Source organism: Calypte anna, chromosome 5A (assembly GCF_003957555.1).
Source record: "Calypte anna isolate BGI_N300 chromosome 5A, bCalAnn1_v1.p, whole genome shotgun sequence".
Taxonomy (NCBI): Eukaryota; Metazoa; Chordata; class Aves; order Apodiformes; family Trochilidae; genus Calypte; species Calypte anna.
In genome coordinates, this window is record NC_044251.1 from 32,447,531 (window position 1) to 32,501,069 (window position 53,539).

The 53,539-nt window shown below is 37.6% G+C and overlaps 1 protein-coding gene across 1 annotated transcript; it reads left to right on the top strand.

Moving 5' to 3' along the window:
- Positions 1-11,790: 11,790 nt before the first annotated feature.
- Positions 11,791-45,987, top strand: WDR20 (WD repeat domain 20). The gene is given in 8 exon segments (XM_030452391.1): positions 11,791-12,131; positions 38,092-38,151; positions 38,153-38,186; positions 38,189-38,228; positions 38,230-38,275; positions 43,822-43,849; positions 43,852-44,202; positions 44,205-45,987. Coding segments are annotated over 8 exon segments (1,734 nt in total). The 5' UTR covers positions 11,791-11,867; the 3' UTR covers positions 45,116-45,987.
- The last annotated feature ends 7,552 nt before the right edge of the window (positions 45,988-53,539 follow it).

Below are 53,539 nucleotides of genomic sequence, written 5' to 3' on the forward strand. Positions count from 1 at the left end.
TTCATTGCCTGAAACCCATCTGTCCTCAATCTGCCTTCTTTTCACGTTCTGCCGGGGCAAGGGGCAGTCCATGCTGGGGCTGGAGAGCTACCTGCTGCCTCCTGGATGCTAGGCCAGCCAAACAGGGAGGGTGAAGCTGAATTTTCCCTGCCCCTTCCTTCAGAAGGCACAACAGGAGCACACATCTCTGCTGCCCACCTGTTGATTTCTACAGACCTTAATATCCCTAATCTCTTTTCCTCTGTTAACTTCGGTAGAATTGGCTGAATAAGTAAAAAACCTTTTCCGTTTTCTTTAACATTGTTGCAGGGATAGTTGCATGGGATTTAATCTTCTTTGAATTATATTAAATAATATGGGGAAGGTGGAGTTTACTCAGTAAGATTTACTACTTCAAACATTACTGTAAATGCAAAGGTAACTGAAACCCGACAATGAAAATATTCAATTCTAATTCCAAATTCAAAGTCCAAGCGGGTGTTTGTTTGCCATCCTCATCAGAATCTGAGCAACTTTTGCTATCAGAAAATTCAGCAATTAATCCAACATTAAAGAACCAGGTCTACTTTAAGCTGAAGCTGTTCCACACCAGTAACATGTGCTTGAAAGTTAGATCCATTGCTGCACTATCTGCAGCAAGATTGGGCCTCAGTCTTGCTTTTTCTGATTTCCTAAGCATTAGTCTCACAGTTGTTCCTCATAGACATTTGAATTGTAATAGAGTCTCTAATTACACAGTTTCATAGAACTACTTTCTATATGAAAGAATATTAAGGAAGAACAAAGTAAAAGATGGCTGGACCAATGTTATTTAAATGTTCTCAGTATTGAAATAACACTCAGGAAAACTGTTTTATTCTTGATTCCATCAAAGGCTTCTTCTGTGCTGCTGAGTAAGACATTTTTAAATATTTTTATAAGCCACAAAGAAATTAAATTACATTTGCATAGAAGATTCTTATTCCAGTATTTAACTAACTTCTGAGTGCTTGGTGTTGTAACCTTAATACTTTTATAACATTGCTTTAAAATTAATTCGGCTTGAGTTCTGACACAGATTTGTCATGTTGTTATCTCAGTGCTTCAGGGTTTACCTGAGGAAAACAAAACAGAAGCAACAGAAATTACCTAAACAGCAGATTACAGAAGAGTGATGTGAGTAAAAAGGTGTGGTAAAATGTGTCTGGTTTTCTTCAATGGGGGGGCTTATGCATGTAAAATATGTGATACCATAATGAAATTTAAAGCTGGCAAGGGATCTCCAAAGGAGCAAAGCTTCGTGCTTTCTTAAAACCCTTTTCAGGCTGTCTTGTTACCTCCTTTCTCATGTCCTACTGGAAGACAAAGTGATGATAAGATCCTAATGTCACAAAAAAGTGATTCACACTGGAAATAGGATCCAATAGTCACTTAGAAGGAATATTTTTGCTATGAAAAGGTACTCAAGAGGCTGAGAAAGAGCAAAATCGATCTCAGAAAATCTTTCGAACTGTAGGTGGCAGCAATAATTGTGTGAACCAAGGGCAGGATGTAGGCATCTTTTTCTGAGTTGGGGGTTTTTGCAGTATGCATTAGGGACTGTTATAACTGTCAGAGGCATTGATCTCAGATTCTGAGGTCACTTAAACTGTTGAACAAGAATATATTTTTTCTAGCAAAAGTCAGAAATTTCACTGCTAACAAATGTCAAGTGTATTTTATAATCAAACCTCACCTGCATAGATAGGCTGAGAGAATGAGCATGGGAGGGACTGAATTAATGGCATGTTAACAGGTCCCTAGAATGATTGTTTAATATTATCAGAAATTATTTTATATGCTGTTTGCTGCAAAATTAGTAGATTAAGTTCGGATTATAACTACTACAATTTGATATTTTAAATTGGTCCTCATTGTAGTATTCCCTTGTGACTGGTACAAGGGATACTATAGTTCTATACCTTATGATTTACAGCTTCCCATAATAAATGCATAATTATATAGTTCTTACCTGAAATTATATGTACAAAGCAAGAATTATGCCTATTCAGACTTAGCAGAGCAGGACACTTTGTGTTCCACAGAGTTAGAAGTGTTTGTTTCCAAGATATGGTTCAGCTTTCTCCTGTAAGAGCATTACAAGGTGACTACAGACCTGTTTGCTGATATGTGTGCTGCCTTTGTCTGGCATGGGACCAATAAAAAAGTACATACAGTTATCTGGTTTGGAGAATGTCATTAGAATGTCCTGCCCATCAGAACCCCCTTAAATCAGGAATAGTTACATAAGTGTTAGCTTTTGAGGAAGAGTAATAGATATGGTGGCAGCTGTAACTTTTATTATCTATAGATAAGACTTTTTTTCCACTCATAGATTTAAGTTTAAATAGATTATATTTCAGAAAGGGAAGAAACTTGGAGAAAAAGGTTTTCCAGAGAGCAGGAGGTTTGACTAAAAAGCCTCCAGACAAACAAAATCCTAGATTTCCCTGAAAGACATTAATAAATTCTAGTGATAATAAAACTACTTCACTAGACAAATAACTTAATAGAGGCTTGGCATCAACAAGTGTGGAAATAAGCCTGATACTTTTGCCCCATATATATTAAAATTCCCAGAACTGGATTCATTGTAGCAGTAAAGGTTGTAGGTTTAGTACTTATGAGAGCTAAACACTGTTGCATTTTTACTTGCAGGTATGAGCACTTAAAATCATAAAATAGCTTAGGTTGGAAGGGACATTAGAGATCATCTACTCCAGCCTCCCTGCCATGGGCAAGGATGCCTCTCAGCCAGATAAGGTTGCTCAAAGCCTCATCCAACCTGGCCTTGAACTCCTCCAGGGAGGAGCATCCACAGCTTCTCTGGAGAATCTACTCCAGTCTCACCACCCTCATGCCTAAGCACTTCTTCCCAAGATCTAGTCTAAACCAATTCACCTTCAGTTTAAAATCATTTCCCCTTGTCCTGTTGCTGGTCACTCTTAGGAAAGTCCCATTCCAGCCTTCCTGTAGGTTCCCTTCAGGTACATACCTTATTTTGTGTGTGTGGTAGATTTGGTGACAAAGCTGTCCTTCAAGCCACTTTCAAAACAATAGAACTAGAGACTCAAAAATGTTAATTTAAATATCAGTTAATAGCTAGGAAGCTATACACTATGGGAAATTATGTCACAAAGCATTTATTCTGTACTTCAATAAATTATTCTTGATCCAAAAGTATTTTTCAAATTACTGAACACACTCCCTTTTACTGCTGAGTTAGGCAATTAGGACATGACAGAAAAATTGATAGTGGGAAATAAAATTTGGATTTATTTTAAATAAGGTAAGTCCTGGATTTTAAGCAGATACTGAGGGAAGTAGTTATGTAGTTACCTGTACTGGAAAGATCACATATTTTTGGATAAAGATTCTTATGTGAAGAAGGTACTATTTTTTATAAAGAGGACATCTCTTTGATCAATTGTTCTAGTACCTGCAGCAAAAGTAAGAAGAAAGAGTGTTGGAAAGGCCTTCATACTTCAGGAACATTTCCAAAGCATCTACTTTGGAAATAAGCACAGTTCCTAGAAACAAAAGCTTTTGGCTTGGATCCTTGCCTGAGCTATGCTGTAGCTGTGCCTGGATTCAGCCTTGTACTTGCTACTTCTAACCTTGAGTCTCACCTGACTTCTTGGCTCATCCTTGGACCTCCCACATTATTACAGTTTGATGTGACCATCATTGAGCTGAAACATCGCCAGACCAAATCTCATCTTCTTTTTCAGGTATCATGGGATTATCGCCCTTGTCAGTATGTTCATGACCCCTGCCTGCTTTATTTTTGCTTTTGGCTTGTGGAGCAATCTGCTCTTTTACACCCTGGCAGTCTGGTCCTTCCTTGAAAGAGGTATCCAGGTAGAGGACCTCATATTCTGGAAAATGGCTTACAAAACTTGTTATGAGTCTTCTTCCCTTCTGGTGGTATATATATAATTATTATTTCAGATGTATTGTTAATATTCTGGCATATATTTTGAATTTTCACTTGTCTGATTTCTGATTTTTTTGCTTAAGATAGCACAGGATGAATAATTGTTTGATTAAGAGGAATTTAGTAGGTTTTTATTGTAGTTGTGCTGGATTGTGTTATAAAGCAAGAACAGCCATGGTGAGTTTTTATTTATTACTGCTAATTAATTTCCCATTTCCATTCTGGGACATCCCAGAGTTTACATTTACAGTTATGATAAAATAGCAAAGACTGGAGATTCTCACTCCTTTAACTGAAATGCTACCTATAGAGGAACTCTCTGAGGTAATTAATTTTAAGAGTAGGCTTGAAAATTCTTGAAGAATGGGAGATACTGGCTTAGTTGATATAATGATGAGACTATTGTGGACTTGCTCATAATCCATTCAAGTCAGAATAATACTGGAAGGAAACACATTATAGTGAAGGGACATAGATATGCTTTTGTTAACATTCCTTTTGAAGTTATGCTTCAACAGCACATTCACCTGTTTGTAATAAAGACCATGAAAGCCTTGTGTCTCACTATTAGCTGGTTTTATTTTGCCCACAGTTCTGTCCTGTCACAGCTGTCTGAAGGAAAGAAGACGAGAAACAATAAATTATAATTTACACTGACTAGAAAGCTTATGACAAGATTATATTGGAATTTTCCAAAGGGAAGTGATTTAAAGAAATACTGTAGTCACATTTCATCTTACCTTAGCAGAGCAACAAGTCTTCATCAGCTAAGTCTGGCAGTAAAAAAATCACTGTCATCACTCATTTCTGAGAATTTACTCTATGGAGATAACCTTCAAACCACACTTTCTAAAAAAATTAGACATGCAGCAGAAGGGGAGAAGAGAGAAACTGGACAAGACTATTTAGGTATAGAGCAAGTCAAGACGGGTCCTGAGAGGGCATTATTCTGATATACTATGTGTAAAAGTCTAACTGGGTTTGCTTAACACATATATCAGCAGCAAGCAGCCTCTTCATTTGTTTAGAAACTATGATCCTGATCCTGTACCTTAAAAGAGCTTTTACAATAATTTATCTTTACAGAAAGTAAGTCAAATGATACCTACTCAAAAAGGAGTTGACATATGGTTGTGCAATATTGGCATTGCACAAATATAAATAATAATGTTAAGGATAAACTTGCAGAAATGCTTGTGGTTGGAAAGAAACGGTGATCCAGAGATCATTGCATCCAACTCCTCTGCTCAAGTAGGGGCACCTACAACATGTGTATGATGTAGCCATGTAGGACATGACCATGTCCACTAACAGCTGCTCTGAAAAGAGATCACTGATGGGTGACATCTCTTGCAATGAAACCAAGTGGACTGTAGCCCTCTCTCAGAAAGAATCTTAAAGCTGAACTGTCTACAGGAGCAGCTGGTTTCACCCCATCACACACAGCTCAAACACCATTGCAGAACAGAAATGGAAGATACCTCTCTCTGTGTTGCTGTCTCTGAATATAAATGAAGATAGTAGTGCTCAAACTTGTAGATTTATCCACACAAGAAAAAGAGAAGCTTAGGAACTATGTTAAAAATACACTAATCAGGATTCTTCCTTGGTGCTTTTGCTATTTTTCCAGTGAGCAAAGGGAGGGATGTGGGTGTCTGTGTGTGCCCTACTACCCAGCTATGAGCTGGGACCTGAGAGCTCAGCATGAAGTCTGTCTAGTTTGCAATGCTGTTAGGATTCACCAGATGGGGCTAATACAGCAAATATAAATATTCTCTAAAGTAGTCATATTTAAAAACTATATATAGATAGGGAGAACAATATATATTTCTATATGTAGCATAAGATTTTTAACTAGAAGTCTTTTTATTTTTTAAAAAAAGTGAATCCCCTCAATGACTCCATTATTTATAATAGATACTTTGTTTCAATAATTTTCTATGAATTATGTGTTTAACTATTCAGCCATTCACCACCACCCCACAAACTAATAGCTGTCTAAGGAACTCTGTAGATTAGATCAGGCTTGCTTATTTATTTATTTTTAATCCCTAAATAGCTATAAATCCCCATATATAAAACCAGAAAAGAGTATGTTGTCTCCAGTTCCCAAATACTGTTTTTCCTATATTTAAATAAAAATACAAACAAAAGTTGTAAAAATCAGTTTAAGCTTAAAAATTTTACAGCTTTCCCTTTTCATATACCCATCTCTGAGATTAGTTTCATGTAGAGACTCTGAACATATTTAGATATCAGTGCACCATTTTAGGTAGATGATTTTTCAAAAAGAAAGTAAATCCCTGCATGCCAGTGTATCTGTCAAATGTCCTCATCTGTGTCAAATCACTGAACTGGGATGTTACTATTTGAAAATTGAAAGTAATTGCCTGTGAAAGCTGTCAGATTGATGTTCCCTGTATTCTGCCATGTCCTCAATAAGCAACTCCATCATTGTTACTGTCAAAGGAGGCAAAATACATTAAGATTTAACATGTATCTACCTTATCTTTGATTTTAGCACATTATACCTATTTATGAAAATAAATATGCCAGTGAGTAAATAGACATCAGATTACATTTAACTCAACCAACTGAACAGCTATTGGAAATGACATAAATCATATTATACCTAGCACTTGTTCATAGAAAGATGGAGACAAAAGACAAGGACCGCAACATTAATGTGCATATTTGATTCCTGATAAATATATGTGACAGGAGAACATAATATGGTATGAGCTGGATAAGGATGACAGTTTCAGGTAAAACAGAAAAGCAGGGTCTGCTCTCAGTAATCTGCAAACCACACTTTTCTTTAGTAATCCCATCACTTGCTTTATATATTCAGCAAGGGAAAGAGAGTAAGAGAAACAGAACAAGACTCATTAGGCATGAAGGAAGTCAGACTTAGTGTTAGACAGGCACTTAGACTACTGAAAGCCTGAATGATGACAATTTTTTATGATTAATTAAATTTTGTGTGTGATTAAATTATAAAGTACATGTGATAATATATAAGAATAACAGTAAATTGTAGTAATAAACCTTCATTCTGCTCAGCCAATGCTTCTTTGTCTTGTAGATAACAAAATCCCCATAATAAAAAGTTACCACACTTTGATGGAAAAATTGAATTGCAATTTTTTTGTCTAGACAGTTACACAGTTCCACTCAGCAATCTTTGACTTCCTAAAATCTCCCTGTATGACTGAACAGAAAGCAGAAAGCAGTCAGCCATTCTTACTCTGAAGCACTGCAACATGTTTGAGCTAATATTGCTTCATGTGAGAAAGGTGATAAGGGAACTTAGAATGTGTTTTCAGGCCTTCTTGGAGAAATACACCAAAGCAACAGAGAAAGATCCCAACATCAGCTAAGCAGATGACCTGGGGGAGACTGAGGAAACTATGATAAACTTCAGACACTCATGCACATACCTCTCTTAGCTGTAAAATGTTCAGAGGCTCTTGATTCAGGTCACCTTATAGGATTTACTGACTCCTCTATTTTGGGCTGGTAATGTTGCCCCTTCCTTGGCTGTTCAAGTCCATTCTTTTGAAGGACACCTTTCTCAGCTTTCTGCTCACGAAGTCTTAAATCACACAATGCCTTCTACTTTTCTTGCACGGATGACTCTTAACTGTTTCTCACACCAACTACATGTTGCTTGGCTAACCTGCAACACCAATAACCGTGTATAATCATATAATATGTCCACAAGTTTCCCAGTGAAAAGCTGATGAAAGAAATAGCTGATTCTGATGGAAAAGAAAATACAATCAGCCCTTACCTATGCACAAGGTTGTCATTCCTCAGCTGGATTACAGCAATACTGTTGTATGGATGGCTTCCTATTTACAGAGTTTTAGAGAAGTACATCCTTACGTAGCACATCTTGGAACACAAGCTGTTTGTAGGCATAACAAACCAATCTCTATGGCTTTCCATACAATTTAAATTAAATTCATTATCCCAGTCTTATCTTCAAAGAACATAATTTCCGGGACAGCTACAGCTTCAAGATAAAAACTGTTGTTGACAAGAACAACACTCTTTGCTATAAAGTACTCTGTTCAGGAGACAACTTACAGAAACCTGATGGCAAGCAGCAAAATGAAGTCTAAAGATACAACACAGCTCACTGTCATCCAATCCCAACTGCCAAGCAGATTTATTTTACCTTTCCTTCTTCAATCCCAATGCTTGTTTTAAAAAAATATGAATTTATTTTTAAGTAATTTAAACCTCCTCCCCCCATCTATGAAAACAAAGTATTTCTCTTGCTTTTGAGGAGAGAGTACAAACCAGCATGCAGTATATTCTAATAGCAGAGACTTACTTGATAACTCCTTTTCACTTTATAACACATAACTCATGAATTTAGTGTTAAATTTATGAAGTGCTTCGATTATATTCTTAATGAAAATACGAAGCTATGAAACTATGCCGTAAACAATATTTTCTCATGATGAAAGCATGTCAGACATACTTTAAAGTTCATGTAAGTAATTTGAATCATATTTCCAACACTGTAATTCTTTTTCTTCTCCCCATATTAAATGGCACTTGCATGCCATTCTCCTCACCAGCATCAATCTTTTGACTATTTCATGTGTGTTACTTCCCTATCTTTGTTTGCCAGTGTCTGTTAGTAATTCACACACATTCATAATTTGTTAAAATTTGAGACATTGCAGAGCTTTTGACTCTTAAATCAGTCACACACTAAATGCCTACATTGGTTTTGGCATCAAAGTCCAAGAAAAACTTGACAGACCAACTAAAGTTGACAGACACCGCAGAGATGGTCTCCTGATTCCTGCCTCAGAATCTGCAAGCAATGCAGATGAGAATAGATAATGCTTGCATGATGGAATATGGGTGTAGTCACCATCCTCTTATTGTTTCTTTGTTTTTTCTTTTTCTTTTTTTTTTTTTTTTTTTTTTCAGAAGAGCTCATTGTAGTACTTTTTGGGAAGTAACAGATGGCATTCAAATTCAAGTGTGGAGAAATTTTGTTGATAAATTTACTTGTATTGCATAAGTTTTAATGCTGCATAAGTTTTAATTTCCTCATGACCAGCAAAAGTACTATTAATACTACATCCTGAAAAGTTGCAGGACCAATTTATGCTCTGTATAAATCAATCTCAAAGGACTACACTATTTTACGATGTTAATGAGTATTGCTCATGTTTGTTTTTGAATTTGCCAAAACATTTGTGAGAAGTCAAGGCACGATGCAGCAGTGATTCTGACTGACTTCTATTTATTGGTTGTGCAGTGCATAAGAAATAACACATCTAGGGGTGTTCTCATGGGATCATTTCAGAGCTATCATATTTGGTTAGCTTGAAACAGAAGAATTTACAAGCAGTACAGAGAATATTTTAATGAGACTTATCTCTGTAATCTCTTTTTTCCATTCTTTAACAAAGTATTTAATGAGTATTGTTGATGGGGCTGTACAATGATGTTCTTGTGACTTGCAGCTGTGTTTTTCAAATGAATATTTGTCTTGGATTCTCTGTGGAATCTCTCAGCGGCTTTTATTGATGTTTCTCAGTAAATGTTAAACACTACATCAGTTCTTTTACTTTCTGCACCACCATGTACTGTTGATAACCAATTACTTGTTAACTTTGTTTATTCTTTGGATCACACTCATTCCATCAGTGACAGATGGCCTGCTGTGATTTCAGTACAATTTGCATGGCGTAGAATCACTCTACCAAGGTCTCCTGCTTTGTTGCTCAAAATCATCTGTCCAATGTTGTCAGTGTGTAAAGAATAAGAAATATTGAGTGTGCTTGCTTGAAGTGACATTTTGGGTTTTTTGTTTTTTTGAGGTTAAATCCTAGTCTGCTCTAGATACAGAGATCCTTGTCTTTTCTGCTCTTCTTTTGGTGACTGAAAACATTCTGACCCATTGGATCCATTCAAGAAACTCCCATATGGAAGAACCACTCTTAAGACAAGGATTCTTAAAATAATTTTAGATCTGCTCACATAATTACGAGCTTAATTTAGGAGCTCACCAATACCATCTGGCAGGGCTGTCTGATAAGCTTACAAGACCTATTGGTCATTATTGATTGGCTTTGTCTGAAGAGTTTCAAGCAAGGCCTCAATACCTGACCCTTTCGAAGTTTCATTATCTGTACTTGTTCAGATTTTCACTCAGATACATACTCTGTTTTGCAAAAGTTAACTGGAGAACTTCATGCTTCATGCTTCTCAGCTACTAACAGCTACTCTGTACTAACATTTTGATAGTCAGCTGCAAGATAGCACTTAGCTACAAACTGTATCTCTTGGAAATTAATTGATTTCAAATAAATCCACTTAACCCCCTGGAGTCTGAATGGACTTCTGCAGCTGAGCTGATCTACTGGAAAGACAGTGAGGTCCTGCTTCATTTTGCATCTGTAGTGAGTTTAATTCGCTATCCATTAATCTTTCACAAACAGCTCTCATGAGGTCAGATGAACACTGCTGCTGGTGAAGAACACAACTACAGCACAGAGTCACAGTCAAGAAAGAGAGCAGGACATGTTTGGTAGCAGCCACATCAGAGCAACAGAAATACAGCTTCAAATTACACCAGGGAAGTGTTTTTTACTATTAATATAAGGTGATCTAGCTCAGTGCAGCTTATCTCCCCCTAGCTGCACATTCCCCACTTCTTCCTTATTTTGGCTCTAGCAATTCTGTGATGAATTGGATCAGCCTGGTTTCTGGTCAAGAGTTTGCTTACCCAAGAACCCATCATTTCTTTGCATGTGTTAGTTTTCAAGTGCATCTGGCTCACCCTTTGGCTGCACGATCACTAGTGCTGATGCAAGAGTGGTAATAGAAATACGTTTCTAAGGATAGAGGAGATGCCAAAGCCCTTTTTTACAGTTGGAGGTTTGCCTTAGATTAGCTTGAGTCAGTTGTGAGGCTATAGTTGGACAAACTCTTTTAAGCTGAACTGTTGCCAGAAGAAACAGTGCTGCTTCCCTGCATAGTAAGAACAGTCCTTTCCAATCCTATGCCTCTTCCTTCTGACATAGATCAGGTTTGCTGTGCAACACAGCTCGTTGTATAGTTGCACGATGATCAGAACAATGAAGTGAGTGAGTGGGCAACTAGTTTTTCAGGTTAACATTTCAGGTCAACTCCCCAGCCGGGCTCTTCGTGCAGCTGGAAGTTCAGAGGCTGGTGCAAGGCAGGAGAGATGCCGGTACTGCTTCAGGGGTAGCACGGCCTTGACGAGGAGATTCGAAGCGCAGCTGCAAGCTTCCATCTCTCCTCACCGACCGACCGACCGACCCGCTGCCTCTCCCCGTAGGGCTGAACCACCATCCCTGACCACAACCCGGCGGGGCACTACTCTGCCAACAACGCTGGCCAGGGCCAAGGCAAACGGGCCTGTCCAGGTGGCCAGGGCGGTGGCATCCCGTCTGGGCTGCCCCGAGGTGAAGGCTCCCACTGGGATCCATCACCCTCACCCACCGACACTGCCCCGCCCACACCTCAGGCCGAGTCGGTCACCAGGGGCAGACGTCCGCCTCCTGAGGCGACAAGTCCCTCAAGGTTCGCAGAGCCTCTCCTCCCACTCTCCAGCCGGGGACCGACCCCTTCCTCTCCCCGTCCCCTCCCCCGCCCTCTCCCCGCAGCCGCTGCCATGTTGAGCACCCCTCGCCCCTCCAGCGGCCACCGCCCCCCGGAGCCCCGCCCACTGTGCGCAGGCCCCGCCCACTGTGTGCAGGCCCCGCCCTGCGCACGCGCAGAGGCGCAGTAAACAGGCGCCGTCGCTCCTCCCCCTTACGCTGTTTGCGTGGCCGCCTCTGCGCAGGGCCGCGGGAGCGCCGGCGGCGGCGGCGGTTGCGCAGTGTCGCTACATCCGGGCACTGGGGCAGGATGAATGCTCCTTTCCAAGATGGCGGCGGAGGGAGGAGGGAAGGAGATGAACGAGATTAAGACCCAGTTCACCACCCGGGAGGGGCTGTACAAGCTGCTGAGCCACTCGGAGTACAGCCGGCCGAACCGGGTGCCCTTCAACTCGCAGGGCTCCAACCCGGTCCGCGTTTCCTTCGTCAACGTCAACGACCAGAGCGGCAACGGAGACCGGCTCTGCTTCAATGTGGGCCGGGAGCTCTACTTCTACATCTACAAGGGGGTCCGCAAGGTACCGGGGCTCGGACGTTGGGGTAGGGGGGAGCGGCGGGGGCTCCGCGCCGGCCCGCCCACCGAGGGTCCGCCGGCTGCCAGACGGGTGCGAGAGCCGCGCCGCGGGGGACTGCGCTGTGGGCGGGGGGCAGAGAGAGGCCCCGCCGGGCCGCCTCTCCTTTGCCCCCCCCGCGGCGGCCTCGGGGCTGGCAGGTTTTCGGTTGTGGCCCGGTTGTGGCTGAGACTTCAGCCGCTCTCGCGATTAACTGGCCTGTGCGGTAGCGATTAGGGGAGGGGAAGCGTAGGCCTGGGCTGGCGGGCTGTGTGAGCAGGCTGGCTCTGGCTCGGTCCGTGTGCTAGTGGTGTAAGTCACAGGGTGTCACCAGCGGTAGGTGTGTGTGTGCGCCCTTTGGATGGGTGCGATCGCTTGGACCCATCCTTGGCGTGCAGGAATGAGCGTTGGTTTCCATTGGCTTGGCAACCCGGGGCCTCCTTCACCTGCTGCTTCAGGTCTGAGTTTGCTGGACACTAATGCCTGTCATCGTTAGGGTGGTGTCAGATCCCTGCTTCCAGGATCTTTTAGCTTTGACTGAATGTCTGTAAAGTATTCACTGTAATTTTAGGCCTTTGTCTTGACTTTGAAGTGTTGACTGGTTATAAGATTGTTTCTAAACGGGGCCAGTGCAATGAGCTGAGTTTTAAATGTCTGTTAACTAACACGGACAAAGTTGCTTTTACAGGAAAGAATAATTGATGCACTTGAGACAGACTCCTTGTGTGTCGTTATTTGATGTAGTACTAACAGTGCATGCATTGACTCTATCTGGTCACCACGTTTATGAACAAGCCCTTTCTACTTGTTTCTTAAGGCCCTTCATTTCATGGGATTTAGAGAAGGACTCTGAATTTGTCATGCCAAGTGAACGTCTCCTAATATATCTAGACACAGATACAATGGTTTTGAGCTTTCTATTTTATGTTTCATAAAGTGGGTGTTCATTGTCGTACATACTTGGGACTCAGCTGCCATAATGTGAATATCTTGAAATCTTTCTGCTCTCAGCCCAGCCTTCAGCATGGGATGAGAGCACAGAGAACCAGTGATGTGTGCAAGGCAGTGCAAGAAGCTTGTAGATGAGCAAGAAATTGTATCTGAACCCACTGGGTCCTGTGCTAATGCCTATGTCACTTGTCTTCTGTATAAAATGTAAACACCAACTGGAGAATAAAGCCTATTTGGTTATCTGTTCACCTAACAGATCTTATATATTCAGTATAATTATCTGGAAAAGCATGTGTATGATTTTTACCTGGTTATGTTTTAAATAATACTTGGACAATAATTTCTTTTAATGTGTGATGAGTGTCAAACAGTATTTGCTATTTATAAGCAGTTACTGTCTTCACTATTTACGAGATATTGTGGGTGGCAGTATCTCTGAAAATGTGTATCTGGAATTATTACCATGTTTGGATTCTATTATCTTATGTTCGGTTTTTCCATCCAAAGGAAATGCAGAGTTCTCTCACATAGATAACAGGGAAGGCTTTTATGTAGTTTAGTAATGGTACACGTGATTCTTGCAAGTTATCTTAGTCATCTCTTTCCACTCTTACGAAAAATAAAAATCTAAAGTCTGGGCCTTTTTTTTTTAAATAGGGAACTGAATAACTATTTTAAATTATAGAAATAATTTTGAGCTGAGTATTTTAACCTTGTTTTATGTGCTAAAAGCTGCTGGTGCAATACACAGTAACTGAGAAAACTTTCAGTTTATCAGATTTTTTTAACTTATGGTTTTTGAGATGTTCCTGCAATGCCATCAAATACTTTTGTCTGAGTAGTGCAAAACATACACTTTGTTAGAGGAGTTTTCATTTCAGTGACCTTTCACATGGTATATTCTGTAGGTATAATACATTTACTTCAGTAAATTGAACCTAGAGAAGGAGCTGAAATAGATTGAAACACACTTAAGAAAAATGCTTTAAATTAGAATGGGGAAGGTGATCTGTCTTAAACTTGTAATACTTGCTTTGGAATTTATTTTGAAACTATTCAGTTAGAAGTTGTTTTGTCTCTGTACAAAGCTGATGGTCTTTCAGCTGATTATTTGAGCTTTTCAGTATCAGAATTTGTATCTTGTGGCTATCATAAAAGGGAGAGAACTGCTGTTACTTGAACTGACAGTATGTAATTCTGGACAAACTATTAACTCTGCATGTATTCCTGTTCCTGGGGACTCTAGGGGGAGAGGGACTGTATCTGTTGAAGGGCAGCCTATTGTGATCCTCTGCATAATGCTAATAAATTCAGTTTTAACTGTTAGTTTATAATTAAGTATCCCTTTAGGAAGTTTTCTAATTACCTTAAGATGATAATTTTCATTTTGACCAAGTCAGAATATTAGAGTCTGAGTTGAAATTACTGAAATTGTACTGTGTCTATATATCAGGTAGCTATGGTTTGGGGTTTTTGTTGGGTTTTTTTGATTGTTTTTTTTTTTAAATCTGTTTCACAGCTTGCTGCTTCTCTTGCTAAGCAAATGCTATATTTTTACTAAAATGAGTGAAAGAACAACCAGGACTTTTAAGTAACTGTGTGTGTTAGATGCTGATACAGTTCTTGTGTCAGTAATCCACTGCAGATCAGTACACATCAAGTAAGAGTCATGCTGAAGCCCAGAATTACGCTTAAGAATAAATAATGTAATATTGAGTCAAAGATGCCACTTGAAAGGAGATTTATTGAAATCAGTGGTGCTAAGCTTACCTCTTAGTTTCCTTTAAATCCTAAATATGTTGTGTCTGCTACATCTAGTTTGTAAGTTGTCTTTTTAAGTAGACTGCTAATGTATGTGTTCTGTTTAGAATATTCAAACTTATATAATGAAAAAAAATTTTTTTTCCAGGGATTCTTTTTTAACCTTGATCTTTTTTCCAGGAAACTTGGTTCTAAAGTTACATCTCGTGTCTAGGACAGTTGTGTGGAGATTAGACTACTAATAGGGAATTATAATAGTTAGAAAGACAGGAGAGTTTTGGACAGCATTTCAGGCTGTCATTGAAGGCATCTTGAAGCAAAAAGGTGTTTTCTCCCAACTTAGTTCTTTACCCCTTCAAAAAGGTGCCATCTTTTTATGATTTCATGTTTCTGTATTACCTCTAAACTTTACCATTACCATGAAACCTGTGTTTCCATGTCATAGAAATCACATTAGTTATGAATGAGCCAGTGCACTGTTGTTTTTATAATGAAACTTAGACAGCTCTCTTAGTCTTAATAAGGCAACATAGGCTTCAAGAAAACTGCTGCTTTCTAATTTGGATCCACTGGAAAAAAAAAAAATGTATAGTTTAGTAAGGAGAAATAAAACTGTAATGGAATGAGATGTGGTTGCTTTACTTATGTAAATATATAATTATTCTCAATTGCACTGAGTGTCAATGGGATTTATTTTCATCCTTCCTTAGCTGTGGCTTTAAGGTTGGATGTTTATAGTGATCTCTTGTTAAATAGGGTAAATTTTCATGAACCCAACTGACTTGGTGACAGCTGAAAATGATGGTCTAGCAGTATGGTATCCTCGTGGCAGTGCACTCCTGTCTCCAATGTCTTTGGCAGTGATCAGCCTCTGGTTGAGCTAGTTCAGGTTGCTAAACCAGCAGGAAAATACTTGCTGTTTTTCTGAAGAGATTGTCTCTTGGTTTGATGAGTTGGACTGTCTCATCTTGGGGTCAGATGTTAGTAGGAACTGGAAGAGCAAAGAAGGGTTGAGGGGAAGGAACAGAGGTACCCTCTTTCAGTGGTCTGGGCTGTCAGATTGGATCCATTGTCTTGTGAGGGTTTCAGCCCTAAGTCAGATTCAGTTCTTGGGAGATTTTGGACTTAATTTTGAGGAAGCCTTTTCTATTGCTTTAGAGGTTTGCTTCTCATGGAGTAGAGTTATAAGGTAATAATTCTGAAATTACTGCTCAAACTACTGCAATGCATTGATGATTTGGGTGGGTTGCATTTTCCTGCAGCCCCAACTCAGGAGTGCCCCAAACTTGGGGCTTTCCTGCAGCCCCAAACTCAGGGCTTTTACTTGATTCTTGCTTAGGAGACAGTCTTTGGGTACTCTAATATGGTTTGTGGTTAGTTTTGCAAAATAATTTATTAGTTCATTCATTACTACTGGAAAGGAAAGCACTATCTTTTCTTCATTGCCTTAGCAATGTGTGACAAAACAAGGCTTTCTAGATTGTTATTGACTGTCAAATTAGTTTCCCTTTCTACTTGGAAGCTAGTGCATTTTTCTTTTAAAAATTGTGTGTGGTGATTAATGTACAATTCTCTGTATTTTGTAAAGGTTTCTGGACAAATTAGTCTACCACTGTCACTGCAATACAGTCATACACAGGTTCATGCTGGCAATAGCTACATGGTCATAGTTTTTACATAACATATTGGGAAGTTATGAATTTGAAAGTGTACTTTAATTCATTAGATTATGTTAGACTTTTTGCATTGTATTTAAATTCTGACTACCTTCTATCTTCTTTTAACATGTGGTGGTTTTCCTGAAATTGGTTGTTGAATTTTTTGAGCCCCTTTCTCATAAAAAAGAGCTTCGTCTTCAGTTCTTTTTTTCTGCAGCTACCTAAAGCAACAGTGTGTCAATAACTATAGAACTTTATAGTATGTTGTGATCATATTGGAGCAGAAACATATGTATGTGGTAAGCTGGGGTTGGTGCAGGCATGGAGGACAGAATCCATCGACACCAATGACTATGGGTGGCATTTGTGATTATGCTTAATATATTGCTCTGGGAAATGTGGTACAAGACAATTCTGGATTGGAAGCTGGAATCCATGGAGAAAATCAGCAAATTTTCCCACCATGTGGTGGAAAGAGGAGTATAGATGACTGCAGACTTGGAGATCACTGAGCTATGTCAGGCCTCCAAAGAGATCTTTGAAGGCACACTTGTCCAAAAGCATTGTGAAGTGTCCCTGTGGTTTTGGTCCAGTTCTTAAACTTGCAGTAACAAGAATTCCCCTCCAAATAACTTGTTTTGGTGCTTAGTTTTTCCCCCTACCACCCACACCAATACCTAACTACACTTGTTCCAGGAAAAAAAACCAAAAAACGCTAAGTCCTGTTATTTACTGCCGGCATAGAGAGCAGTTGACTGTTGCCTTTGACTTTACATATTTGAATAGTTGTAGTTTGTTTTCTCATTTTTTGTGAGGTAAATAATTCTTTTAACCTTTCCTCTCAGATCTTGAGTTCCAAATGTTTGCTTTTACTCTATATTGACTTCTATTAGCTTGCATTTTTGATATCTGAACTAGATGTTGTACTTCCACTGTGTCTTCAGTGCAGAGTAAGGGAGAATTATTGCCTGCTGCATCTGTCTTCTAATATTCTTGTAACATATTGAACAATGCTGACATTTTTGAATCCTGCTCATAGTGTTGACCCACTTGGATCATTTCTTATCAGATTGCTGTTTTTTCTCAATTTTTATTCATGCTTTGATTATTTTTTTGTTGTTGTTTCTAAATGCCATGTAGCATTTTCCTTGTTTTACTCTAAGTTTATTAGCATTTTTATTTCCAATTCTGTGCTGCATACTGCAAAACATTTTCCAGTCTTCATGTCATTCATAATTTGTTTTGTATTCGTATCCATTAACAAAACTATCTTAAATAATTTAAAAAACATACATTGCATTTGCTGCTGACCTTCTCTAGTCTGGTTATTTTTTTCAGAAGACAATTAGATTAATTTGGTGCAAACTTTTTTCAAGTTTACTTTGTGTGCTTTTTCTCCCATTCCTTAGGTGCTTACAGCCTGTTTTGTTTCAGTGCTTCTGAAATAAAAGAAACATTTACTATGACTGTGGAGTTATACTGCAAAGTGTTCCACATGTAAATATTTATTTAGAGCAGAATCAAGCATCAGTCTTACTGTAACAGATGACAAGCAAAGGTGGCTAATGGAAATATTGCAGTAATGAGAGCAGAACTTTGAGAAAAGATACCAGGTGCCATCCTGCACCTTAATGATACTTTTTTCTTGTGCTTGAGGAACTGGCATTGTCCACGTTTTTCAGGTGTGGTATCCTACTTCAAAAGAGTGTCATAGGTTTATTTTTTTCAAGAAATCCTTTGATTTCTTACTGAGTTTTTTTTCTTTTCCATCTTGTAGATAGTAATTTTTCTATTGGGACTGGATCCACCAGTCCTGTGGAGGTGTTGTGGCTGGATCAGTGGTACTTTGCCTGTTGATCTGTGCTTATGAAGGTACTTGAAGATCACTTGGAAATTTTTTCAGGTGTTTAATTGATGGATATACTTACCAGCTAGTGTGTTTTAATGTAGATAGATGTTTTCCTTAGTCCTAGCTGGGCTCTACTAAGGAATGCCAAGACATGTTACAAAATGTTCCGGTAGAGTTTTCTGAAGGGTGGGGTTTTTTAAACTCCTTTCTTCAGTGGCACTTATGTAGGAAATAGGGAAGATACAATGTATATTACAGAAGTACAGTTAGATTTAAGGGCTTAACTCTGTTGTACGGTTAGATTTAAGTGTTTAACTCTGTTGTGAGGCTTAGATATAATAACTGGGACTGGCATGAGTAAGAGGAAAGACTAAAGAAAGACTAAAAAGCTGCTTTAAAATTACACTGTTAAATGTTTCTTGTTATGGAAGAGAATGAAATACCTGCACTTGATAGGGCTTGCAGGACAGTTATTATCTGGGGGCTACTTCTGAAACATTGATAGAGGCATTATTCTGTAGGGCCTTTGCTTCTCCTAATCTGTGCTTCAAGCCTACGTCACAGCAGTTTGACTTCAGTAAGCTTTTGCAGTGTATCCTTTGAGGAAGTGCTCTCCTATGTTAATTTATTGATGGCTGCCTGTTTGTCTGACATGTTTGAGAGTGAATACTAGGATATGCTGGCCAACCCCCCAAATTAATATCCAGTATTTTATAGACAGTGAATTTGTGTGTGTGTGTTTGTGGAGTTTTTATTGCTGCATGTGTAATTTGTTCTGGTTTTGTTTTGTGTTTTTTTTTTTTGTATTGAAGTGTATTTGTAGTAACATTGAGCTTACAGGACTTCCATTGTGGGGTTTTAAGTTGGTGTAAATGCATTACTTGTGGCACTTACTCTTTACAGGCTAATAAAATGTCAGTCTTAATGCTACATAAATTCAAATAATGGTAATTTCTAACACTTTTCTGTGTCTGTAGAGAATTTTGTGGCCCAGCTCTGTCATGATAGTTAGAAAAGAGTTGTGCTATGTGTTTATAGTGCAAGGAGTTTGCATTATGCTTTCACATTCCATAGTCTGCAAAACAGTTAACTAGCTAACTGGTAATAGTTAAAATATATATAGAAGATATCTCAAACTCTAATTAAATGTCACCTAGACCCACCTCTGAGATGACTGCAAGCTGCCATAATTGTCTTGTTTGACATTCTAGAATAAAATTTAACGTCCTAGTTTGAAGTGTTATTGTAGTTCTCTGGCTAAAGGGAACTATCTGAAATACTTTATTTTGAAGCATATATATCCAAAGGCCACTTGCTGTCCAGCTGTCATGACTATTGGACAAATTATTATTTGAAATTGGTGTTGCATATTACCAATACAGCCTAATAATGCCATTGTCTTCTTAGAAAGCTTTAGGAAATTAAAAAGTAATATTGAATGTGTCATACCGTAACTTAAAGTAATAATATTTGGCTATGTGCTTCTCAGAAACCAATTGTTTTTTCTTCCTTACCTCACTCCATTTGTAAGTCCAAATATCTGTTCAGTCTGTCTTCCAGTATCTACCTACGTCCCACATCTTGTCCTCTGCAACTTAAAAAAAGAGATGGCTTTTGTTTATTCTGTCTTCTGTTTAACAAGGAGCTGGTGGAAAAGGTGTAGTGTAGTCCTGTAGTGCTTGTGGGAAGGACCAAGAACTGCTACCAGGGGCATCTTTCCTGTGGTGGTGTCATAATTGGCATAGGAATTTTTCTCTTGCATTAATCAGTAAAGCACTGCATAATGGAATGATAGGTCTCTGATATATATATCTGCAAATTGATGTGTTTTAATTTACCAACTAGAATCTGTCTTTAATTTCATGAGTTAATCATAAGGTATTCATGTTGCTGTAATGGTGAAAAAAAATTTTTTTTTGTTTTTCAAAACTGTGGGATAGGAAGGCCACTGTGCTAGGCAGTTCCTGATATTAATAATGTCTAACTTTTTTGCACCTAGAGAATATTAGACTATATTAGACTAAATTATAGTCTAAACAAGAACTTTAACTTGTAAATGCCCTTCAGTAGGGAGAAATCATTGGATGTTGTGAACAAATAAATAAAAAAAAAGTAATTTATTGTCTTACAAGAAGTTTGCATACATTTTGTCAGGAAGGTAATATCATGTAAAACTTATAGAGGACTTCAGTTTATTGCTTTAATGCTCCTTTTCAGATAAAGGAAGGTTAAGTGACAACAGGAGACTGAATGGATGCCAATAGGTATTGAAACTATCTGTTAAAAATCCATGAGTCTGGTGCCTGCAGGGTCTTAAGCCTGCACTGTCACAAGGGTAGCTCAGTAAATCTGACTAACATAAATGTCTTCTCCTTCTCTTAAAAATGTAGCCATAATAAATATGTAATCCTGTAAGTCATAGTCTTGTAATTTAACTGTGACAAGTTCTTCTTTTTTGTTTGTTTGGTTTTAGGCATTTTTTTTGTGGGGGTTTTTTTGTTTTTGTTTTATTTCCCCAGTCATGTAACTAAGACTTGTACAGAAGTTGTGCAATTTTCCCTAGATTTGAGGTACATACCAGAGCATGATCCTGATAAAAGTTTGTAGCTATCATCAAAATGAAATTTTGACAGCAGTTTTTGTAAAGTGACTTCTTTGTTGTTGTTGTCTTTGATTTTTCTGGTTTTTCTACTTGTTACTGCCCTCCATATTATAGAAAAATAGTTTTGAAATGGTTTTTTAATCATGTTTGTAAGATTAAAACTATAGTTTGGATTTGCATAATTTAGTGGTCTGTATGGCAAATATTACCTCTAAAAATGAACTGTAACACTGTATTTTGAAGCCATGGATAGAATCTTAGTTTTTATTTTCTTTCAAATTTCACTTTAGTTTCTTTTCTACTAAGATCTGTATGGCAAACAGTTGGATTTATTTTACAGACTTTCCTTTTAAATGAAAGTATCTGTAGAGGTTTGGGTTTTTTTCTTTCAAAGTCTTTAACAGAAGAGTGGGCTGGATACCTTCAGTAGCTACCAGTTTGCACTTCGGATGTCAGAAGTGTCTTATCTTCAAAAAATAATTTATGAGAGCAGGAATGGTTAGGCAATAGCCCTTTTCAAGTTTCATACCATGTATACTTGCAGAATTCTGTATTTTTTACCTGTCTTACCAGTGTAGCCCATCCTGCATGTGTCTGCATGTGTTGGTTCAAATACTACACTGATTATTATTTCTGATAAATATCCAATGATTTTTTTTGTAAAAACAAAACTAAAAAGACTCCAAAACCAACTAACCAAAACCAAACACCCACCATCTTGTTTAGCATGATATTTTGGTCCAGGAGGAGTTTTTTCACTCTCAGAAGTACAGTGGGGGTTGTAAAAGAAAGATGCTTGGGTTGACTAGAGAATTATTTCTGTTTAGTATCATTAGCTATATACCTCAACAGGTTACTTCTAGCTATCTAGCAGGACTTCTTGTCCTGCTTTTACTTCAGAATGTGATCTTATCGTCTGTCACCTCTAAAGAAAACTGTCCAGTTACATTTGCATCAGTTTAACAAATGGGGCTGGGCCTGCCTTTCTCACCTTCAGCAGTGAAACTGTGGTCCCTTTTTTGTGCAGCCTTCTGTTTGTATCATGTACCATTAGCAAACATCTGCAAAGTTTCAAGATGCTGTTCTGTATGAAGTTTCTAACCTTCTAACAGTGTTGACAGAATAGACTTTGTGCCAGTGAAATGACTGTTCAAGTGTGTTTCTGTGTTTTAGCCAAAACGCAGCCTCTGTAAATGCCCTAGACTGAACAAGGATGGTTAAGCGTGGGTGCACATTAGCACTTGGAGACTGGAGAGGTGAGGAAAGCAACTGTTGTGAAAAATGCAGAGATGCCCAGGTGAAGCTGCCCCAGTGATGCTCAAGATGATTCAGACTTTTCCTCACTGTCAGAGTAGCAAGGTGCTTGGTATTAGCTAAGTTAGTGCAGCAGTCTAGAGGCAGGTTGGTTAGCAGCTCTGTGCTGCAGTGTAGCAATATGCATGTGTTTTAGCTTCAGAGCAATAGGTAACCCTTTCGTAAAAAAATATTGGTCTGGCATTGATCTGGTTGATATGTGTATTAGTTTTTGTTAGTTGCTAAGGGTTGATACAGGGTTTGCTTATACATGAGAGAAAGCCAAAAGGGAATGCCAGGAAGACCAGTGCTTGGATAAGTCCAGTTTTACAATGCTATAAAACAGTTGCTGTGCTTTCTCTCAAGTCGTTTGAAACCCTTTCTTCATTTGTATCATTTCTGATTAATAGACATCCTGCATCTGTGGAGCTTCCAGTGCAAGCTGATTCAAGGGAAAATTTAGATTATGACAGGCTGCTGGTATTGGTGCAGAATAAAGGTGTGATTACTTCTAACAGCCTAATATCAGTGTGCCCATATCAATGGGAGGGATGATTTAATAGCTGGGCAGTGTTCTGTCAATAGCTTGCTAGGTTCAGTTCTGTACCCTAATGTGGGCTTCTGTTAGGACCTCTAGCAAAATGCTTGAGGTGTGGGAAGTAACTCAATGGCCAGTGCTGTGGTCTGCCAGAAGATCAGTAGGTGACACTAGAAGGTCACTCCCATCTACTCTTGAGATGAAAATCAGCATGTGAAAAGAAAGTGTTGTGGAACTTTTTTAGCATTAAAACACTTTTACCTCCTTCATGGTAATCTTTTTAAAGAATGTGATTAATAGCAAGCAAAAGGGGATTTTTTTTTGTTCCCCATATAGTATCCATACTAGTGAAACTGCCAGCACTTAAAGTATCTTAATTCTATGGTCATTGTAAAATACAGCTATTGGGAAAGCTAGTACTGAAATTCCTAACACGCTGGCCTTTGTTCTGAAACTTTTTGAAGCAGGATTTTGATTTGCAGACTGGGTAATATCCTAGACTTTGTATGCATTGTGTGAAGTCTGAGTTCACTACAGTGTATCTGTGATGGGGATTTGGTCCTTCATACTTGTTTCCTGTGCTCCTATTCTTGTTCTGTAACAGTTTTTGCCTAGTTTGGTTGGGTTGCTATGAAAAGTCATTGGATCCAGAAGGAAGATGCATTGTAAATTAACAACTTCAGGACAAAAGTTAAGACAAATATGTTATTTCATCCATTTGGTACTAAACAGGACAACAAAAAGCATAAACCAGTGGGCCTCATTCTGATTTTGGAACACAGGTTTATACATTTGGTCAATAATTTATTCATGTAACTTCTTTTTTATAATGGCTATTTACATGTTATTTTTAGTATATAAGTAATTACAGCATTGTTCTAGTAATATTTTGTTAACATGCTGCAACATGATGGAGTTACAGGCTTAGTTAAAAAAATGTATCAGAAATGTCCAGCGTTCATGTAGGGCTTGCAAAATCCAGCAGAAGCCAGGAAAGACATAATTCTGACTTGCTTGACAGACATTACTGTGACCCTTCTTGAGTTTTGTAATGAAAAAAAAAAATAGATTGATTAACAATTATTTGTCACAGTGAAATAAGTTTCTATAGCAACAGGATAGTGCAGGATACAATTATTCAGACTGCTTTTCAGTAACAGCTAATTTTTTCTAACAAGCAATGAATTTACACTGTTGGACCAAAACATTGTTTTGTTATAGCAACAGATAATTCTGAGCTCTTTTGCTGCTGCCTTTTTTTTCTCTCCTAAAGAAATAACTTTTCCTCTTACATGCTGAAAAAAGGGGGTGGGGGCATATATCACAGATAAATACCAGACCGGTAGACTGCTGGAAATTCAATGTACCACCTACCACGGCTTGGCTGTATGTTATTTAGTATAATGAAGCTGTCTGGATATGTTACTGTGCAGTAATTTATTTATAATTAATTAATACTTCACTTCTACCTGCTGATAAGTCTACATGAAACTGATGTGCTTAAATTTAATAATAATTGTCATATTGTAGCCTTCAAACTTCAAGAACATCAATTAATAAATTTAGTCAAAATACTGATTCTCTGAATCAGTCTGGCTTTTGGCTATTTGTTCTTTGTATGTTTAAAGTCTGTGTATTTTGTTGGTGTCAATACTTTTAAATAACCTTAAAGAGAGGAATGTTGTAAGTTAAATGTGTTAAAATTAAGAAGATTTGGGTATTGCCAAGGGACTGCAGGAGTTGGGGTTTTTTGCTGTAAGAGTCAACTTGTAGAGCCAACTTCTGAGTATTAATGTTTTTTTATATTCTTAAAGTTAAAAAATAAATTTGAACAATTTCAATGATGAAGCTACAGCAGATTTAGTCTTTCAAGAGGGAGCTTAATTTTGTGTGAAGTATTTTAAGGATACTTTGGATGTCTGATCACTGGAAAGAAAAAAGCGGAGGTACATCCAGTCAGCCTCAAAGGATGTTGTTGGCAGGTGTGTGTGTGTATTGTTAAAGTGTGCTTTTCCTGTATCATAACAAAACCCTACCTGTGTTTTAGAGAAGAGAAAAAAATAAAAGTAGGGTTCAGAGCTAAAATGAAAGTAATTTCTTTGAAGGTGTGACTTGACTAGAACAGTAGTCCAACAGGTCAGGTAACTTTTTTGTGTGTGAGCATGGGGAGGAGATGAACAACTGGGAGATGACGCTATCATTAATTCATGTTATGTTTCCAGTTTGTTCCTTATTTTGGGGACAAAAATGAAAGTATTATGCCAGCTCTAATTTAAATGAGTGTAGTCTTTATGAGGTATAATTTTCTAACCAGTTTTATTTACAGAGTGAGGCCAGTTTAAACCTTTTCCCAGTGAAAGTAACTTACTAAGTGTTTAAGTATCCAAGCTGAACCTGTTAACTGAATTAAAATAGTTGCTGAGTTGTGCCAGAAAACTGTGGTTTTCCTTGGAATCCACTTGATATTTACATACTTACTTTCCTTATTTTAATTTGTTTGCTGCTTTTGGTAAATCTTGTCTTTGTTTAGCTCATCTGAATCATACCTTGTTCAGCATTAAACACAGGTGAGAAAGGACTGATTATAAGTGTGGGAAACAATGTGAATAGACTGTAGGAGTAGGAGGAACTGAAAGGATCCACTGAAGGATAAGGAGCAAGAAGGAGATCAGAAGGATAACTATTACTTTTTTCTGAGCTATGACTCTGCAAACATAGTAAACTATATAACTTAGTAAATTAATTTCTCAACATTTACAGTTGCAGTTAACTAAGCATAAATATGAGGTGAACCTTTCAGAAATTAATTATGAAGTGTAGTTAAGAAAAGAGAGAACTTTTTACAATTTTCTTGGTTCTTCAAAAATGGAGACTAAAATCTATGCTTCAGTGCATTCAAATATTTACTGCTCTTTGGCCATCCCTGAAGTAAGCTATTGCTAGTATTTGAACTGCATAATGAAAATACTGGGGTGTGACAGGCTATAGACTCTTTGGAAAGTTCAGAATAGATTTTAAGAAGAGGCGGAGCATTTCATCTAGAAGCTTCTTAGAGCTGAGCCAGATAAACAGAATGAAGAAAATGTATTTATAGTGCTACAAATCCAGCTATGTGTGTGGTACCCAGTGAGGCTACCTTACTGGCTCTTAAACCAGAAGAAATGGTGTATAAGGTATTGAGGAGCTGGAGGCAGTTAAGTCCAATGAATGGACATTCAGCTGACTTTGCAGCTGTCATGAGAGGAGCATGCTGTGTTTTACAGTGACAGGATTTCTGTAGCTTTGCAGGGAAGCTTGGGGTGGGGTTATTTTGTGGTTTAGGTATTACTGGAGGTGGTTCTATGTAATAATATAGCAAGTGTTGAAGGTAACATTAGGTAATAGTAGGTGCATTCATTTATTATGAATTATTATTTTGTTTTGAATTTATTATAACTTTTATTATCTTTTTATTATAGGGGTAGTGATACTGAAAAACAAAACAGTAAGTCTTGCTGTGTCAGGTTTTCCTAATTTGTCTTTTTTTACTTTATATAAAATCTTAGTGTGTTGAGGTCTTTTTCTGGGAATTGGGTAGGATTGCTGGGCACTCTTGCACCGGAAGTTTCCCACCAGGGTACAAGCTTAAATGTACAGAAACTTTCTTTCTCATTGAAATGTACTCATGAACAAATTTTCTTTTCTTAAATGAATGCATAGAGAGAAGATAGTGTCAAATAGAGACTCTTCCTGTTCTGGTGTAGCTCCCTTTGTAGTGAATTACCATGTCACATCTGAGTTTATTCTCTTTATTTAGTAGCTATTAATGCACAGCATTGACAATGAAGTTTCCTTATTACTCCGCCATCTTGAACAACAGCAAAAATCCTTTGAGGTTTGTAATAGTTAATTTTAAAGTGATTTCTCCAGTGTTATAATTGCTTGCTTCACCCTTTGGCATACATTAGGATGTTAATGTATCTTGATAACTATGCAACACTAAACAGTTAAAGCAGAATTTCAAGTAGAGGCTCAGGCTGCTTGGTTACCATGGCAAACACAGTAGGAAATTAATGCCAAAGTTTGGAAAATAAGATGCACAAGAAAAAACTAAACTGAAGTAATCACTTTGGAGAGCTAACGTAGTGGTTTATGATTTATTAGTCTGTTTTCCAAGGAATACTATTAAAAAACCTAATTTTATCAAGCAAATCTTAATTGTCAGTAAGGAGTTATCCACAAAGCAGGCAATACTCACAATTAGGGAAAAGTGGCTTTCTTTGTTCGTTTGTCCTCTAACAGTAAGGGCATTAACAAAGAGAGTAGTCTCTTGCAGACAGCTACATTACTTAGGTAATCAAGGGTGGCATATTCTCAGTGTTCCACATCTTCTTTAGTGGATGTGACCAAGGTGGTATGTGTATATGTATGTAATGATTTGTCTGATATTTGCCTATGTTGTTTTTTTGCATGTTAGATCATATGTATGATACCTTTATATTGTCTTGGGTCATAGTATCATATGAGTTGGAAAATACCTTTAAGAATGAGTCCAGCTGTTAACCTAACACTGCCAAGTTCACCAACCTAAGTTGTTTTATTAATGTTATATAAATAAAAGTAATTATTTTTGTGAATTAATGATCTTGAAGCATTTTGTTCACTTTCTGGGATTTGTTTCTCTTAAAGCTTAGTAAGTGTAACAGGTCTGTATGTTGGTATTTTAATGGTTAATATTAATTTTGATCGGTTTAATCAGCTGTCTTTGACCTGTCTGTGAACATTGCAGTCCTGTTTGTATATTGTGGCAAAGTCAGACTTTGTTGCATGTGACTTGGCTGTACAGTTTTCCTTAGGTGTGTTCACATAAAAATCATGCACTTAATTTTCTCTTTCTGAATGTAAATTAACATGTCTATTTGCCTGCATCTTTTCCAGAATTTCATTCCCTAAAGGGGAGGCAGTTACATAGAAAGGTCATCTCTGGCTGGAGAGAGACATTACTTCTAAAAACTTCCTGAGTGTGGAGGATAGAACTGTGGTGTGTCATGGAGATTGTGAGCACCTGCTCTGACATGTGACTTGACCTCAGCACTTTATGCACTGTATAATCTGGATTGGAGATAATGTGTTGGAGGCTAAGGGAAAGCAGTTCAGGTTATTATTGAGAAACTATGATTAATTTGCCTTTAAAGCATACCACTTCTTGGGAAAGACAGCTTGATGTCCTGATAACTAGGAAGTGGTGTTACTGGAACATGAAGTGTTGGGGTGATGGAACAGACAAGCTAGTATTAGGTAGAAATGGTGTTAAGTACTTCTCATTAGTTTCAAAATGGTTGAGCCTGGGGACTGGTTACAAGTAGTAACTGTTATACTGAATTACAGACTAGTCTGTTTTTTGCTGACCTCTTTAAGAAAGATTTACTGATCAGAATTAAAACAAAAGTAGAATTTCAGAATATCTGTAATATTACACTAGGGTTAAATTCAAAGGAAAGTAAGAACCTGGAGGCCCTGGGAAGTGACTGTGCCATTGATTAGTCACAATAAATAAAACTTTACATAGATTTCCATCCCACTATGTTTAATACATGGTAAGTTGTATTTCTGTAGCAGATCGTAACTTGAGGAAAAAAATAAAGGAGAAACGCATCAGAAATTGAAAGTGGACTAATTTGACTAACTGTCAAGGCAAGAGAGTTTTAAGAAACCTGCTAGGTGGAGGAGCAGGAGTGTTTGTTCCCACTAATTGTTTGGTGACACACCCTGGAGGAAAAATCTTGAGTCAGTTTGGAACCACTACACAAAAAGGAGAGGATTGCTCTAAATTACTACCTTAATCGATCAGTACTTTTATTCCTAATTTTTCTTTATGTGAGAAATGGAATGGAGAAGAATATTTGAAACAAGAATGAAGTAAATAAAATTACAGTGTATAAATCAATAAGTCCATCTATAATTGTTCATACAGGTCTAAAAATAAAATATTAAAAAAAGAGATTCAGAGAAACGGTTAAAATTGTGATATTTGAAAACTGGAAATACTGAGGATGGGACTGCTTATTCTGGTAAGCATCAATTAAGTGCTGTGTATATAAGGAATGTCAGGTACTGTATTCTCTTCCTGGGAAAAAGAAGGTATTGAGTAAAGTCAGAGGGGGATAAAATTCAGAACTGACACTTTTCCACATATTTAACTTTACCAGGATGTATTGTTTCAGCCATCTAAGCAAATAATGAACAGAAATTAGTTGTTAAAACCAAATCCGGCAATATTTGCATTTCCATGCAGTAGTTAACATAAAAAAATCCCGTAAAGGGTTATTAAATTTCCATATTTGCAATTTAAATGGCTTCCTGAAAGAACCTTAGGATGAACAGTAATTCAGTAATGCAGCTAACTTCTTGAACTTCTGGATCATGTGTCTGCCCTGCTGAAGCAGTGGCACTGGAGTAAGAAGACTTGTATTGTGGTCTGAGTCTGCAGATTATTAAGTAAGAATGGCCATGACTTGGTTTAAAACTGTATTTAATTTTAAAGCCACTGAGGCAGAGACCAGTATAAAATGTGACCTGTCACCCGTAGCTTATTAATATCCCCGAGGAATCATTGTTTTGAACTTAAAACTTCAGAGTGAGAGGTTTTTATCCATCAGGCTGAGCTACAGTTGAGCCATAATTCTGTAAACCGACCGCTTGGAAGAGACAATAATACTGATATCACACCTTAGTTTCTTTCCTATTAAAAAAAAAAAAAGGGTGTGTGTGTGGCGAGTAATTGCTTAAACCAAAATAGAATATCTAATTCAGTTCATGCCTGTTGGGAGTGTGTGATACAGTGACTATATTCAGAGTTTGTTTGAGTTGAACCATTCTGTTTACAGTTCAGTGTGTCCAAGTGCATACCACTGAAATCAAAGTATCAATTTTATTCTGAAATTGATGATATCCTAGCTGACACCCACAGTTAGGTGAACTTTGCAAAGGAACTGTGAATGACTGCATTTGTTAGCTGTCTTTGGTGTGTACTTCTGAAGTGTTTAGATGCTCAGGAACCTAGGTAAAGCTTTGTGCTCTTTCTAGATCATAGTAAAGCAGTATTATGCAAAGTGTGATAGAAAAAGACTGGAGTACTCTAGGAGGAAAGGGACAGGTTTTTTTCTGCAGATATAATAGAAGCTTTGTTAATATATAGGAAAACAACTTTTGAAAAGTAAGTTAATGACTTTGCCCTGAAGTTTTATTGATTTAATTATAGGAGAGCTGAAGATTGCTGGAGTTATTTGGAGTCCTTCCTCTGCTTCCTGGAGTGAGAGGCTGTTTGGTTTCTTTCAAAGATGCTGATCATTGTCACAGAACCTTTTCAGGACTGGGCAGGACTTGCTCTGAGAGCTGTGCTGAGTTTTTGACCAGTTTGATAGAGCACTTTTTGTCCGACCCAACTCTTTGAACAACACTGCCACGAGTTGTATGTTTTGGGTCTTCCACTCAAAAGAAGCAGTCTCATCATGCGTGTAAATTTTACCAAAATGAGTGACATGTTGAGTTGAAGTTCTTTAAATTTCTAAAGGAACCAATTTAATTGACTTGAGACATCAGAGTTGCAACAGATGGAGGCAGAAGCAGCATCCTCTGCTCAGAAGACAGAGGAACTATTATTTGTATGGAGAGGTTCAAAACCTTGTATCAGTTTCTCAGCTTTCCTGGTCTACCATAGTTTGAATGTTTAACATTCCTGTCTGTCTTTAATTGCCATTTACCCAGTCTTTTAGAAAATACACAGGTAGTTGATTCTGTATGCATCTGTGAAGTGAATGGGGATTTGCAAACCAAAGCAGGAATTTTGGGTTTTTTGGGAGTCAACTGTTCTGGTTTTTTGAACTCTTTAATAAAAATGGCTACTTTTTCTGGAGTTACTGCAAGACTGGTAGTTTCACTTTACCTAAAACTTCAGTATGGTGTGCTTATCTAATACTGCAACCAGATAAGTATTTTGGTTTATAGCACGACTAATAAGGAGTTAACACTGTTGTGGTAAGTTGTAAACCAGTCTTTTATGCATATTCTTTATGATGTTATTATACAAACATTGGTTCAGTTAATACCATGTAAATTTATTTCAAACCAGTACATGCTATTTGCTCTGATAGAGTGCTTAGATTAACTCTTCTGGAAACAGAGAATGATTAATTTTTGGGTGCTTTTGTAGATACTTAAGAAAACTAGGCTGATCTTTGTCTAAATGTGGATTTATGTCCAGTTGTCTGGACTAGAGCTTTTATCTTAATGTTTGTGGTCATAGCTGCCTGATGATGATGATGAATAAATTGCTCGAAATTTTGTTAAATACTGATTTTCCCTTTTGAAAAGTTTTGTATGGCTTGTGTGGCCCCAAGAGGAAGTTAAATCTAGAGGAGAAATGAATATTAAGTAACTCCACAGATTTGTAAGCGGCTTTGTACAAAATTGATCTTTTAGACTTTGCTATGGATGAATTGTGTGGAACACCTAAAAAAAATTAGGTTAAATAAAATTACTTGGTGTCCTTCTTTTACTAACAGGGCAGTTCTTACACGGTATCCTAGAAACTTTGTCACATGCCTCAAGTGTTCCTGTTTGGCATTTAATCAAGTGCTTTGTAACTCAAAAGAAAAAAAACCAAAACCCAACACAAACCAACCAAAAAAACCCCCAAACCCAAAAAACCCTCTGCAAAGGTACAGGAACCCATTTATGAGCAACAGTTGTTGTTCAGGAGAGCAAAGATTCTGTTGAGTGGAAATAAATCTTGAAATGCTTTTATTGGGAGTGGGTAGAATGCAAATTATTTTGAACTTCAAGTGGGATCATTAAAAATATTTATGTATTAGAAGAGTACATGAGAAGATATTCCTGGAAAGCAAACTAATAATGATCATGTCTTGAAGATCAGAATCTTAAGAGACATGAAAGTAAAACTGATTGGAATCAGCAATTTACATTTTCTGGAGACTTTCCTAGAGAAAGGAAGCTGTAAAGAGATACTTCAGTTGGAAGTCTTTGAGGCAGTATGTTAGAAGTATCGTATTTCTTTTCCTGCCTGCTAATTGTTTTTGTCCTAATTTCTTAGTTTTTAATTTTCAAACTTCATGTTGTTCAGTGAGACTTTCATCCCTTCAGTTAAAGCAAGAGAGCCTATGAAAGAGGAATTAAGGGAAGGTGAATGCTTATTTTAGTGTTCATACTTGCTCTTACATTACTTGGCAGCAACTCTAGCATTGTTCATACTATTGTGAATGTTAAGCTATTGGTGCTTTAATTCAGAGTTGAAAGTTTAGCCAAATCTTAAAACAAAGCTAAAAAATAATACTGTTCATGAGAATTTACCAGTATGAGTTTAATATAGTGGAGTGAATGCAGTGTTGCAAAATAAACCCCTGAGATTTCCTAGTATTAATGTCCTCGCAAGGCTTAGGACACACTTAAAACTACTCTGTGTATACACACAAAACACCTATTATGCAACCCTTACCTCAAAGCACATCACTTAGGTGTGGAAAAAGCAGATCATACTTATTTAAGAGACTTAACAAACCCTTTGTCAAGAAACCTATTGCAGGTATGTATAAATGTGGCAACTTTACAAATGATGATTGTCTGCTGGGTTTAATAGAATCCTAAAGAGAATTTTAACTTTTTTTGTAAGTGTTCCTGAAAGCTTTCAAATGAGGCTATAAGTTTTTTGGGGGGCTCTGAGGTGCCCTGAATGTGTGTTCACTTGTACACTATCTGAAAGTTTTGTGCTGTTGAATCTGAAGAGATCCTGAGACTTACGCAAGTTCTTGCTAGATGTTAAACTTTCTACTGAGAAAGTGAAGGCCACCAGTGAGCAGTCTGTCAGCTCACCTGCAGTTGTGTTTGTAGAAGCCAGTTTATTACTGATTGCCCATGGCAGTCACAGCTGCAAGCACTCATAGCTGCAGAAAGCATAGCCTGAACTTTCTCTTGTGTATCTTATGTAAGCAGAATCTCATTAAGCAGAACCTTTGCTCTATGTCAGTATTCTTTACAGGGAAGACAATTAACTTGTCCTGTAGTTTCTTCCTGCCTGAAGTTTAAGATAAACCAGACCTGTTAAGTAAGCTGGGAGTGGTCATGTGTGCTGCTTCGGTTGATCCTAAACATAGAAACTCAGGGACATTCAGGTTGGAAGGGAGATGTGAGGGTACAGTCTAGCCTCCAGCCCAAGAAGAGTTAGCTGAGAGAGAACAGCAGTTTGGAACAACTACAGCAGTTTGAAGTAACTACAAATGATTCTATGGCTAATATTAAATGAGAGCTGTATTTGGGCTTTATGAAAAAACCAAACACCTAGAAACCTACTCCTTTGATACTAAAGTAATGAGAGGGATTTACAGCGTGAGGTATTGAAGCTAGTTTCTGGTAGACATACTTCTGAATGGGAGCAATGAGTGGAGTTTACCAGAAAATTCTACAAAATTGCTTAGCATAATTCAACTTTCTTGCTATGTTCCTTAGCTTTCTCTGTCCTTCAGCTAGCTCTGAAGGAAAGAGTGACACCAGCACAGACATGAGGAAGAACAATCTTTAAGGGGCCTCTTGGTGTAGTTTTCCCTACACTTACAGCTAGCAAGGCTGTCCTGAAGACCCTGCCCTGTTCCCTAGGGGATACTGTAAGGCAAAGTGCTGCAGCAAAAATTACTTGCCTCCTTTTTCCAGCTAGCATTTCAAAAGCATCTGTGAAGTTCAGTAAAGTTCACTTATTAATAATTCTTGTAGCTGACTTCTCATGCTACTTGGGTAGCATTATAACAAGCACTGCTTTCTCAAGATGTTTGGTTATAGACCAAGACCATCATGGACAGCAAGGTATTGAAAAAATATCAAGCTACAGGTAATAAATTGTGAATTCAGAAGTACTGAGGAAATTTACAATATGAGTTTTCAAACGTATTGCAACCAAAATCTTGGTTCTATGTGTCTTCTCTTATTTTGCACTAGAGCTCTACATACATAGCCCATCTGTAAGCTCCATTCAAGATCTGTTATTCTCTGAACAAGAGAGATTTTCTAAGAGGAATTTTGGCAATAAATTTTTATTAATGTTTGCCCTTACTTCAGACCTAATATTCTGTCTTGATCTCACTTATAGTTATAGCCCGTTGAATACCAGTCTTCTGGCAGATGTGATACAAAATACTTCTAAAGTATTCGAAGAAGAATTTTGATGACTGCAGGTGAACTTATGTGAGGAATAAATTAATAAATAACTCCTTCTCTTTTATCATCTCAGAGATTTTTTAGTCTGGAGAGAAATGTAGCATCTGTGATACATTTCATTCTACTAAAATTTGCAGAATGCTGCTGATGTAAAGTTAGGAAAAGAAAAGGATACAGGAAGAAACAGCATCTGTTGGAGCATGATTAAATGCTGACTCGACATAATATGATTCACTGTTCAGGAAATCTTAGTATGAAAGCTCAAAGTCTCAGGTCAATAGTACATAAGAAGAATGAGTCTTGGATAGGTATTAATCTGGGTTGCTTAGAATTCATAGAGCTACAGATCTAGGATTATTGATGCCCATCCTAATCGGACATTTCAAACAGCAGGCTCTGGAAACTTAAACATTTGCTTCAGACTGGGATAACTGATTTCTTTTTTCCCATTTTCTTCCTAGTGCTTGGGTACTTAAAGCTATAATTAAGATGTTTCCACTTGACTGCCTTTCTGCTGGAAGTCATGATTCAGGATGAATAGTCAACTGCTATACTGTTAGGGTTTTGTGTTTCTTGGTTTTGTTTGCTTATTATATATGTTTTCTTCCACCCAACTCCTGCAGATTTGGGGTAATTTTGCTGAAATAGTACTAGGAAGTCCACAAAACAGTTGCATGGTTCATAATTTATTTCCAGAGCCCAATTTCATCACAAAACACTTAATGGCAAATCAGTCAGTTTTTTCTTTGGTATGAGTAAGGTTCTCTAGAGAGTTTTAATGTTTTAAAGACAGAACTTGAAGCTGTTGATGCCCAAGGTTATATATTTTTTTTTAAAGCTGCATGTCTGCCTCTGGACAGGCATTATGTGAGATTCCTCTTGTTCTTGTTGCCTGATTACCACTATTCCTTCTTTATTTGTCCAAGAGCTGCTTGAACTGCCACTGTATGTTGGAAGGAACTGTCTTTTAACTTGGGTATCAGATGGCCAAAGTGCAAATACCAGAGTCTCGATTATCTAAGATGTAGTTTAATGCCTTGCACAGATTTTTATTTGAAGTGAGGATGGCATTGATTCTTAACCTTGCACTAAGTGCCCCAACCTTCTTTCAGTCATGATTACGAAGTGTTGTTCCTATGATGAATCATCCACAGTGGAATAAGTTTCTCAAATGGACAGGCTGGAATAGTGCTGAGTGTTTTTCAGAATATCTCAGTGAAACTGGGACAGGAAGCATGCAAATAGCTTGCTTCCAGCTCTAACAGAGGTGAGAGTGCCTGATCCTGGGCTTTTAACCTCTGTGTTTGGTACACTTAATCCCCAGATATTCTGTTCTCTTTCAAAGTACATCACCATGTTTCTGAGAGGGGTGGAAGTTGACATCACCTTGTTCAGTAGATAGTGTCATATTCTTCAGTTATGGACTTAGATCTCCTGTAAAAGCACTTTCTGAGAATCAGATCTTCTACAAAATAGCTACAGCAAATGGACTTAGTGGTGAGTTAACGAATGCTGAGTCCCACATTAATTGATTTTGTAAGAGCTTTTGTTGTTCTTATCAAATCAAACAGCAACCTCCAACTGTGCAGAAGTAAAGAAATGTCTCCTAGGTTTTTATGCTTGTTGACTCTAGCCTGTTTTCAGTTAACAGAAAAATCAAGACTAAACCAGTACTTTTATGCTGTAATTTGACCTCTCTCCATGAGACAGCTATATATAACTGAAAACACTGTCTACATGTAAGTAAAAGGTGGGGCATCCCTGTCAGTAAAAACCTGGTTGATTCTGGGTTGAATTGGTTTATTATACTCCCATTTAAGTTCAGACAGATTTTACTGCCATCTGGTCCCAGAGAACAGCTAGAGCAAGCACGGGTGAAATATATGCTTAGTTTTAATTTATCAGAATTCACGTCTTGCTAGATCTTTTATCACACAATTTCAGAAGACAGGGAATTTTGGTCATACCAAATTTGTTGAAGAACAAAATCAAAAGCTAGTGATATAAAACCTCAACCAGATGGAAGAGCAAGGTATATCTCCAGTCTGAAATAGGCACCCACCTGTTAATTCTTTGCTGCTTAAAAGGGTAGTGAGGATTCAGAAAGAGAACCTGGGAATACCCATGTTTTCTGGCTGGCTAGGTGAGTCTGGTTGTCTGACTATGATTCAGACTTAGTTCTACTTTACTTTAAAACATCTTCCTTCTTAGGCATTATGTCCTGCTGGTAGTTTTGTCCAGGGGGCACAACCTCAAGTCTCATAGGTTAACCTTGTTAAGTGCCTTTTTGTTGAGGTACGAAGGGATGTACCTACGTGTTTCTGTAGGACAGTCTTCCAGAGAGAAATGCTGCCTCAGTTTTGGGAGTTATATCTTGATATCTTTGTCCTGAATCACTAGAAAATCAGAGATAACTGTGTGGCCTCTAGAATTTGATCTTTCAGCTTCAAGTTACAGCTTAACATCTGTATGTGAGTGCTCCTTGGTAAGCGTGTGCCTTATCCTACCATCTCCCAGTAGAGCTCATATTCTATTTAAGTTCTCCTTGAAGAGGTATTTCTAATATTCCTTTTTAGCTTATAATGGATCTCTGGCTCTGGAGAATAACTTTTTGGTCTGCTGACTTTAGAAGCTGGAATACATCATCTTATTTGGAGTTTTCATCCAGGAGGCCATACACCTGATTAAACTGGTTTATAATATATGTTGCAAAACATTAAGTGCAACTTTAATGCTGTTGCGTATGTATGCTTAGGTGTATCCTGGAGTTAAATTTGCCCTTGGAAATGGCTCACCTGATATGATTCACTATGTAGCTAGTTATGATTTTTCCCTACTGACAGGTCTAGTTTCTGTCTGTAGCTCCTTGCACACCAAGGATTTGCTGCTCTTTAGACCTCATCCTCAATGGTTTAATGCTCTGGTGCATTTCCTTTCATGTGAAGCTTGTCCTCTTCCTCAAAGAAGTTTTATTTCTTATTGCTGGCCCAATTTCTCTGACTAAAATACTGGAAAGTATACATTAAAAATTAGAATTCGAGGTCCCAAATCACAGCTACATCTCAGGTCTGAAATACTGTTGAGTATCTACAGCTTTCTAATTACAGACTCTGAACTTAATAAATAGGGGCTTAAAAACCAAACCAAACCAAATGGAAAAAATTAACCAACCAACCACCAAAAAAGAAAACACCAAATAAATGAACTTGATGTATGATCTTGTATATTAAATGTGTAGGGTTTTATCTCGATGATGAAAGATTAGGTTGTCTGTTCTGAATGATCTTGGGATAAACTTAGGGGTTACACAACTGAGAGCATTTAAAGTTGTTTTCTGTTCTTGATTCTTCTGACATTTTAGTACTAGAGATTAAGTTGTTTATGTGAAAGTTCTCAGTTTTGTTGGCACTTATTTGTCTGAGCTGTATTGAATTCTGTATTTTGGTGTCAGAAGCACAATTACTTTGTACCTTAATGTCTTAAAATTTATTTAATCATCACAGTATCAGTGTCTTGAGCAAGCGTTCTAGGAAATGCTCACCTGGGGGTCTAGTGATATTTTTTTAATTATTGAGGCCAACATAATGTATTTACCTGTTACAAAAGCATAAACTTGCAGTACAAGAATCAAGTGCTTGACAATATGGGTTTTTTAATCCAAACTTGTTTTTCTCAATCTGGAGAAGGCTGCTACTAGTAAAGTAGAAGATATTTTGTCTCTGTGATGAATGCCTCTTCTGGCAGGAGAAGCCTTGTGGGAATAGGTTGATCTTGAGACCTCAGTGGAGCCTTTGTGTTACTGAATATTGTCACTGTTTGTCCCTGGATGTAGTTGCAGAGGCTAGTGTAGGTTTAGTGTTTAGCAAAAGAAAATAAACCCAAAACAAGTATTGCATATATGAGAAGATAAACCTATTGACAACATCTGGGGTGTCTGATAAATAAAAAGCTGGCTTTTAAAGCAGCATTTTGTGACTTCAGAAATTGTTGCTTAGTGTAAACATTTGCAAATAGAACTGGTTATCTGCACACGTGTTGATAAACTTTCTTAATTCTGTTTGCTCTCTTTGCAGGCCGCGGACTTGAGTAAACCCATAGACAAAAGGATATACAAAGGAACACAACCTACATGGCCATGACTTCAATCACTTAACAGCCACAGCAGAAAGCGTTCTCTTCTAGTGGGCTTCTCAGCAGGCAGGTCCAACTTATAGATCTATTAAAAAAGAAACTAGCAAATTGTTTAATGAGGAATAAGTAGAAATCCTAACGTTTCTCATGTGGTGTATTTGTGAATTTAAAGATCCTAGATTGCTGAAGTTCTGCAGGTGGCTCTGTTTACCTGAATAGCTTATTGTTCAGTCACTACTTTGTTTTACAGCTGTTTCACTGGCTTGGAATATCTCCACAAAATGTTACCCATGGAGGCATTTTGGGGGTTTAAGATGGAAAAATTAAGACTTTCTAATTTGGATAATACTGTAGCTTGAGTTAGTGACAGCAAACTGATGGAAGAGCATCTACCAGTCTAAAGATTGCTGCATATGCTGTGCAGTGAGTTTACTGAGGCTTCTGGTTCTGAATGAAGAATAAACATTTAAGTCCCTATTTAATTACTATGTTATGCAAAAATATTAAATTAAGTAAAAATACCAATTTATGGTTACAGCAGAAACTACCTGTATCAAGGATTCCTAAAGGCTTGCTTGGGGAAGACTAGGCTATCTACTGAGTGCTGCATAGAAAAGCTGAAGGTTTGAGGTGTTGGTATGTGTTCTTGAAAGAAACTCAATCTGTTTTTGCTGCTGCTGCACAAGGAGTGATAGAGGGAGGACTATGGAAGGGACTGGTGACAAGTTATAGGACTCTAATAGTGTAATAGTACTGCATTCTTAGAAGATAAGTGTCTGGATACCAACAAGGAGAGAGATCTGGTAACTGGGAAACTTCTGAGAGCATTTTCTGTAGAGAATAAGTTATGGGAATGTGGGTGGTTTGGGGGAATGATTGGTTTTCGGGAGTGCCTTTTTGCTCCTTTTTGTGTTTTAATTGAGTTGCAGGTGAATGGGAGGAAAGGATAGCAAAAATCTTTGCAGGTTTCCTTTTTTTTGGCCTTTTTGCTTTGGATATTTCAAATCTGCGTAAATGCTTTGCAGAGGAAGTTAAGCCTTGCTCAGCTTCAAACTGGGCAGCATATATTTCCTGCCTCAGATGTTGCCTTGCTCCATGTTTGTACAAAGCAGATTGAAGTATTGTTCTCAGTTGAGGTGCTTTATAATTAGAACTAATTCCTCCTTAGCTTCTAGGAGTAGCTACATGTAGAGCAGAAGAGGGGCATTTTTCTTCTTAGCCTTTTCCCACCTGCTTTGCTTCTCTGCTTGTGCTGAGTGGGAAACATTGCTGAGCATCTCCTGATGGCATATAGAGTACGCTGGTAGAAAGTTCTCTATAAGTAGTTAAAATGTTCATTCTAGCATTGTCCTAACAGCCCTCCTGCACTCCTGTCCCCAAAAAACCCACAGCCCTCACCACACTGAAAAAACCCAAACTGTGGTAGTCTGGATGTGATCAAGTTACTTGAGTAAGTACAGCTCTGATTTAATCTTGCATGGTAATACTGTAAGAATTATAAATGGCAGTAGAATACTCTAAACAGCTAGTGTTTCCTATCACAGGACAGTTCCTACTTTCTCAACTGAACTAGAATGCTTTGAGAAACCTTCTGCTGAAATATTTACAATAAAGTGCATGCTTACATGCCTTGATGTTCATTAACTAGTAGCTCCAGTGTAAAGCTTCATTGCAGGCTGAATAGTTCTTGTGGTAGTCCACAAATGATGGAAGCACTGAAGCCACTTTCTATTAGACAGTATTGTCTTTTCTTGCCAGTAAACAACATTCATTCACTGTGGGAATACATCCTTTGGCAGGTTGGTGGAGTTAAATGAGATCTGTTTTCTACAAGCTGACAAGGATTTGCTCAGTGCCACCAAAACTAATTGTGCAGTAGGATGAGTTAAAGGACAGATTCTTTTATCCTACACTGATCTAATCTGCAGTTACAACCAATTGTAAAACCTTTTATATATTTCTAATCTGTCAATTACAATATTAAATTTGCCATGAATCTGTTTGGAAGTTTTGGCTACAACATCTAAAAGACATTTTAGAGAAACATCAGTGAGCATTAGGTTTGAGCCAATTTGTTTGCTTTTGAATATATTTAGAGTTTAGATAGTGTTTGAGAATAAACATGTCTTCATATGCAGAAGTTGATCTAAATGAGTGTTTATTCATTACTGCTTTTACAGATTTAGCACTAGTGCTAGAGGTTGCAGAATTAACCACCTGTCCTGTTAGCAATTTGGTGACTCAGTCCAACAGAGCTCTGGACTACCTATCACCTGCCATAAAGCAATCAGGAGAGCCACTTAATCATAATGTGATTTGTGAAATAACCTGGTGTGACCCCAGGAAGTTCTTGCTTAACTTTAAATCAATAGCCTCATATGCAGTCTTAAACTCCTTACTTATTTTCTTTAAAATGCTATTGATGTTGAAGGCAATAGGGATTTGAAAGGCTATGTTTGTGACTGCCTTCCTAAATCAGTCTGTATCAACAGTGGTATTCCTTGTAGCTTTGTCAGAATTAAATTGGTGTAACTGCTTATTCCCCAAACCAAGCAAGTTTACCTCATAGATCAGTTGGTTCCAGGTGACAGTTGGTATTCTCAAGTTAGATACTCAAATTGTGTTCCTTTCATATTTATTAAATATTCTTTTTTCAATTTAAAATAAAGCCTTAAGCTGCATTTTTTCATTAATAAACCAGCACTGTAAGCAAAATTCATTTCAGTGCACTTATTATTTAAACCACACAGCATTCCCTCCATTTTAATTTTACAATTACTCATCTGTGAACAGTTTAATACCAACCAACAACTGAAGAATAAAGTGAGCAGCAGATGAATACAACTGCATGTTTGGATGGACAGAGCAGTTAGGGTTTTAAACAAAAATCTAAAGGTGCCCTCTCCTCGCAGCTTTGGGGTGAGATATCATAGAATCACGGAATGGTTTGGTTTGGAATGGACCTTAAAGATCATCTAGTTCCAATCCCCCTACCATGGGCAGGGACACCTCCCACAAGACCAGGTTGCTACAGGCTCTGTTCAGCCTGCACCTGAACATTTCCAGGGAAGGGGCATCCACAACTTCTCTGGGCAACCTGTTCAGCGTCTCACCACCCTGACACTGCAGGATTTTTCCTAGTATCTAATCTAATCTTACCCTCTCCAGTTTAAACCATTTTCCCCTTGTCTGTCACTCCATGCCCTTAGTAAAAGTCTCTCCCAGCTTTCCTGGAGTCTCCTTGAGTACTGGGAGGCTGCTTTAAGTCTCTGGAGCCTTCTCTCCTCCAGGCTGAACAGCCACAGCTCTCTCAGCCTGCCTTCAGTGGAGAGGTGCTCCAATCCCTCTGATCATCTTTGTGGTCCTGCAACAGCTTTATGTCCTTCTTATGTAGAAGAGGGCCTTAGAACTGGACACAGTACTCCAGGTGGGTCTCATGAGAGTGGAGTAGGGAGGAGAATCACCTCCCTTGGTCTGCTGGCCACACTTCTTTGTGGCTTATGGACTGCAGGTACACATTGCTGGCCCATATTGAGCTTTTCATTAACCAGCATCCCCAAATCCTTTTTTTCAGAGCTGTTCTCAGTCCATGTGGAGTTCCTTCACTTTATTGTTTAACCAAGCTCCTTATCCCAGCTGCTTCACTGATAAGTTTGATATTTCATTCAGACCATTTTTGTAACGCAGCTCTCAGTAATACTGACTTCAGGTCTTCTGTTATGTTACAGAAGTGTGTGAGCATGATTTAAAGTTTTAAAACTCCAGAAAGTCCATAACTTTGGAGGTTTTTATCTTCTGCTGATTCAAAGCTATGCTGGCTGAGAAGATGATAAATTGTAGTAACTTGGAACATACCAGGTTAAAAGCCTCTCTGCATCTTGTCTCTGAGGCAATCTGTTGTCAGTGCAGATTGCAATCTTCTGTTACGTTCGTAGCCTCCTTGAGGTAAATCAGTTTTGCAGGATTTCTGTACAGGGTGTAGCCCCATGTGATCATGGACTTAAAATGCTGTTTCTAGTATAAGAGTTGAGCAACTGCTCTTTTAAGTAGAGGTGGTGTGTCAGGCTCAGCTGCTCTAGAGAGGAAAGCAAAAAAACTCAATTTGTTGCCATTAGAGAGGTAAATTCCTGGTGAGAAGACTTGCCTATAGCGTGTCAGCTAGGCTGATGTCCCCTGTCCACATTTCCTAGTGTGTTCCTGGTAACTCTGTCTAGTGTTGCTGTTATCATCACTACTGAGTTATGAATGATCTGTATCAATGAACACATGACAACTATTTAAAACATAACAGAAGCCAAGACTGTTATTTTAAAGCTACTGCATTTGAGGAAAAGTTCCCAGATTGTGTTACATCTCTCAGCTCTCAACTACAAAAGGATTAATTCAGCAAACAAGAAGTGACAGCAGGGAGGGGCTTCCTGGTTTTACATTGAGGTTTACAGCAGCAAAAGTATAATCTAAAATGACCACTTGCTATTTTCCAGTGGTAGTTAAAGGCTTGAAATTAATAACTATGAAGATATTATACATTCATATAGTTTACTGGGATTTTTGTTGGTTGTGGGGTTTTTTTGTTTATAAACAGCATAGCAAGCTTTTGAGGTGTTTTTTTACTTTGTTGTTTATTAATGCTTTTTAAACTTAAGCTGGTATTTCCTTCGATGCTTTGCATTTGCATTCTTGCCTTTGTGTAGCTCTTCTTTCAGCCACTAATTAATCTTTGCTAAATACAAATTGGAATATGCATGTAAATAGTAACTTGTCTCCAAGTTGCAGTTGAGCAATGTCATGGGCAACTTGGTATGAGTTTTAGGAAGTCCACCACAACTACATTAGCAAACTCAAGGAGTCAAACTTTAATCTTTCATTTCTTCCAGCATTGAAGGCATTAAATCAGGAATGCTTGTTTAATGTGTGTGTTGATTCTTTTGTAATGACAGACATTAAAATGTTTTTCTTTAAAGGAAACTTCTTCATCAGGTAGTAACTGAGAGTCTTGGCTAATGAATGAGAAGTAATTGGAGGGTGGGGATTCCAAAGTGAAGAGTATGTGATGCCTTCTAACTTCACTGAACCTCAAGCATTTAACTACTAACTTTCCTGACACATTATAACAGGGTCAGTGAGTATGTAGCTTTTGCTCCCTGAATGAGTAGAAGCTGCTAGAGACTCCTAAAGGCTGTTGTTTTGGTTTTTTTTTTTTCAGAAGATGGGATTTATTTGTGATTTGTGATAAACCAGGGTCTAAATTTACTGCTTTGATTTGTAACCTGTTTGCTGTGTGGTACAGATGATAACTCCTTTTTTTCCCCTTTAGCTCTTTCTGTGTTTTCTTGATTGTTTCCTTTTCATGCTCTTCAAGCTACACAGCAAAAATAAACTTCAGACACTACCTTTAGATTCATAACAACAGTTGGCTGATTGAAGTATGTTCTTTGTGGAATGTGACCGGACCATAATAACCACCTTTGGTTGCACTTTGTCTAAAAATAATTTCCTCTTTACTGCCTGATAAGTTTTTGCAAATATAGTAACATAGCTCCTTTCTAGACAATTGAGTTCACTTTCGTTAAGTATTCCTCACTGTCACGCCCAGAGCTCACAATTACACTTAACGATTAAAAACTTTAATTTTCAGACTTTCTGATGTGTATCTTCTTTGTTTTTCACAGAGACTAATAGACAAGTCCAGAGTAACCTGTGTAAATGGGTACCAGGTTCGGAAAGCCTTTTCCTAGTAGCTCATTCCAGTGGCAATATGTACTTGTATAACGTGGAGCACACTTGTGGTACCACAGCCCCGCACTACCAGCTACTTAAACAAGGAGAAAGTTTTGCAGTTCACACTTGCAAGAGTAAATCCACAAGAAACCCTCTGCTTAAATGGACAGTAGGGGAGGGTGCCCTGAATGAATTTGCCTTTTCCCCAGACGGGAAGTTCTTGGCTTGTGTGAGCCAGGATGGTTTTCTTCGCGTGTTTAACTTTGATTCTGTGGAATTGCATGGTACAATGAAAAGCTACTTTGGAGGACTGCTGTGTGTGTGTTGGAGTCCGATGGGAAATACATAGTGACAGGTGGAGAGGATGACTTGGTAACAGTTTGGTCTTTCGTGGACTGTCGAGTAATAGCGAGAGGCCACGGACATAAATCGTGGGTCAGTGTTGTTGCGTTTGATCCATATACCACTAGTGTAGAAGAGAGTGACCCGATGGAATTTAGTGGAAGTGATGAGGATTTTCAAGACCTTCATTTTGGCCGAGATCGAGCAAATAGTACACAATCTAGGCTATCCAAAAGGAACTCTACAGACAGTCGTCCAGTAAGCGTTACGTATAGATTTGGTTCGGTAGGCCAGGACACGCAGCTCTGTTTGTGGGATCTTACAGAAGATATCCTCTTCCCCCACCAACCTCTCTCAAGAGCAAGGACACATACAAATGTCATGAATGCCACAAGTCCACCTGCTGGAAGTGGTGGAACTAACCCGGGAAGTAATGGAAACAGTATCACAACACCTGGAAACTCTGTACCCCCTCCTCTTCCACGGTCAAACAGCCTTCCGCACTCTGCAGTCTCAAATGCTGGCAGTAAAAGCAGTGTCATGGATGGTGCCATTGCTTCTGGTGTTAGTAAATTTGCAACCTTATCGCTACATGATCGGAAGGAAAGACACCATGAAAAAGATCACAAGAGAAATCATAGCATGGGACATATATCTAGCAAGAGCAGTGACAAACTGAACCTAGTTACTAAAACCAAAACGGACCCAGCTAAAACTTTGGGAACACCTCTCTGTCCCCGAATGGAAGATGTTCCCTTGTTAGAGCCTCTTATCTGTAAAAAGATAGCACATGAAAGACTGACTGTGTTAATTTTTCTTGAAGACTGTATAGTCACTGCTTGTCAGGAGGGATTTATTTGCACATGGGCAAGGCCTGGTAAAGTGGTAAGTTTTAATCCTTAATGCTGCATCAAAGAACTAGAACTCTGAATAGGTAGTTTTCTTGAACTATAAATGAATGTTGAATATAAAATTTCTTTATGCTTAATGTAAAAAAGAAATCCTCAGAGCCATACTTTTGGATACTGCATGCCATATTTCTGAATGATTTGAAGTGTCTTGGATACAATTATTAAGTATAGTTGCCTTCCAGCAGAAGAAATAAATACTGTGCATCTAAACTATTGGTCAGTGTTCCTATACTTAAACATAACCACAATATGGTGAAAGCTGTTTATGTAAAATTAAAGTAAAACCTGTCAATCACTAAAATAATTATAAACCTTTTCATGTTTTCTACAAAATACAGCATTCCCAGTGAGAGTAGCTTATGAAAAGCTGCTGCTGCTTTTAAGGCTAATGAGAAGTGTGAGCCTCTGAAAAAAGTAAAACCAAAGTGTTTTGTTCCTCCATACTTTTCTGTGGTGGCCTGCCATTAATGTAAAACCACTTCTTACTAAAATGTCAGCCATTTTATGCACAGATTTGTGAGCCCTTTACTGACTGTGGCTTATGCTCTTGAAATTGTGAATCAGTATTATCAAGAAACTCTAATTTTTTATTTATGTGTATTAAGTTAGGGAAAATTGTGCAAGCTTTCTTTGAGTAATTTCAGTGTTAGTTTTACTGTCAGTTTTGTTGGGCAATGTGATCATTGACAAGCTCGTGCTTTTTGATGGCACCTGTTCTATCAGTCGAGCCTTCATTAACACCTATTACTAGTTTTAACTCTTGTTCTTAATGCACCTGAACACAGATAAAACTTATTCTTCTGTGCAATATATAGCAAGCTAAATTTTGAATGATGCTAGATGTGGTAATTATTTTATTTTAAAGTACTTCGTGCTACAATAGCTTTATCTGCCAGCAACATTTTAAAGAAATACAGCTATGACTACATTACCATAGTTGATCTTAGGGAAAAAAACCTGAAAAATTCTGAGAGTATATGTAGGTTATCACCTGAATAAGAATAAATAATCTGGTAATACCTTAATATTACCATGTTGGGCAACCTAAATGAAAATCCGAAGTTCGTTAGGTTTTAACAATTGGGTTAACAAATCTGACTTTTGAAGTGGAGATGCTATATGTATTTATATACCACATCTTCATTGCTATAGACTTTTAAGTAAAACTCACTAATTTTTCTTAAACTGTTTGTGTAATATAAATTTCATTGAGATGTTATCAAATTTGTCATAACATAAGTACGTGTAGAGAACTATGTCTGCTCTGCATCTTAATGCATATTTAAAGGTTGAATCTAAAATTAAAAATTGCAAACCCTTCTGGGGAGAAGGGAGGGTGGGTGTTACCTAGGAGTATTTTTTGCCAGAAAAACCACAGATCCAGCATTAATTTAAAAAACAAAATAAAACGGAGCCCCCCAAACCACCACTTCCCAAAACACTAAACTATTTAAAATGTTTATCCTAAATTGAAATACTACAGCAGTTATCGCTTCTGTGACTCAGTGGAATTCTTATGTCTTATGAATTATACGTGTACAGCAGTGCCTCAGATTTCTATTGTGACCTGTATTTTTGTTTTTTGTTCTAAAACTCCTTTGCGTACTACAAAACACTACACTGTTAAATTTCACTTCAGTGGCTGAGGTGTGTTTTGTTAGACTGGGTATAACTTAAGTATTTTTTGTGTATCAACTTTGATTTGGAATACGACATTTCAAATATTTCAGAGATAAAGTATGCAGTACCAAAAAATCAGGATTTATGTATTGGCCAATATGGAAAACTTTAATTACAGGTAAGTAATTTTCATGCTGAAGTTATCACTTTCGAAATTAATATATTGCACACTGATGTAAATGCCATATTGTTTAGGAAGTATTTACTTAGAAATTTTCAAATTAATTTCTTTTTCTGATTTCACTTGCATTTTTAGTGAGCTCACTCTGCTGGTAAAAACTAAATTTTGGTGGCATGTTTACAGGGCTTTGATAGGAAAATACTTGTGCCAGAAGGACGTTATGAGCATCCTTTTTGTGTATAGGAAAGCACTTAATTTTATTTAATGAAAACTGTCAAAGTATAAAACACTCATGGTAATGTCTTTCTTACTGGGTTATATACCATTCATTTCTGTTTCACCAGCTGTTTTATCCTAGGCCATCCCATTACTCTGGGGTTTAAAGCTGCTATTTCTAGTCTTCCTTTCTGAAATATGGGTCCCCAAGTGATCTTAAAATTCCATCACATTTTTGTCTGCCAGCTCTAGACTTAAAGCCCCTTGTTGCCTGAAAAGGTTTTCATTAAATTCATCCCATTGCCAGCCTAACGACAGAATTGGATGGAAAACTGAAGCAGTCTTGCAGTGTCTAATGTCATTTCCTTTGAGCCAGTCCTACACCTCCTTCTCAGATTTATTAACCATTAAAACACGTGCTGGATAATTGGACAGTGTATGACAAGTTCTCTAATTTTTCTAGTTGGGCTGGCCCTCTCATATTGAAAGAAAAATAAAATTAAGAAACCCAGAAATGTCTCTTCATCCATGATCCTCATGATAACTGATAGGCTGTTCAATGCTTACAGTGTCATGACAGTTTGTTCATAAACTTTCCAAATTACTGCTTCAGTGTATCCATAATCATACCTTGAGCTTCCTCACTGAATATACCATTATTGCATTGCACTTTCAGAACTGTTGTACTAACTCCCAATCAGAATGAGGTCAAGTGAATGGCAAAATTTAGTAAGAAGCAAGGTGGATAAGGCTCAGGATTCATTAGATTAAATCTTTTTATCAGCCTGTTTCTAAGGAAGAAGGTTGAGGGTGGTGAATAAAATAACTTCCCTGAACAAGAGCACAAAATTTCTTCTCACCATGGTGACAGCTCTCTCCTTTCCCCACCCTGCCTTGCCCAGGCCCTGATGGGGAACCTGAATGGGACTATAGAACTGTTGTATTAATCAGAAAAGGTAGAAACAGAATTTTAAAAGCAAAGGATGAACTTCATGTGTTCTCTTTTAGTTTAATCTGACTTACAGGACCTGCAGAAGCAATTTAAAAAAAACAACAAAAAAATCCTCAAACAAAACCCCCCAAAAACTGAAGTGGTAGCTGGATATGCAAAACAAGTTTTCTCTGAACTTAGTTGCCAGAGAAGCTGTGATTTCTGTGTTTGACTTTAGAACTAACTCTTCACCATCGTATACAGTGACTCCATTTTATCTAAATGAAAGTTGCTGATGAGTTGTTTCCTTTGTGAAAAAGCTCAAGGTAAGATTGGCCAGAAGTATGAAGAGGTGAAATGGCAGTGTATAACCTAGCAAGATAAACATGCTACCATTTTGTAAAACAAATGCACATGCAATTTATTTATTTGACTTATTGTACAGGAAAACCTAGACTTAAATTATAACATCCTTGAATTTTCTAGTTAACTACAATTGTAGTACAGTATCATGTTTTAGTATGACTTCTGTTTTAGTGAAAGTACTTAAACATTCGTGTACTATATTTGAGTGAGATGAGCAGCTATACGTACTAATTCTTCCTCAATGGAAAGGAGCATTTCATCATTACAATTGAAGTTCAATTGCTGGTATTTAAGTACTATCAAATAGATTTCTTTCAACGTGATACGGTATCTGTATAAACTTCAGGGATGATTATAGTAAAACTGAAACACAGCTCTATGACTTCAGGTTACCACGCTGAAATTTGAAGCTTTCTGTAACGTGCATAATAGCAAAGTTGCACAGAGCATACCCGCATTATCAGGGTGAATTTAAACCGAGTACACTGGTGTGATATTTATAGCAAGGTGTGTGTGTTTGTGTGTGTGTGAGAAGGTGTGAGTAGTGGTTCCAGGAAGGCCAGGAAAGATCATAACCCTCTAAAGGCTTTATGATGAGGATGTCTGGATTAGGAAATAACATGACTTTTACTAAACACTTTTTAGAAAACCCATGTTCTCTGAATTATCACCTCTTAAAATTTGATTATGTACTTGGAATGACTGTATATGTCTGCCCCTTTAGCAACATAAAACTACTAAATTAATATTTAAAATGCTGGCCTGCTTATGTTACAATAATTTGTGTCAGTTAATTTACTGTCAATTTACATGTAAAGATTAAACTTTTTTTCTGCATTTTATGAATTCTGTATACTGGAGTTTGTTAAAGATTGACATGTTAGGTGATACTGTACAAAATTGTATTGACTACCTTTAGTGAAAATCAAAAGTAAAATTCATATGTATTTCCTTTTTACACTTCCATCTAATTTCTTGACAACTTGAATAAATTTCATAGAGCCTTTCTAACATGAACTATTGTTAATTTAACTGTTGCAATAATTAAGCTTTAAGAAGTATTGTTGGTATATTTATAATTTTAAGAAGATCATGTTTGTTTCATACTGCTTATTTTTAGCTGTTCTATTGTCACTGTTACAGCTGAAGAACTTTACTAAATACTTGACATTACAAAATAACTTGCTGGGGTTGTCCTCTGTATACTGATGTTAAATAAAAATGTGTGATTGAACTGTAAATGTAGATAACTTTCAATAGTCCTTTCCACATTTGAATTTTAATTTACCTTGCAGTCCTTAGGTGGTCTTATGCTATCATACTGTACTGAACTAATGGCCACAATGAAAGCTGTTAACTTGTCATATTTTAAAGTCAGAATTGATCGCATCCTGTATTCTGCTCTGAGTAAATGTTTCCCTTGATCACAAGATGATGCATATGTTTTGATGTTTAAGTCTTGCTGATAAGGTCATGTCTCATGATACTTATTTTTTTTAGGACTATAGTATTATGAAATAGAATACTTATCAAGCCACTTATCAAACTTGTTTAAACTCAGATTCAGAAAAACATGGACACAGATGTACCTAGATTCTCTCTGCCTACCTGTCAAATAGGAGCTGGGGCAGAGTGTTGTCATTCCTTCTAGGACTCTACAGGAGCTCTTTCCACTGTGGATTCTGGTGCAGGGTATATACTCTTTATTCTGGCTCGAGATCTTGACATTTACTCAGTGAATACTGAATATTCCTGAGGATATGGCTTACTCAGATGATTGCTTTCAATATAGAAAAAATGTGGCTGCTCATCTGAACTAGAACTAATTTAGTCTAAAATTTAGGCTGCAGTACTCCTGGGAACCTGTTTAGGTGAAGGCTTAGGATGGGATTTTGCCTCCCTTGCAGCAGTGGTTCTGTGTTAACCGATTAAAAGAAAAAAAAAGTTACTTACTTCACTATTTCAAAGGTATTTTGGAGAAATTTCAGTGAAAAAGTTGGTTGTCTTGGGCTGAGTCTAACTGAGGTAGGGCACTGTCCCTTAGGTGAAGATGCTGTGTAGACTCAAGCTGAGAAAATCATCTTACATCAACTTCAGAACTTTCTGGCACTTCAGAAGGTACTGATTGACCACTGTAGTTGTCTCTGTATATAACATAAGTGTTTATTTATGAAGAGGTGCCAGTTGATCAAAATGAAATCTGTCCTGAAAGTTTCTGGGAGCAGCCAGTTACATCTAATGATGCAAGAACTGCTTGGTCAAACCAGATTTGTCACTATGAGCATGAAACAAAACTTCCACAACCTCTGTGGTCAGAGAAGGTACTTTGGCAAAATATGTCTTGGAACATGAAAGTGTTGTCTTGCTTGTTGCAAAAATGTTGCACAGACTTCTCCAAGGAAATAACTTGTATGATCACATTCTTTTCTGGTTTTTGAAGTTGGATTTGGGTAGGTGCTGATCAACCTTAGCACATTCATTTGTCTTGTTTCTTCTTCTGTGAAGATCATACTGAATTTACAACTAACCAAAACAGGGTTGTCTTAAGTCATATGCTTTCCCCTGAGGTTTTCCTTGGGTTATCTCCTTTTGTTACTTTCTGATCTGAAAATTTTAAAACTTACAGACTTGTCTAGTTGTAGTTTGAGCTAGAAAAACAACTGTTCCTAAGCATGTGAGCTCTTACCTAAATGAAGCTTAATTGCTTGAGCCATGTCAGGCTTCTGCTGGCAAAAGCCTTTTGTGCTTTTCCCAGCACACAAATAGTTGCATATTATTTTTTTTCTCTTGTACATGTATATCTTTTATTTGCTAATCATATATTAGTCCTGAAGTAATCTTGCCTAATACTAGGTAGACTTTCAGTTGGTCTGCTGGTTTTCTGTCAGCCTTGACTTTATTTTTTTTGTTGACAGTGAGTAAAGTGATGATACTCTTCTGTCAGGAGAAAAATATGGGCAGAAGAGAAGTTGCAAGTGAAACCTCTGTGATGCTGCTACATGCTTTTCCAAGATCTGGTGTCAAATAATCTAAGCATTTATATTTTTCTGTAACACTACCAGAACAAAGAAAAAAAGGCAAATGGAAAACAAATAATGTATTTAAAAGTAAACATATAAACATATAGATTGTGTAAAGATAGGTATCAGCTTTTGCTGTATCCCCCTAAAACCAATGCAGAGCAATTCTTTGTAGTATGTCATGTGCTTCCTTGAACATTCTCAGTTAATTAATTTTGAGTCCATTACAGATTAAGATTTGATTTATTTGAGTATATGCAGTTCAGAGACTTAAGCTAATAAATGCTGATTCATTTGGATAATAAACCTTCATAGATTTTGTTCATGCAAGACCAGTTTTTCATGTAAGACCAGTTCAGCTGATTTGACTAAAGAATTTTAAACAAATGTGGGAAATTTAATTCTGTTTGAGCACAGTATTTGTATTGCTCAAATTGGACTGTGGCCTCCTTTTCAAGCCAAGGTCTTGGTTCAGATTACTTTTTCAAATTACTCCAGGAATATCACCACTCTGGGCAAGAATAAACTGCCCATGGAATGTTCTTCAAATAATAAATTCCCAGTATTTCCCTTACTGGCAGTAGCAGAAAGGGTTTTAACAGACCAGTGACTTTTTTTTTTATGGGCACTAATTCAGCCATTTTAAAAACTGGTGTAATTAAGTTAGTGAGATGTACTAGGAGCCTTGGTTTTGTTGGGCTTTATTTTGTTTTGTTTACATTGATTGTAGGTTACATTGGACTGTTTGCTTTTTTTTTTTTTCCCCTACCTTTCAATCTCAGAAAGTAGGAATATGTGCAAAGTTCTGACATCCAGGAAGTGACTGAGAGTCAGCTGAGCTGCATTATGGAAGATGTGAGCATGTGCCAACAGCATTGTGAAGTAGCACAGACATATTAACTTCACATGAACCTGCTCAGGTGTCCAAACTTGCCATTTATTTATCTAGATTAGTGAAACTACATATGATTGCATCTGCAGCTCCAATTAATCCCATTCTAATCTATGTGAAGAAAATTTCAACTAGGTAGTTACTGATGGTCTTTTTTTGTCTGCTTGGTATCTTCATTTTTTTTTTGTTTGAGGTTTGCTTTGTTGTTTTAATTTTTTAAATACAGTAATATGTGCTGATTTTTCCTAGAAAATTATAGTTTCTTTTATGAAACCTCCTTTTCATATTTTTTCCTGGAAAAAAAAACCCAAACTTTTGCCTGGACCACATGTGGAATTAAAAAAAAAAGAACAAAATTCCCCTATGATCCCATGAATTGTCGAAAGGGTTAGTCTTAACCACTGCTGCAGGTCTTCCTGAACAACACACAGCTATGGATGCCATAAACCTCAGGTGGAAATGACCAAATTGCATTTTTGGTAAAAACTAGGCTTGCAGGGATAGGAATGAAAAGCCCTACAAAAATACAAAGTCCTCTTGTTTTGGAAAGTCAGAGAATGCATAGATAAAGATGGGATAGCCCTAGCAACTACTGCTCAAACAGACTCTGTTAAATACTTTCACACTGCTAACTGATATAAGAAAAATCCTGCAGTCCCTGCTAAAGCAGCACACCTCAGGTGTAGAGCACCCCGTGCAGATGACTGATGACACAGCATCTACCTGGAGGACCAGCCCTCTCTGAGGTTGTGATGATGATTTTATTAAATTCCTGACTTGCTTCTCATAACTGTTTCATTTCCCACCCTCTGCCAGACCCACGTGCTGACAGAATAATACTGCTAATAAAATACTACATTGATTTTCAAAACTTTTTGAAAAGTTTATTAATTTGTTTCTGCTGCTTGCTGATTATGATCTGTTTGTTCTTTAACTTTGACCTGAGGCACTGTGCTGCATGGCTCATCTGCAGTTGTTGCATCTCAGTTTTCCTGTGTTAACTCTCACAGCTGTTAAACTGTTGCACCAAGAAGTTGCTGCAGATTTTGTTCCATCTTTTACGACCTGGTTGACTAAACTGGGTGGTTTCATCACAGAAAGGACTGGAGTCTAATTTTGTTTTTCTTTGCAGAAAGGAGTTTTCTATATTTCTTTATAATTTCATCCATCACTTCATTCCCAGAGAATAC